This window comes from Macrosteles quadrilineatus, unplaced genomic scaffold (assembly GCF_028750875.1).
Source record: "Macrosteles quadrilineatus isolate MER2022 unplaced genomic scaffold, UCM_ALF_1.0 Scaffold_5__1_contigs__length_97177068, whole genome shotgun sequence".
NCBI classification, from domain to species: domain Eukaryota; kingdom Metazoa; phylum Arthropoda; class Insecta; order Hemiptera; family Cicadellidae; genus Macrosteles; species Macrosteles quadrilineatus.
This window is the reverse complement of record NW_026542598.1, coordinates 91,923,374-91,995,462: the sequence shown is the minus strand read 5'-3', so window position 1 is coordinate 91,995,462 and position 72,089 is coordinate 91,923,374. Positions and strand designations below refer to the sequence as shown.

General features: G+C 35.1%; 4 protein-coding genes and 1 long non-coding RNA gene across 7 annotated transcripts in view; 2 read left to right on the top strand and 3 right to left on the bottom strand.

Annotated features, from left to right (window-relative positions):
* The window catches only part of LOC128995202 (LIM homeobox transcription factor 1-beta-like), a 19,790-nt gene extending 17,625 nt beyond the window's left edge, over positions 1–2,165 (bottom strand). Inside the window, exon 1 of the mRNA XM_054420134.1 lies at positions 1,856–2,165. Within this exon, the coding sequence (XP_054276109.1) occupies positions 1,856–2,049 (194 nt within the window). The 5' untranslated portion in view covers positions 2,050–2,165. The remainder of the gene's footprint in view (positions 1–1,855) is intronic.
* Positions 2,166–2,798: 633 nt separating this feature from the next.
* LOC128993772 (uncharacterized) lies at positions 2,799–5,860 on the bottom strand. Its single transcript, XR_008490821.1, has 3 exons — positions 5,749–5,860; positions 4,868–4,977; positions 2,799–3,032 (listed from the first exon to the last, which is right to left on the bottom strand). It is a non-coding gene; the product is annotated as an uncharacterized LOC128993772 (long non-coding RNA).
* A 23,493-nt stretch (positions 5,861–29,353) lies between these two features.
* On the top strand, positions 29,354–30,429 carry LOC128995888 (3'-5' exonuclease-like). The gene has a single exon (XM_054420923.1). The coding sequence runs from the start codon at positions 29,393–29,395 to the stop codon at positions 30,077–30,079; it is 687 nt and encodes a 228-aa protein (XP_054276898.1). The 5' UTR covers positions 29,354–29,392; the 3' UTR covers positions 30,080–30,429.
* A 469-nt stretch (positions 30,430–30,898) lies between these two features.
* Positions 30,899–33,949, bottom strand: LOC128994936 (uncharacterized). 2 transcript variants are annotated; one of them, XM_054419778.1, is made up of 3 exons: positions 33,851–33,949; positions 32,977–33,040; positions 30,899–32,315 (listed from the first exon to the last, which is right to left on the bottom strand). In XM_054419778.1, exons 2-3 carry the CDS (start codon positions 33,037–33,039, stop codon positions 30,993–30,995), a joined length of 1,386 nt encoding a protein of 461 aa, XP_054275753.1. In that variant the 5' UTR covers position 33,040; positions 33,851–33,949; the 3' UTR covers positions 30,899–30,992. The 2 variants fall into 2 exon arrangements, with proteins under 2 accessions (XP_054275753.1, XP_054275752.1); XM_054419777.1 differs by having other exon boundaries at positions 33,855–33,949.
* Positions 33,950–47,992: 14,043 nt separating this feature from the next.
* LOC128994374 (serine/threonine-protein kinase PRP4 homolog) lies at positions 47,993–70,747 on the top strand. 2 transcript variants are annotated; one of them, XM_054418908.1, is made up of 18 exons: positions 47,993–48,282; positions 53,501–53,674; positions 54,172–54,421; positions 54,751–54,887; positions 56,228–56,518; positions 56,970–57,028; positions 59,125–59,263; positions 61,027–61,116; positions 62,931–63,018; positions 63,433–63,684; positions 64,136–64,368; positions 65,907–66,060; positions 66,641–66,778; positions 66,950–67,064; positions 67,287–67,393; positions 68,144–68,275; positions 69,171–69,385; positions 70,693–70,747. In XM_054418908.1, the coding sequence occupies exons 1-17, from the start codon at positions 48,278–48,280 to the stop codon at positions 69,372–69,374; spliced, it is 2,568 nt and encodes an 855-aa protein (XP_054274883.1). In that variant the 5' UTR covers positions 47,993–48,277; the 3' UTR covers positions 69,375–69,385; positions 70,693–70,747. The 2 variants fall into 2 exon arrangements, with proteins under 2 accessions (XP_054274883.1, XP_054274882.1); XM_054418907.1 differs by lacking the exon at positions 70,693–70,747 and having other exon boundaries at positions 69,171–70,152.
* Positions 70,748–72,089: the final 1,342 nt, after the last annotated feature.

Here is a 72,089-nt window from a genome sequence, read left to right as displayed (position 1 = left end):
TTTTGACTATGAGGTCAAAAACTGTAAAATTATTGGTAAACCATTATTTAGGACTTTCATTTGAAACCTAAGTGATTACAGGTACAGAATACTTTTTTTTAGAATTTAGGACATCGTTTAATCTAGAGTCAGTAGTGTAGAAGAAAGATGTCTAAATATTTCTTCTTGTTAGGTTATTATGTTTTTATAGTCGTTGCAGGTATGTAATTTTATTTTTGTCGAGCTATATTGCGTTGGTGTTAGGTTAGGTTTGATTAGGTTAGGGATCGGAGGTATGAATGTAGCTATAATAGGTTTCTTCTAACTTAGGGTAGGTTGGAGTCTAGTTTAAGCTGATAAGGTTTGAATTGCCGTTTTATATCATTCTGTAATTCATGTTAGACTGTATTTTTCTGTATAAAACACCAATTTCATCTCCCGGATCACCCGCAACCCGAAAATATTATATTTCCATTCACCAGCAGGAACTGCATACAGGTGTGTACCGTTTTCCTCCACAAGGCCGGGCTCAAACTTAACTAATCACACAATTTCACCGAATATACCACAACCTGGTAAGTCATATCTACTAAAATAGAGCTCACTCGTATAAAAAAAAAAAATACCAACACAACAATATTCTTCAAAGTACACCAATAGACTAACCAACACAAGTAGACTTCTCATCCCATGTCATTGAAAATGAAATGAAATGAAATGAAAAATGATTTATTTAGTTCTAGTTCATGTCCGATGACAATAAATTATCGCTAGTGTCAATGTAATTTTGTTTATATTATTGTGGGGTTAATTTAATTAGTTGTGCTTTACTGTTTGGTTATATAACTAGGAGACAAGTTATTGTTTATGATTAGATCATTTTTTTTATCAAACGAGGTTTTAATTGACTGAAGTAACAAGAAACGAATTGAAAACAAAACACCACATCCACAGTACACCGGACAGAACTAACAATTAAATTGGCTTCAGCTGTTTAATAAGGATGAGAAATCTATTATAGCACACCCTTCACAGTACACAAAATGCACTCCCCCATGCCGTAACTAGCGGCCAATCACAACACCTGTGCGCTGACAGTCAATTGTCAACTTGTCCGCCACAGGCTGCATATTGTGTCCGGCGCTACACGATGTCCACTCCATTACAACACGGACATGATCCCCGTGACAAGCCTGCCGATCACTTTTATTGCTGTCCAGTGCGAATCACCGCAGCTTCGGACGAAATTACCAATTGCCAAGTAATTACGGGTGATTTGACGTCCACATGTCACTTGTAGTGTGAAATCTAGTTTGAGTGTAAAATTGGTGTTGTGGAAATGAAGTGTTGATTAAAACGTTTGTTGCACGTATTTGTGTGTTTTTGATGTATTATGGAAAATGGTTAGTAGTGCAACGGACTACGATCCATGATAGCGTAGTCGTGAGTTCGAGTTGCGGGTTCTCCAATACTATTTGTCTGTACAGTTCAAGGCTGCATCAGTATCAGTGATTCAAAAGTCACAGTGATTGAAACCTTGATTTGCTCGACATGCTCCACACATGTCAGAAGCCAGTGTGGATGGGAAAGTTAGAAGTTAACATAGCTATTAAAACAGAAAAAGTAAATCATTTGTGTTTCCTCAAAATATTTGAGGTCCTAATTGAACTGTATTTGATCACCAATAGAGAAATAGAATGAAAAACTTAAGTCGTTTTCAGAAAAGTAATTAAGTTATTTTAGATACAAAACAATATCTTCACAATCCTAAACTATGTTGGCATGGATATATATCGTAAGAAGGGTAAGTGCTTATCAAAAGATAACCCAACTTCAAACCATGCGAATATGAATAATATGATGGAAAACTGCTCACCTGTCATAATCGTGCCGACAATAAAGCTTAGCGTCTCTAGTGAAACAAGTATGAGAAAGACGACATCCGCAGACACAACAGATGAGACATCTCTCGTGGTACAGGTTGTCAGTTACTCTCATGATGTAGCGGTCACAGATGATACAACAGCAGGCTCCACACACCGGTCCTCCTACTGTCTTGAGCTCTGACATCACCTAGTACAAGATACAACATTGTACATGTCACATCTCTCGTGGTACAAGTTGTCAGTGACTCTCATGATGTAGCGGTCACAGATGATACAACAGCAGGCTCCACACACCGGTCCTCCTACTGTCTTGAGCTCTGACATCACCTGGTACAAGATGCAACATTGTACATGTCACATCTCTCGTGGTACAAGTTGTCAGTGACTCTCATGATGTAGCGGTCACAGATGATACAACAGCAGGCTCCACACACCGGTCCTCCTACTGTCTTGAGCTCTGACATCACCTGGTACAAGATGCAACATTGTACATGTCACATCTCTCGTGGTACAAGTTGTCAGTGACTCTCATGATGTAGCGGTCACAGATGATACAACAGCAGGCTCCACACACCGGTCCTCCTACTGTCTTGAGCTCTGACATCACCTAGTACAAGATACAACATTGTACATGTCACATCTCTCGTGGTACAAGTTGTCAGTGACTCTCATGATGTAGCGGTCACAGATGATACAACAGCAGGCTCCACACACCGGTCCTCCTACTGTCTTGAGCTCTGACATCACCTGGTACAAGATGCAACATTGTACATGTCACATCTCTCGTGGTACAAGTTGTCAGTGACTCTCATGATGTAGCGGTCACAGATGATACAACAGCAGGCTCCACACACCGGTCCTCCTACTGTCTTGAGCTCTGACATCACCTGGTACAAGATGCAACATTGTACATGTCACATCTCTCGTGGTACAAGTTGTCAGTGACTCTCATGATGTAGCGGTCACAGATGATACAACAGCAGGCTCCACACACCGGTCCTCCTACTGTCTTGAGCTCTGACATCACCTAGTACAAGATACAACATTGTACATGTCACATCTCTCGTGGTACAAGTTGTCAGTGACTCTCATGATGTAGCGGTCACAGATGATACAACAGCAGGCTCCACACACCGGTCCTCCTACTGTCTTGAGCTCTGATATCACCTGGTACAAGATACACCATTGTACATGTCACATCTCTCGTGGTACAAGTTGTCAGTGACTCTCATGATGTAGCGGTCACAAATGATACAACAGCAAGGCAAATGCTGTCTTCCGTTATCTACAAGGTCTTTTCCTAAATGTTTAAGTCACTTAAGAGATGCAATATTTTTTTTACAATCATCTTAGCTAAAAGTACAAAAATGTTTACTCACAAGACACTAAATACATATAAAAGATGGTATAAGTGGTGATCGATTTCGATTGTACACACTCCAATCATCATCAGACCCAATCTTAGTTCCTATAGAAACTTATTGGCCGGTACTTCCGTGAGCCAATAACAGCACAGAAATTAGAGCCAATAAAGGTCTTGTCAGTCGCCTATCGGGTCTGATGATGATTGGAGTGTCCAATAAAAATCGTTTACCATTTATCATCTATATCTGTATTTACTACAATATAAAATAGGTTACGTACCTTTACGTCGTCAATCCTAGGTTAGTCTTTTTAGCAGCGACTAGTTTCGAAACTGACGTTTCATTTTCAAGCCTTGTCAAACATAAAATTACTTGAACATAATGTCGTCGTCAAGTTATGTTATATGTTCAAGTAATTTTATGTTTGACAAGGCTTGAAAATGAAACGTCAGTTTCGAAACTAGTCGCTGCTAAAAAGACTAACCTAGGATTGACGACGTAAAGGTACGTAACCTATTTTATATTGTCTTAAATCAATCCTGGAGGCAATGCTGAATAAACTGTATTTACTGTCTTGTGAGTAAACAGTATAAGTGTGAATATATTATTACAAGTACCTATTATTTGACATAGTTTGTACTTTCAGGTAACTTAATAACACGTACGATGATCAAGAAGTAACAGGACATACTGAATTTTCTATTGACATACTGTACATGAATTGTTTTTAATGTTTACAGATGATAATAGTAAACTTGACTTAAATGTATGTTCAACTACTTCGCAACCTGTTAACCTGTCATCTTTAACTACTCTTATGAGAATCAATCCTGTGTAAATATTTGCAAATCCCCCGCCTCGGGGCGAGCAGCAGGGGTCGCGTTATTGACTTGTCTATCCAAGGAGGCCCGACATATGAAAGACAGACGGGGGTGGCACGGGGAGAATATGCAAATACCCAGCGTTGTGCCGCTGTCGGCCAGCGGGGCGGGATTAGCGGGGCAGCACTAATCTTTTGATTCCTATTCCGAATTTCATTCCGTAGTTTAATGGTAAGTTGATGACTTCTGTGATCGCATTAAAATCGCCAATCGCATTAGAAGGGTTGATCAGAATGTACGGTCACGCGCTGCGCAGGTGGCGGACATGTGTTGCTGTTACTTAGTGGTAAAGAGTTAAACGTGGTAATTGTGTTATTGTACAGAAAGCAAAGTGATATACAGTTTTGCAATAGTAAAGCTAAATAGGAGTAATATAGAAAAATTAAGTCATTAAATAATAGGATTAAGAATTGGTGAAACATGTTTAAAGAAGATATATTGTTATCACTTTTTTGCTATAGCGTTCGTCACATCGAAAAATCGGCGCATAAAATATACTATGGAATGGTTTAGATTCGCTTCATCATACGTTTTCTACAAGCACATGTGAATTTGTTGTATTCTCCCCTTAATTACTTAAATAAATAGGTTAAGTTTTCTTTATTTTTGACTGGCACAAACTATGTAAAAAAATGAATCCTTGCTCTTGTACCTCAGTTTTAATCCTGCAACATTAGAAAACGAAGTTTGTCTAGCGTCTAGTTTGATAACACTAGATAATTCCACACAAACCTTGTTGTACATGTTTTTCACTTACCAGAAGATGTTTAGTGTTGCCGATAGTTATCACAGAGCTTGACAATCCGGCTCAGCTCCAGTGGAGAAGCTGTAGTCCGTCTGAGGATACGGGCTGAATAACTCGCAACCCTGTAACATTCATATAATATGTATAGGAAATAGTTACACGCCTAAAATTGAACTATGTTTAACATATGCTTCAACTAAAGCATTAAGGTATATTGGATGAAAAACACCAAGACAGGCCCAGATGTTACAAAAGGACGAAAAGTCTACTTGCATCATCCAACGTAAATGTTGATTGGTATCAAGTCTGAATGAAAACGCAAGGATATTTTGAGCTATGCTCTATTCTTCTTCCCCGGTTGAACTTAATCAGCTGAAATCGGATTGAAACAGTTTCTTGCTTAAATTAGTTTAAAGACCCCGTCTAGTCTAAATAAGTTGTATTGTCTGAAACTACTACAATAGTTTCGTTCCTAATCGTACTTTACAACTAATTATTGCCTGGTCAAACCAGTTTCAAGACCTATCGGAAAATCATATTTAACATAACCACAGTCCGAAAATCTAATGGTTTAATAGGGATCTTAAATGGGGTTCCGTTAAGGATATAAAGGGTGAATAAAGATTTTGAGTTTATAAATAAGAATAACAGTTACAGTATTAGCTGACAGTAGTTAATGGTATCACACACATTTTACATACAATTCAAACTACATTCACCCTTTATTCAGCTACTCAGTACAGGGAATTGATTAATAATTACAAACGTTAAATTCTCTACAATGTCGACATCCTACTACTTAACACACACTTCAAACACAACATTCACTTTACGCACCTACTCAGTACAGGGAATTGGTTAATTACTAATGTAACATGAAAGTAATTAATTACCAGACAATAGATGGGAGAGGCCGCCATATCGTCAGATGACAAGAGACTAACGCTCCTGTCTCTCTCTTATCTCTTATCTATTAGCTACCGGCCACTGATATGATAATCCGTACATCACTCGTGTCTGTGTGTGTGTGTGTGTGTGATAGCGGTGTCTTTACGTGGGCCAATCGTCTTTGCGCAACACTTAATCGTTAGGCGCCAAGTACAGCAGTTTTTTTTAATTTTAGTATTTGAACTGTTAAAGGTGATACAGAACTTCAAATCCCCAATTGGTATACCTTGCGTTCAATATGTTTTACACGTGCAATTGTTGATCAAATGAAAACTGTTGAAAGTTGACAGTATATTAAATTATACACATTCGCAACGTATGAACCACATATATGAGTATGAAAATAGCAACCATGTGAATATATTGTGGACCTATAATCTAATTGTTTTTATTATTAGTTGCATAAATCGGCCATACAGGATGGTAAGTCGTATTATTTATATAAATTTGAAGGTTTTGCCTTCTTAATTTTCTTGGTGAAGTCTTTAAGGTTTATCTCAGAACCTCAATCTCCCATAGGACATAGAGTCCAGTAACAATATCGAAATGGGGATATGCCTAAAGTACTCCCAGATACATGTATTATTATCGTTATTTATTAAGATATATTTAGGCTAACTATCATTAGCCATTGATAGGATAATGTTGGAATCGACGTGGCAATTCTTTGAAGTTGACGTGAATGAAAGCGTCTATTCAAAGTGCTATGATACGGACAAACATTTAGAACTTGAACTATGGCTTCTAGGGTCCCTAAAAATACAGCAATCCCGAACCTGTATCTCACTTAAAAGACTACGGTAGTATCTACTTTTAATACGTGAGCGTGAAAGATATAAACTACTTCCCTAATTCTTTCCTGCTGGGAAATTCTTGAAAACCCTGCGAGAAACAAACCTCCTGTAGAGACAAATAACACTTCGCCACAAAGGTTTAAATCACACTCGAAGGTGCGAATATCGAATATCGCATTCCGCAACACCTGCAACTGATGGTTATATTCCCGACTCATCTCTGTACTTATCGATTACACATCCACACGGTTATGGCTGATTCACGGCGAGCAATATCCACAGAAAAATGTGTTAATTCCGTCGAAACAGAAATATGAGAGTCGCGAATGGAGGTTATCGTTTTCCAATGGCAATTAGACTCGACCACTCGCCCCTGTGTTATTGGCTTCTTGCGACACGCTGAGCTGCGAGGCGTTCCACAAATATTTTTAAAAGTCCGGATTTGAATTTTTTTGTTATTTGTGGTCGTGTTTCAGCTGAATTTATTCTATTTGTCTTGGCAATGAGCTGGTACTTAATTTCACTGACAATAATCAGCTTACATATTGATGTAAGATTTCTTATTACATTTACCATAAGGATTGTTATAAACTTTATTCTGTGTAATAAACTTTTGTGCAAGGTTTATGCTAATTTTGAACAGCGTTACCTGCGATAGACTAGTGGATCATTTTTTATGATAGTGTGGCTAAAATCAGAAACACCATAACACAATCCCTCAAATTACTAACAAATCTATATGTTTAATCTTATCCAACAAGAGTGAAACACCCTCCTCTACTCGTCTACAGCCCGCGTGCAGATAACACTTAGTACAGGTGATGCAGATGATTTATAGCAGAGAATGTTGCAATAATTTATGCCTCCAGTGTAACGATGTCAAAGGCCTAATGCGGTACGTAGGCTAATGAACCTGTGGAAGTGTGAAATACATATCTCAAACCATCCCCCTTCTCCCCACCGTCAGCACACCTGCGTTAGATATTAACATGGAGTGCGAGAAGAGGTACCTGCTGGTAGTAGGTTTCAATTATAATTACCTTGATTTTACGTCAGTGTTGTTTTTATTTAAAGGTAAAATGGTAGATTTATATCTCAAATGATGAACAGGAGAATGTATAAAGTAAAATATTTTGTTACTGAAAAGTTTGTATACTGGAATGGTTACACACCATCTTAGGTAAACTTAACACCGAGTATTAGAAGCATCCATTTGAAAAAGTATCCTAAAATTGTGAGGCTGTATGACAACGAATTTTTTGTTAGTTCTTCAGTACAATTTTGATTATTTTAAAGTTTAAATACTGTGTACGTTGTGTGAACTATCAGTAACAAAAAGTTTGAAATTAAGTTATCAAAACAAACGTGTTATCAAACTCCTTTACAAAAACCATAACCTTTCAAATTCAATAAATAATTGATACGCTCATTAAATTACTCTGGAATTGTTTAGGTGAACACAGAGTTACGGTAACCTATTTAAATTAATGTTTTCTATTGTATTTATCTTGTTGCATGTAAGTCTTGTCTAATGTATTATTTTGTAAAATGGCGATTGCCGTCGAAATGAATAAATAAATAAATAAATGAAGTTTAAAAAGTTTAAAATGTCTAAATTATTATTGTATACCCCAGTTGCAATTAAATTCTAACGCACAATATAAGAAAACGTGTAGAACGAATGCATTTTTTATGAACAGCTGCGTTACCTTGTGCCTGAAAGTATACTCCTTCCTTAGCCTTATGCATTTCCTTCATAAGAATAAGACGAATCCTATGTCTTCCGTTCTAGTTTCACATGCAGTATCAACAATTCATTCTAAAGTTAGTTTAGTAAAATAGAATAGCAAAACCCATGAAGACTTTCTGGACCGAAACAGCAAGGACAGGAATACACCAGGAAGTACAGGCTATATCTGAGGGGTTTAAAGGTGTCAACAGCCCATACAGTTTGTCCCTTAGGGACCCCTGGGCACACGAGACCCTATATAACCTTCCCCTAACATATGACCTTTGTGTCACTACCCCCTGGCAACACAGGTACACAGGAAATTGCTTACTTCTGTAGACATGGAACTGACGCTAATATACCGTGGAGTGACTGAAATATCTTTAGACTTCTTTGATAATACGGGTATTTACAATATGTTCTAGTTTAGGGATCAAACCAGCAAAACGTAACTTCCAGCCACCAATTAGCGTATGTAAAACAGCTAAAAACATCATAGTGTGGTGAAAATATATTTTGTTAAGTTACCGTTAGACATGGGCTATGGATTTTGGATGTACTATTAATTGGAAAAAGTGCCATTTTCCATGTTTAATTTGTAGCCAGGTTAGAAAAAAAAAATATGTTCAGTTTAAGTTGTCTACTAATATAGTATTCTGTAAAGAAAAATAGTTTTATTTTATATAGGCTACCTCAAATTCCCAATTACAAATAACCAAATCGGTAGCTTATCGAGAACCAGTCTTCATCAACGATAAAAGTAAGATATATCTAACGTGAAATACAACTTTAATAGCAGATTGCATTACACGGTCATTCAATTAACTAGGCCTACAGTATGTTATCTTGGAGAAAAAAAATCAATAAATAGAAGCGGTTACTTTGGAATCCAAAGTTAACGGTAAATCCAAGCTTCAAGTGAGAAACAACTTAAATCTACTTATATAAAATTTTAGACATGGCGTTTACAGCATTGCCCAAATCTTGTGTCAATCTTGTTAATGATGGGAATACTAGCAATCCTATAAAAATATTCACGTTTTTAGTACCTAATATATAACTTCCAAAAACCAGTACATATTGTCTTAAAATTGAATTTTAAATCAATAAAAAAGTTTCAAATCCGGACTTTAAAATATTTGTGGAACGCCTCGCAGCTCAGCGTGTCGCAAGAAGCCAATAACACAGGGGCGAGTGGTCGAGTCTAATTGCCATTGGAAAACGATAACCTCCATTCGCGACTCTCATATTTCTGTTTCGACGGAATTAACACATTTTTCTGTGGATATTGCTCGCCGTGAATCAGCCATAACCGTGTGGATGTGTAATCGATAAGTACAGAGATGAGTCGGGAATATAACCATCAGTTGCAGGTGTTGCGGAATGCGATATGCGATATGCGATATTCGCACCTTCGAGTGTGATTTAAACCTTTGTGGCGAAGTGTTATTTGTCTCTACAGGAGGTTCGTTTCTTGCTGGGTTTTCAAGAATTTCCCAGCGGGAAAGTATTAGTGAAGTTCTTTCTTTCTAACAAATAGTGTTATGTGAAGTAGTTTTTATCGTAGTCTAGGTGAGATATAGGTTAAAGACTTGCTTTTTCGTTTTGAAGTCCCTAGATGCTATACAAATTAGTGTATCAAATTGTATGCATGTGTGATTGTAGGTAGATACAGTAACTCTTTTGAAAAATATAATACTCATAAAGTTTAACATGGTAAACTCCAGAGCCTCTTGGCGGAGCCCGAGGACAGTTCAAGAACTTGAATATACCTATTAAAGTACCCGCATAATCTACCTTTGTGGAAAATTTCAAACCTGTCATTCAGTATTTTTCACGTTACATACATCTAAAATTCCTCACTTATAATATTAGTAGGACAATACACGACGTAATGTATTTTTAACGTTACATTTAAAACCGAAAACAACAGAAGCAACGCAAAACAATGTTACAACAATTGTAAAATCATTAAGTGAAGATATTGCTACATCAATACATTATTGGCCCCCGCCCTGTTAATGACATGCTCTAGCTGCTAATAGTGCCACTATATTAACCCGCTCGTTTATGAACTGCCAATTATTTATGGCATCGATTACTAAAACATATTGGCAAATATTCGGCCACATTCGCAGCTAGTATTAAAGGGGGAGTAATGTGAGCGGTTAATTGATGGAAATGAGGTTTTTTGAAATATTAGAAATGTTACAATCGACTGAATTTATTCTTTTGGATATTTTTGGCTAATTAAACAATCTATCGTTGGTTGTTACGGTCATTTCGCCAATAATACAAATATTATGTGTTTTTACTTATAGGTTAAGGAGGAGTTATATACCAAACCTTGTTGCTATTTTAACTTAATTAATACCCGAAAAGTACCGAAATAAGTCAAATAACTATCAAAATACGTATCAACGTATGTATATCCTTAATTTATCGAGGAAATTGTGCCCACACAGTTTTATAGAAGAATAAAAAATAGTAAATTCCTGATTACATTATTAATTTATGTAGTATTATATACTTTCTTTAAAAATTAGCAGGATAAAATGCATATTATAGATACATAAATATTGCAGATACATGTGTTGAAGTTCATTAATATCCAACAAAAGAGGTCTAAGTTGTTGCTGTTAACAAGAATGCTGTTAGTTAGGTATATGGCAGTCCACGAAATTCATTTATCTAGTAATTTTATCTCATGAAATCGTTCATGAAATAAGAAAGAATAATTTAATCTTCCTAGAAGGCACGAATACACAAATTCTCTGGAAGTATGAACAAATAAAAAATGTTTTAAATTTTATAATACGATGATAAGTCTAGTTACATTAGGGTACAGCTATTAAAGTCCAAACACTAAATAGAAATGAAAATTGGAATCTATACTTATTTAATACGCAAGCAGGATTTGTGACAATTACTCCTCCGAAACTACTGAACCGATTGACATGTTGGTGTCATTGGAAAGAGCGTAACGTGCAGTTGTACAGGAAACTTTTTTTTATAGGGAAATAATTAGAGAGTGAGGCCCTGGGGCCCTTTAAAGTTTCGTAGTTCTCCATAAGATTAACATGGGAAACACACATTGTTATGAAACTCCAGCTGTTGTCAGAAATGCTGTTCTGCTATTTAATTTAATTTGTTTACACGATGAATTGTTTCTTGGTGCCATGTTGTCAATGAGTTATACTTTTGCATATATTTTAAATTATATACACTATATAAAATGATGGTACTGTAATACGAGATATTCATTTAAATAATCAATAAGTACGATTGAGCCTTTGCCTATATGTTTCATGGGAAGTGTGTTGTAACTGTTCCTTATAGTATATTATAGTATCTTAAAGTAAAACCAAATTATTCTTTTCTGCTTTCTCACCGTAGCGAAGCACGGGCAGTAACTAGTACAACTATTACAACTAGTAACTAGTACAACTAGTAAAAAATATTATGCACCAGTCTAAACTCATTTAGAAAAATAACACTAATTTTAATTAGCATACAGGTCAATTGATTAGAATTTGGACTTTAATTTCCTAAGAATCACCAAGATGTATTTGATTTTTGAAAGATGTAAATGTTCTCACGTTTTATTGCGAGTGTCAAATGGTTCGTTTTCAAAAACACAATTACATAAGAGATTAACACAAATTATTGGGGATTCAAAAGATTCAAAAAAAGATTCAAAAGATTCAAAAACTTTATTCGCCATTCAATACAAAATGTACAATAGGCTTTGTCTCATACATTAAATAACTTAACTGCTAAAATAAATAAATAAAATCATTCCAAAAAATAAATTACAAAATGCAAACTCACACAGCAAACCATGCATAAAAAAACAAATCAGCAAGCCAAGCAAAACAAAAATAGCAAACTTACATACCAGGTGAAATGGGCTTAGCCCTTATAGCCTCAAAGAAATCTTCAATTTTGTACAGAGGATTTAATACCAACCATTTTCTTATGACCGTACAAAATTTAGAGGTACACAAGGAACGGACTTCAAAGGGTAGGCTGTTAAAAAATTTTATGCCTGAAACAGGAAAACAATTCTGAGTCAAACTTAGCCTATGACTAGTCAAATGTATGCTATTGGAGCTTCTTGTATCATGTGTGTGTACCTCCTTATTTAAAACAAAGCTAGACTCCTCAGACTTGATGGCAATTAAACATTGATAAATATACACATTAATGACTGTCATGATCTGCAACTGAACAAACAATGGCTTACAGTGAGCATAATAGTGTGCCCCACATATAACTCGCACTGCCTTTTTTTGCCATATCAGGATTCTCTGAACATGAGGGGAGTGACCCCAGAGCCTTGTCCCATACAAAATGTGGGACTGGAAAAAAGAGAAGAAAGCGAGTCTCACAAAATTAAGGGGAACTTCACACATGAGCCTCCTAAGCAAATGAGTGACTCTACTAAGTTTAACGCAAAGGGCATTGATGTGATCACTCCACCCAAGCTCAGAGTCCAAAGTGAAACCCAACAACTTAACTGTGTTAACCTCATGAACTTTCTTGCTTAGGCTAAACAATATTCCTTGTGTTTTTCCCTCATTAAGTGCTAGCTTATTACCAGAAAACCAATCTGAGGCTGCATTAAACAGCACATCAACATTATTACATGCAATATAAGGATCAGGATGGTTCATAAACAAAGTAGTGTCATCCGCATACAACAACATCTCATGAGAAACACAATGATACAGATCATTCATGGCAACAATGAAAAGGAAAGGCCCCAACACTGAGCCCTGCGGGACTCCACATCTGACCTCAATGGCACTCGAGTTGCTACCATTCCAACTTACAATCTGATATCTATTGTCTAGATAAGACTGCACCACCTTGAGGGCATTCCCTCCAATGCCATACTTCTTAAATTTCTCAATTAAGTTGTCATGAGGAACAGAGTCAAACGCACGAGATAAATCGCACAAAAGAACAGCAGTTGACGACTTGCTCTCAAAAGCTTCCAAGATTACTTGAAGGAGAGAATCCACAGCCGTAACTGTGGACCTTCCCCTCCGAAAACCATGTTGAATAGGGGCAAGGAGGTTATTCCCCTCAAAGTGGTCACAGAGCTGATTCAACATGATCACCTCAAATACCTTACCAAATACCGGTATTAAAGACACCGGTCTAAAACTCTCCATTACATCCCTAGGGCCCTTCTTGTATACTGGCACTGTTCTAGATACTTTCAGTACATCAGGAAAAACACCCTGCAGAAGGCAGGAGCTAAACAGATGGGCCAAGATTGGAGCAATCAAAACAACAATCCTTTTCATAAAATTAGACGACATATCATAAATATCCTTACTATTAGAGGATTTAAAGCTATTTACAGTATTTACAATATCTAAGGCATTCACCATTCTCCACTGGAAATTTACATGGGCCAATGGAATGCTATCTATGTAATTAAACTCATTTACAGGAATCCCATTTACAATATCAGCCACCGAGTCTACAAAAAAGTGGTTGAATTCCTCAGCAGAAGCAAACTTGCCATCAGCACCCGAGGAACCAGCTCCATGTTTATTGATCAGGTCCCAAGCAGCCTTACACGGATTCGCAGCCCTGGATATTTTATCAGCCGCTGCAGCCAGCTTCGCCTCTCGTAGCTTTAGACGATAGTTCCTCCGCAATTCTCGAAGATAAGGAGTAACACCGGGTCTACTTTTGGTCATATCATGAACAAGAAGTATGTGCCTTTTTAAGTCAGCAAGTTCATCAGTGTACCAATTACTAACATGACTCTTTGCAGGCCCGTCCTTAGATACACCGTCACGTGAAGCTACTTTCTTGCGTTTTACAGGAAAATAGAAATCAAATTTACCCTTAAAATTTTGAAAGAAACTGTTAAATGCATCATTTGCTGGGAGTCCACAAGTCTCATTAAACCACACTGTTACTTGACTCGCAATGTCGTCACAAAATACATTAAAACGAGTCTCGTTAAATAATCTGAATGATACAGATTTAGTCAGATTGCTTGACCGATCCTCCTGAACTATAGGCCTAGTACATTTAAGCTGAAGGAAAATGTGCCTATGGTCCGCAATTATGTCATCACTGACAACAACAACATAGTTCCAACTGTCAATATTTGTTAAGAAAGAATCAATGGATGATTTTTCCCTAGTAGGCACAAAAACACTACTATAAAAACCAAAACCACGGAGGGTGTTTAAAAAGTCCATTGAATCCCTTCCTGTCTTAAGTAGGTCTATATTATGGTCTGTACCTATAGCCACAGACAGGCCAAATGTAGTCAAGAAAGCTAAACAGAGTTCAAGCAGTTCGAAAAAACGATCAACCGAACCATTAGGTGAACGATACATGACAACTATAATAAGGTTCAAATCATGTAGTAATACAGCAGCAAACTCACCCTCGAAATCCTCACAAAAATTGCTTACATCCAAGCAGGTGAAATTCAGCCCGGATTTCACAAATAGGGCAACACCACCTGAAATAGAATTAGTCCTACAGTAATGGGAGGCAAGCTTGAGGTTCCCAATACAACTATAAAATTGAACTTCATCAGGTTGAAGCCAATGCTCCATAACACAAAGCACGTCCAGGTTATTATGTGCACACAGAAGTTCCAGTTCTAATATTTTATTTTTGATACACTGGATGTTTATCGAGCAGAGATTTAAATTCACTACCGGTACCCTGGATTCATTTGAAGTCTCGGTAAAAAAGTCTTAGACTTAATAGGTCTGGAAGATTTTTCGACAAACTCCCTCACAAGGGTCCCAACAGGCCAAAAACCACAGTCAGCAATTTTAGAATAGTCTTCAGTCTTCACGCCTAACTTAAAGGACTTATAGGAATCATGTTTAGGCTTTAGTTCAACACAGTCAACATCAATGTCGGTTAAATAGCTCTTTACATAATCCACGATGTCATCCTTATTAACATCAACCGATAACCTCGAAACAAACAGCCAATTCTTCCGCTCAGCAGCACGCACCTTCGACGTTATTGCTAAGTCAGTCCTTGTACAAATTTTTGGTTCATTTAGCTTCCTTCTCTCAATACTACCACGACCTCGATTTCGCCGTTTTGGGACTCTTTTCCAATCCGAATTGTCTCTAATCCCATCCTTATTCACTTGATGAATTGGTGGAAATTGCTCATCATAACATTCGTTGTCAATGTCAAATGGATTCGGTGCTACAAGTGAAATGGATTCAGATTCAGTCTGATCACCCTTCGGCACAGGTCCTGAATCCAATTCAGATTCAAAAGTCTCAGTCTGATTCACTCCTGAGCCGGATCTGACGTCCACTGCTGAAGTCAATAACGAGCTGAAGTTGCTACCCCCAATTGTACTCTTGACTACCGTAGTCTCAGGTCCATCACCAAGATATTTACATAACCTCTTATTAGAGGCAGATAATACTTCAATCGACCTATTTATATTTTTAGTGTCAGAAACTAAGTCATTTACAGAGTTTACTAATCTATCAACACATCCACGTAAGTTTAGGATTTCATAAATTAAAGTAGCGTTGGCAATCGCCTTGTCCACCTTACCCGAGCACGACTTGCAGTACCACTTCACTTGTTCAGATAATTCACTTATTTTATCATAACTGTCTTCGTTAACATCAACACAAACTGGGTGATGCCATCCTGCACAAAAGCCTTCACAGTATATACCCGGACAGCCGCGTTTAATTAGTTTATTACAACTTTTACACGGAGCCGGCGAATCGTCAGTACTATTGTTCACCATGTTCAAACGCTACGCTTGGGAATTATGTTTACTGAGATGTGACTCTAAATACTACATTCTATGATTCTATACTGTTTCGTTTATTTAAATAGGTAGACGATTATCAATATTTATACAATAGATACTTTATACACTACTTTACTTTTACTTTATACAATAAGTATTGTTTGTTTAGCTATGGAATTTAATTGCTATTTACATGTCCTGAGTGATCTCGACTAAACACGTGTCAGGGTACATTTTACAGTATTTCCCTTCAATGGCTGAAAAGACATTAAAATGACTAGCTTACTAGTAAATGCAGCTTGGAAAGACCATTTTACAAAGACCATGGAAACAACTAACTTTATTAGTGGACAGTTGCAATAATAGATGCTGTGAATAGTCAATTCACTACTAAACTATCTCAATAAAATAAACCAAGTTGCATCAAACTTAATGAATTTTATGTAAAATTGTTTAAACCTATTTTTGGTACAGTAACATTCTAAATCATCTTGAGGTGGAGTTTTTAATTGAATTATCTACGGGGATATTTAAATATTAAATTTAATGTAACTACAGGGATATATTTTTTTTAATTTTACAAGACGAAATTCAGTTTCTGAAAGAAATTCAATTTACTCAAGAAATAAATTCATACGAGAAGTTAATTCGTTTGACAAATCTCATTCGCCAAATAATTTTCGTAGGATTTAAAAAAATTATATAACCTTTATTTTAATTGCATAGATTGTCCTCCCATTCGTTATCATTGTACATTTTTAGACACGCTGTATATCTTAATAAATATATAAATGTATATTTATATGTATATGTATAAATATACATTTAAATGTATATATAAATAAATAAATATCTTCATTTATCGTACAATGCACTCTGTACTGTGTGTACAGTTACATATAAGTATAATGTAAGTATGTGCATATAAGTTACTATTAACTATCTATATACTGTATGCTGTACACAGTATTGGGTCTAACTAGTCTAACTGAACACGTAACATGTAGATCGTGTTCATGTTCAGTTCACAAGGCGTGGCTGCCAGCTCTTTTGGCACAGACGTAGTGAATAGTTTACTAATGTTATGTTAAATTGCAATTGATGAATTTAGAAAATGAATAAAACATAGGCCTAATGTGATAGGAAAATGTGTGTCCTAAAACGAGTACACATTTTGAGTCAAATTCTAACCAAATAGCAAATTCAAAGTAATATGTGAAGTCAGTGGATTCGAAAAGGTCTGTAGCGTGTACACAATTAACTGAAATTGGGCTGGATTCAGTTGGACTCTAGTTGGTTGGTTTTTGCTTCTCTTGGACCTCATTGTGGAACCTCGCTTGAGAAGGAATCACAAAACCAACCTATAGGCGTAGCCAATGATGTTTCTGTGTTATCTAGATCTATTTCTTCAGATATTGAATTAAGTGTGTACCACAATCACGAAAATTAATTTATTTTGTATTTTACTGCTTCATATCCACGAACAAAGGTTCAAATAGCAAGAAACGAACCGCTTTCAATCCGCACCACCCCAATGATTACCAACCACAGCACACTGACACCACATAACATACAATTTACAACTAACGTCACATGACGTATCACGTGACAATGACGTCACTCACCTGACCACGTCACATATCGATCCTATCGATGGCACAGGCAATTTATCATCAGCTGATCCGACGAGACCGACGTAACCCTACAACATGGATCTGAATTTAAATAATAAGGCGAAGCGCCGCGGCGCCGAATGTATTCCTCCGCGTGGGCGTGGCCAGCGTCGCGCCGACGACCAATCAGAAGCCACCGTCAGACGATCGGTGACCGATTGACACATGGACTCATATACGGCGTCCTGTCTGTAGACATGTCTTTAGATTTATATGAGTAGCGAGTATTTACAGGGGTAACGTAAACAACGCCGGACGTTGAGGAGTCTGAGGATTTATATTTCGCAAGTGGACAGCGGTTTATCGTAAACAACAGAGAACATCGAAGGCTGTTTTAAATTGAATGAGGACACAGATATTTAACTTGTCAATTTTAAAATTTGATACAATTCTTTTGTGTTGATTGTTGGGCTACAAATGGTCGTGGTTTAAACCTTTGACTATTGGTAGCTAATTATTTCAGTTTGATGTTAAATTGAGCTATTGACATTTTCCGCTCCTCTTTACTGATACTGTAGTTTATGCTGTATACACGACATTTTTGACAAATCAAACTGATATGACTACTTTTTGTAATCTATTCCATCGATTAGATATAAAGCTTCGTAATTGTGTGTGAAGACGAGTAGTTATAGTGTAACCTCATATCTGAGATTGCTGGTTAGATCCCCAAGCGGGGTAAAATTCTTGACCATGAATATCTTACTTACATTTTAATTATAATACTATCCAACAACAGATTGACGTTACAAAATAAGAGCAGAATTTTTATAGCTCTCTTACAAAAAAAAGTAAAAATAATGTGAATGAAGTTAAAACAGTCGGGATAAAATAGTATTATAATAATTCAGACATAGTAAGACAATCTGTAAGTGGCTGATTTAAAACGAAAAACTGCTACAACTGATCCATAGACGTCATCTCTACTCTGGTATCCTAAATTCAATACTAAAACACTGCTAGTTGATTATTTATAAAAGGAACTAAAGTGTGCATTGTAGCATAAAGAAGAACAATCTCCCAATGAGAAGTTACATTCGCCGGTTTCAATCAATCCTCTAGTTAATAATTCGCTTGAGAAAATTAATTTATGTAAACAAGACTTTTTAGTGTACCAAAAGCGTTAAGTGGCGCCCCTGGGTAGCACCTTAGGTTCTTTTGTTTTCCATTGCCTTTGCGTGATTGGTCATAGAACACAAATTCTATACAAAAAGTCTTCATTCATAGCATATGATACACTTTATTTCTGCAGTGTTGTAAATTATATTAGCGATTTTATTGTCAGCAAAGAAAGTCCCTGAAACTTTGAAAAATTTTAAATTTTAATTTGCAGTCAAGAAAATTTGAGAAAATTTTACAAACGGAACTTTACGGCATGATTGTAAACACATATCAAAATCTCAATAAATTAAGGAAATACAATTTCGTGGAAATCCAAAAATACATTCTGAATTAATTTATAAAATGTTTGTTCATTTACAAATTACGTCTACTTTTGTGAGTTCACTAATTTATAGGAAAAAGTTCAATTTTACAGGATTTTGACAATGATTTTGGTTCATGTCTTCTGATGAAGTTTCATACGGAAGAATTGTTACCTACAAACGTCTAATTATATCTGCTAAACCCCTGTTAGATTATTTTTACTTTATCGAAATGTAAACTGAAAGTTTTTTTTGCTATTGAATTTATATCAATAAATAAGAAATACATACCACATATTTAATAAGTTGAGTGTATCACGTTTTAATAGAAAACAAAATATACATTATAAATTAATTAACAAACACAAAATTATCCTGATATTTCTGGTGATTATGATTACACATTTGTTTGGATGTAAAAAGCTTATGTGGTATTTGATAGCTCATGATGGTATTTTTCTGTTTTCACTATCAATATGTGAGTAAATTATTTGTTTGTTTTCATCCTTTGTTCATTATATTTAAACTTTTTGAGCTTAGCTTCTTAACATTTCTTCTTTACTAAATCTTTCAGCATATCTTCACCCATTATACCTATTGATTTCTGTTCTGTATTTTAATTAGGAGAGTCCTTATTAAATACACCCATGTCTTTAAAACCATTATCTTTAAGCAAGCAGAACTCTTTGACAAGTTGGTTTAGTTTTATATCTCCCTCATAACTATTATATTTAAAACTTTGCGCAGTATCATTATTTTCTTTTTTTGAATCCAATCTTTGCTTTACCGGATTGATTCCATGGACTTTTATCCCCTCAACAGTCTTAATGTGTTCTATTGAATCAGGTCTATTTTCCACCTGTTTTTCAATCTTTGTAATAAAATTACTTTGAAACTCATTTTTATGTTTTGAATTTAAAGCTACCCTGTTTTCCTCTAAAGCATTTAAGTTTTTAATAGAACCTTGAATTGACTTCCATGGGTTTGTCATGGCCTCTTCAGAATAAGCTTTATTTTTTAGCATGGTGTCTTCTTTAGAGAAACTGTTTCCTTCTTTTATTTTTCTTTGAGAAATTACATTATTAGTTTTTTTTTGTCTTCTTATTTATATTTTTATTGTTTACTGAGTTTATTGAATGAAGTGGCAACTTCTTTTCATCAATATCTTCCGTTTTTAAATGATCGTTCAGCATAGATTTCGAGCCTACATTTTTGACATAATTTGCAGCTTGAGGTCTGTTATTTTTAGTCATTATAGATCCTTTCTGTACACCTTTTGGTCTGAATGGAGCTTCAAAATTGCCAATTTTACTAATGAGCGATTTGGGTAACTTTTCCACCTGTTTCATCCCATGCTGTGTTTTGTTGTAATTTTTAGCATTATTCAGTGTATAAGAGTTTTTATGATCTTTATTGGGAGTTATCTTGACAGCTGAACTATTTTCATTTGATTTATAAGTGGCGGTACTTAAAATATGCTTACTAATATTAAACCCTTTTGTTAAATTTTGTTCACTTGGTTCTTTTACATCAGTTTTCTGGTTTTTTGATACTATTGCGCTTGGACGATTGGATTTATTCTCTTTAAGATTCGTTTGTTGTTTGGAGGCTGTTTTAGAACTATCAACATTGTTTTTCTTCATATGTAAAGTTTTTACTCGTACACTGCTTATTTTATGAACGTTTTGTATTTTAGGAGTAACTAAATCACGACCACTCATGATATTATTGAAACTACTATAACCACTTGAGTCATCCTTTCTTTTATTTCTGACTAATTTTTTTGACTCTTGCTTGGTTGCGGAAATTATTGACTTGTTCTTCTTTTTTAAATCATTATTGTGTTTCCTTTCTTCATTAATAATGTTCTTATTCTGTTGTAGATTTGAATATGACTTGCTATTCAGTGCTCTTTTGCACACTTCCTCTTTTTCTACATCTTTATTCTGAGGAGTTCTACGACTTTGTTTTTTAGTTGATTTATTTGGTGTATCTGCCCTATTGTTTTTATTAGAATTAACTGAGGTTGATTTTTCATCCGTCATGGTATATTTATTATCATTCAGTAGTTTTAAATGGTTTTCGCCCAAACAAGTAGTTTTTTCCTTCTGATTGTCTGTAGTTAGTTCTTGTGTGGTAGAAAAATCAATTTTTGATTGAGCGATTTTGTTTTTATAATTTTTAACATTTCTTGAACCAACCAATTTTAGTTCCAAGTTATTTTTTTGAGGGTGGAGTAAATCTTCTGTTGATATTGACTTGACATGTTTTATATTTTCTTGCTTCTTAAAAGAGTCCTGCATTTTGTCTAGGATGTGAGAAACACTTTTACTTCTTTGCTGTTGAGTAATTTTCGCTAGTCGGTGTGCTTTAGTAATGACTTCTCTTTTTTTAACCAATTTCAAAAGAGTTTTCAACTGTTTATTTTTTGGTTGAAGATTGTTGCTTTGTTTTCTATCTTGATTGCTGTTATCATCGACTCTTTGTTGTTTTTTGAAATCTTTAAATATATTTTGTTTTTCTTTATATTTACGGAACTTTTTCATTTGATATTTAATTGTAGTTGGATTTATGTGTTTCTTCTTGGAACCGCTATCCTTATTACTATAAACTTGTTTGATTTCCCTAGTAAACCCATTATTACAATTTTCTTCAAGTAAAACTAACTCATTAGTATCCCCAAATGCAGTTTCTTTGGTGTCATTTGATTTGAGCTCTTCTCGGTCAATGATTCCTACAGATCCTTTCAATGAATTTTTGTTTGCCATATTTTTGTTAGCATCTTTAGGAACCTTAACAGATACGATAGCTTGGCATTGGTCTGAAATGGTTTTACTTCCAACTTCTTTTTTGTTATTTGAGTTCTTCACTTCCCCAATCTTTTTGTAGTTACTGTCTACGCCATTTTGACTACACAACATTTTATTTTCTTGAAAAATCATCTGGTTTTCTGTCTTGCTTTCATGATTGCCATCACGGCTGCTTTTGAGCTCAGCCTGTTTACTTAGCTCACCAGCTGGTTTATCATATTTTTTATCACCAGGCAATGGTTGGATATTGTCTTTGACCATTTCTTCAGGTAGTTCTTGTTTTTTATTCAGTTCTTTATTCTTTACACAAATTTCTGGACGAGATCTTGCGATTTTGAACCCTTTATAACTACTAATATTGTACCTATCAAGCTCATCATCTAAAGCCAACCCGTCTAAATATTTCCCTGTCGCAGAGATGGCATGCAGTTTTTCAGTAACTTTGGGCTCAATTTTACACACTTTTATGTCATTACATTCAATTCTTTGGTCAATTTTCACCCCAACGTGTGGAGTATTTTTTGTATCATCAGTAAGTCTTGGTAAATCTGATTTTTCGGTTTTACAAACATTAACTATAGGAGTAGTAGTTTTATTTGGTGTTTTCTCTTGTTCATTTAAATGCTGAGGAACTGATTTCATTACAAAGCTTAATGGAATTTTAGAGTTTGTGTTTATATGTTTAAAACTATCTTTTTCACTAACTGATACAAGCTTTTTTTGAGAGATTACAGCATTTAGAAATGCATCTTTTATGTATTTACCAATTTTAAATGTTTCACTCGCTTGATTACAGTTGATTGGCAGAGTTTTATTGTCAGGTTTTGATTCTTTTGCTACAGCTAATGCCTTGCTTCTTTCAACATTATAATTTGCGTATTCCTTCTGTATACACTCTTGTGAACCATACTCAATTTTAGTAGACGGACATTTTAAGTTACAGTTCAAGTTTTCAGAAGGTTTTGTTTTGTCAAGACAAATTTCTTCGTGCGGCTTTCCTCCTTGGCTAAGCAGGTATTTTGCATCTAAATAATTCTTTGATTGATTATTGTCAACAGATGTGTTGCCTTTTGTCTCTTTAATTGGCTTGTTTTTACTGCTAATTCCACTTGTAACACAGGCTATTGAAGATTCATCGTTTTTATTTCTTAAACTACCGCCACTTGTTGGCATTAAAGTTTTTAATGTTGTGTTGTTTGTTACCGAGTTGTCTTTTTCATTGTTAGTTATCAAATTATTGTTATCAACTCTGTACACGTTGTGACATGAATCTGTCTTTCTTTCATTTTCTTTTGGCTCTTTCAATTCACTAATGTCTTCTTTTATATTTGCAGACTTTTTTAATGTTGATTCAATTTTTTCACCACTCGTTACTTTTTCCTTGACTTCTTTTAGCAGTTCGGCACCCTTTGACAATTCACATTTTATCGAGTTAACTCTTGTATAGTTTTTAGCAATGCTGTTTTTACAAATAATCTGTTCATTCTGGGTACTTTTTGTCTGAGATGGTACTTTTTCACCAGTTCCAAAATACTCATTCCTGTGGTCACTTTTTTCTTTCTCTCCTTTGTTACTTCTTGGCTTTCCAGTTAAGAACATATCGGAACATATTCTTTTAAACTGTGTCAATTTTGCATTTAATGGTTTCATACTGATTGAATCCATTTTCGTTGTTTCTGCTTTGTTTTTCCCATCCTTCTTCAAAATAATCTTTTCGTTTACATTTTCTGCCCGCCCTTTAGGTTCACACTTTGTTACACGAATCAAACTCTTTTCTGGTTTTATAACTACCCCATCATCTTTTCTTCTTTCCGATCTTCTCTCTGGTTTTGGAGCTAAATTTTTGGTTGAATGTTCCCCATTCTGCAAACCTTTTGAAGAAGTTCTATCATCTTTTTGTCTTTTCCTCCTGTTTTTCCTCGGATCACCAGGTCTTGAAGTTATCTCCGATTTACTCCGCTCTGGCCTCGGGTTGCTTTTAGGTTCGCTTGTAGTCTGCCCTGCCCATCCTACATCAATTTCCTTCCCCTCATCTTCTAAATTTGGTGAAGGTAATGTTGGAGCACATCCGGAATCTCTATCCCAAAAATTCGGCAATGTCGAAGCACATCGGTACCCTATTAACTTTGAACATACAATTGGACTGAGGTAATGTTCTGTTAGACATAACAGATCTAGCCTTGGGTTTACAAATTTCTTCAGCAGTAGGTCAAAGAGTGGGTTAGGTGATGTTCCTCTGTGTATGATGCTCGTCTAGGACAAAGAAATATTTCACTAACCATTCTTCGTTGAAGAAATAAATAGAATCCTGGTTCTAACAACATAACAAAAATTATTTGACAATATTTTTAATATGTAGGCCTATTGATGCTATTAATTTAAATGACATGGGCTATAAATTAAATATTACAAAAAACCCATTTTTTTATCACAAAACTTCATTCATCTCTTTAAAGTAATATTAACTAAAAATTTGACTAAATAAAAATCATTAGATGATTTTGTACGGATCCAAACAGCAAGCATACAAATTTAATGAAGAGTTTAAGTTGCAATGGACCAGGTATTATACAAATTTACTGGATCAATATAATATGCAATTTTATAAACTTGTTCCAATTGTATTTCATTTATTGTAATTATGCGTGGGAAAGGGGTCAATGCACCTACCTGAATAATAGGACTTGGAACCAAAGGTGTGTCTGCTTTCAAATGTCTCTCCAGAGAATTATCAAATGTCAATTGCTTTGATTTTTGTCTTTTAACATACAGCTTGCCATTCTAAAAATAGTAATCAATCTTACTTATAAATTACGAAAATTAGAGAAAATAACTATATCAACTTATTACTTATTACTGTTCACTCATTTGGCAAAATTACAGTACCAGATTATAGCTTAAATACTTTTGCATTGCAGTTTTAATCGTTGATCATACACCACAAATTTATTGAAAGAAACCACCTTGTTAGTGCCTTAGAGTTTATTTTCACTACAATAAGATTATTTATTTGAAAGACGTGAAAACATACAAGGAATGCATTGTTTGTTGTTAAATAAATGTTTGATGCTTCTGACCCTGATGAATAACTAATTTGGCAACCTTTGCCTATTTAATGATACAAAATTTGCAAAATCTCTAGGATCCATATGGCAGAGGAATATGTCATTAATGATTGAAAGGTTTTAAGCTCAGTCGTGGGGTAGGTTAGATCTGGTCAAAAACGCTTTTGAGTTCATATTGATGTTAAGATTATGTTAGGTACAGCAAATACTGCTATTTGCACACTTAACAACAACATTTTACATGACTGGAACATGCAATAATTTTGTAAATGGTTTTGTATCATACTTGGCAGAACTTCTTGGTAAAACTAAGCCAACAGATTTTTAATAAGAAAAGAAACACTTTTATTTATTTTTATTCTTAATGCTTACCTGTTTTACTAAAGCCTGTAACAGCGCAAAATAGTTTCTCATCATCATGAAAGGTTGTAAGCAGAACTGTAAGAAATTATAATTATTCATTGATTGATATATGCTTGAATTACTAACGGTACAAATAAGATTGTTGTACCCTAGATAAGGTAAATATAATTCCATAGTAAGTAGTAATTAGTTTAATTATAACTTATTACTTCATATATGGTTGTACTACTAATAGTTTACTACCTATCCATTTCAAATTGAATCAGTTTAATAAATCAGCTAAAATTTAACACCATAAACTTAAACCTACTTATAAATTAAATAGGTTAAATGATCTGAAATATACCAAAATATACAAACCACAAATACGATAACTAAAAATGTAAATAAAGTGTAAAGAAAAAAATGTATAGTGGTTTGTGAGAATGTAGGCCTATCTTTCCACATTGTTCTAAGGTCAATAAAAAAACTTTCAATTTTAAAACATTTTTATTAGCTCGCTTTCTTGTCCGGTACAAATTTTGCAATCAATTTTATACTAAATTCCCGATAAGCTAGAGACTTTAAACTTGAAACATAGCTCTCAAATGGATGACAATGCAATATTATATAATTTAATTTTCATATTTCCCTTGGGCTACGCCCCACGGGCTTGTTTTTATTAACTCGCTTTCTTGCAAATTTTGATACTTCCTGATGAGCTAGAGACTTGAAACTTGAAACATAGCTCACAAATGGATGACAATGCAATATTATATCATTTAATTTTCATATTTCCCTTGGGCTACGCCCCATGGGCTTGTTTTTAGCGAATTTCCCTATAGGGAAGTAGCTATTAGCGAATTTCCCTATAGGGAAGTAGCTATTAGCGAATTTCCCTATAGGGAAGTAGCTATTACCGTAGGTCTCATGGTAAGACCTAAGCCCGGGACCGATTTACTTTTTCATTTTGATGTCCCCAAAGGCCAAAAACACCATTCGTTCAAATTTTTATATATCTATATATAGAAATTGTGAAATTTTGTGTTTTTAGGGTCAAAAATGGGAAAAACCTATTTTTACCCCATAAAACAACCCATAAACCCCCGTTCCCATAGTCCGATCATGCTGGTTCGCGAACTCATTAAAGTTTATCCTGCCTTACCCCTTCAAACCAAATTTTATCAAAATCGGACAAAAATTACTCAAGTTATCGTGCGGATGGACACATATATATATATATATATATATATATATATATATGTGTGTCCATAAAATTTGATAAAATTTGATTTTGATAAAATTTGGTTTGAAGGGGTAAGGCAGGATAAACTTGAATGAGTTCGCGAACCAGCATGATCGGACTATGGGAACGGGGGTTTATGGGTTGTTTTATGGGGTAAAAATAGGTTTTTCCCATTTTTGACCCTAAAAACACAAAATTTCACAATTTCTTTTTAAACCATTTTGTAGAGCTTAAAAAAACAAATCATTTAGTATATTGAAGTGTTATTATGGGCCTAATTGTTACGGAGAAAATTCAAAAAAATTGTAATTTTAAAATTCCCATGTTATTCTTATGGAGAATAAGTCAACTGTTGTAGTTTGCTTGTTTATGAACATATTTTGATCAAATTTGGAAAAAAAATTAATTTCTTACTAAAACATAGTACCTTTTAATATTTTACATAAAAAAAAAAAACTTTTTTACCCTCCCTGTTGCAGCAAACCTAAGTACTCATTAAACTAATTCTGTTTAAATAGGGAATAAATGTGATATTTTTAAGGAGACAATTTAGTTTAAATCTAATCAGGCAGATGGAAATTCGCTAAGTCTGCAGGTTTGCTGCGGCGGGGGGTATTATTAGCTCGCTAGTCGCTTTCCTACAAATTTTGATATCAATTCTAAACGAAGTTCCTGATTAGCTAGAGACTTCAAATTTGAAACATAGCTCACAAATGGATGACAATGCAATATTATATCATTTAATTTTCATATTTCCCTTGGGCTACGCCCCATGGGCTTCCAAATTTTCCATGTTTACATTTTGAAAGAATGTATATTTACATTCTTACATTGATAATAATACATTAGTTCAATAGATGAAGGTAATTAATTGTAAACTATCTATTGCATGCACCCAACGTTTTTCGTTTTCTACAAGTATTTGTACTCTCCACATATTTTTTATAAATTATTTTCTACTTTTTAGTGCCTTTAAAAACGTTTTGTTTTAAAAAAGTTTTTTATTTATAAATTATTTTCTATCTGCACATACCACATTAGTGAAAAGTCTCCATATACTTTTAACAACTTGTTACTAAACAACTTAAAGTATATTTTACCTTTCCTGAGGTGTTCTATTGTAATATTTAATCCAATGCATTGTTTGCTAAGTGGTTTTGACAATAAACTAATAATTTAATGATAAGAATGTGTAAAACTCAAAAATTTGGAAATATTTTGAATTTTGCAATTGTTAATTTTCTTTTTGTTTACATACTTCAAATTTGACCTAATGTAGACAGTTTTGTCAGATGGCATAGTGATTTTTTTCAGCTGGTTTTCCTGAGTGAAGAGGTAAGACTATTGATAATATATCTTGCATAGTAAACCATTGATTATCAAAATACTACATTTCTAATCAATGCTTATACATCTTCATATTTATGCATATGATTTGACACTGTACACCCGAATCTCCTGGACCAGTACGTAGATACAGGTTTCAGTGGGAAACTTTGTTTAGTGTTTAAGCTTGGAGATTTTAAAGACATTATTTTTGGACTAGGATCCAACATTTTTGAGTCCTGTAGGCTCTTATATACTTACCTTCATGATAGACCATTCTTTGCTAGACTCATCTTGATTTTCCAATCTATGTGAAATCAAATGTGGAATGAACTCTTTACAGATCCATTGATGCATAAAACCTTGTGTAGTTCTGGAGAGGACAGAGCAAGTTTATATTGGTCTTTGAGTCTAGAACATGTGGATCAATCACGGCTGTTTGGTAAATGGACCCAGTGGGCCCAGGGGTGCAAGAGGTTTTAGGTTTATTTTTTGTTTAAGGTCTTGACCTGCCCCTGTTAGATAAGATAAGATAAGATAGGTTTATTGGGGGCGCAAGGAAGATATAAATTCCTCAAAAGGTAGGTAGAGAAGTGCACAATTTTTGCCCCATAGTGCACCGCCGCATCACATGCGTGCTGTGGGTCTGTGTGGAATGGTCTATAAGATGGTAACAAACTATGGAATTTGGGTATCAGAGTATATTATGTTGGTATACATACTACCTTGTAGATTTAACATCCATTTATTAATCAGTTTAAGTCAATCTTATAGTGTGTTCCACCATGGTTTATGTTATGGTGTGCATTTGTTTCTCACCGTTTAACTGATTCCAGACTTGTTTTATCTCAAGTATAATCATATGTGTAAAACTATTGCTTAGCCAAGGGTACTAATGCCATTTGCTAATACCAACATCTAATTTTGTTAACGACATTTTTTTTCTAAATTGATGTGTCAGATTTATGGGATTTGTAAATTATAAGTTCAAAAATGAATGCAAGCAGGTTTCCTCCAAAGGCTCACACCTGTCTTGGGGATACAGCTCCATAGTTTAGTTTATTTAGTGTATAATCCATAGTTTATTCCTCTATGGAACATAATTCAAACATATGTGTACATCATACATTATTGTTAAAGATTGCTGACTCCAAAACAAGTGCTATGTATTGTTTTGTTACTCTGTGCATAATTGTTAATTATAACAAACTGCAAGACATGAGCTAAAACATGATAGTGAATGTGAAAACATCAATTTGTGTACATGTGCGTGAGGGGGTTGCCATATAAAAGACATTGTCAAAGCTAGTTTATTAGTTACCGGTAAGATTGTTCTTCCAACCAATAAACAGTTTATATCTACTTCCCCTCCACCCTAGGAGGCTTAGCCAATCACAATGCAAAGGGAATTGCCATCATGGATGAAATCAACAACAAAACCAGTTCAAAATGGAAACCCTAACCCAAGCGATTCGTTTTATGAGAAAAAGCCGCTCTTGACGTTCAAAGGGAAAGTCCACTTTTCAAACAAAATTGGAGATTGTGGTTATGTTTGTGAAGCAATCTTAAAGAAAATTGAAGGAATAGAGGATCTTATTGTAGGTTTTGATCTAGAATGGCCAGTTCAGTTCACAATGGGAACAGGACAACAAAAAACTGCTCTCATTCAGTTTTGCCCTTATGTTAGTGTGTGTTACATCTTCCAAGTGACAGAATGGAACTACCTACCTAAAGTGTTCATTGATTTCATCAGCCATCCCAAAGTGAGACTGGTTGGTGTTAATGTTAAAGCGGATATCTGGAAGCTCGGTAGGGATTTTGACATCTCCGTCGCACACATTGTTGAAAGTAATGTCATCGACTTAAAATCCTTAGCGAATCAAATATTCTCTACACAAGAATCATGGAGCCTGGGTCGACTTGTGTTGTACGTACTCAAAAAACAGCTTGACAAATCTGATGTGAGAATAAGTAACTGGGCTCAAGAAGATCTGACATCTCATCAGCTGGTTTATGCTGCTACGGATGCATATGCATCTTTGCTTACTTATCTACGATTAAAAGAAATTGAAAAAACAAAGTGACAATGTTTCCTTATTGGAGCTTCTGGAACATTGGCTATTTCGTCTGCAAAGGGGCACTGGTAATCCAGCATAAGCTTAACTAGGGTCATTTAATAGGAGGGAGGGTTGACTACCAAGGGGTCTAGGGAAGCTTTAGGTTTTATTGTGAGTTTTGAGTTATTTTGAAAACTATTTATATTTTTGTTTTTATTTATTTTTTGTTAATGGGGGTGTTACAACCTTCAAACCCTACACTTGTTATGCCTGTATGTGACCCAGGACGAAGTAGTTGTCGGTTAACAGAAGTGTATTGGTGATCAAACACAAAACCCTATCCACAAACAATACTCTACAGTGGACATAAATACAGTTTTGTGTCTAAAATAAAATATGTTTTAATTGCATTTGATTTTTTGTTTTATGTTTCTGTTGTTACTATGATGTTTATAAAGTACTCGCTTGATTTTATTTGTGGGTTAGTTAATTTTTAATGGTTGATGTAACAGGCATCAATAGGAATATAAGAAGAAAGGAACACTGGTGCAAATTTTTATACTGAGTTAAAAGGAAAATGTTAATACCAAATTTTTCATGAAATTTTATATACTGGAATTGATCAAGTAAATCCAGTGACCATTTTTGTCATAATAACAAAAGTATATAGTTTAACTTTTATCAGAGAACTCAATTATGATGTGTTTTCCCCCTTTAATTTTAAGTTGTAAGGAAGGTAGTTCAATTTAAATTGTGAGGGCTGTTGTGCATTATTTGTTACCTCTATAAGTCTTAAGCCAAGAGTTATGCATACTTTTTTTATAATGAGAAAAAAAAGAAACAGTAGACCATGTATTTTTACGTTTACTTGAATCATAAATAATGTTAATTGCAACCAAATTGCTGACAAAACTATTCTCAACCATCAAGATGAACCATATTACTTTTTATCAGGTGGACATATTTTTGTGTGCTTTGATACTATTTTTCCACTTTTAGATGACACACAAACTTCTGCTTTTTCAACTTGAATCCCAACTTCCTCTTTTGCCAAAATGAAAACTGGTTTACAAACTTTGGTTCGTTTTCTGACTTTTTCCTCTTCGATCTGCACACACTTTTCTTTTTCCTCCATTTTTGCCATCTCTTCCTCGATATTTGGCAAGCATATTTTAGTTCTTGGAGCAACTTTTTTCTCTTCTGGTTCTGGACATTCCTTAACATTTTTGAGTTTTGCCATTTTTGCAGCAGCTGCTGATAAACACACTGATGTTCTCATCTGTTCAGGTACTTCTCTTGGTTCTGCTAGACACATTTTCTGCTTGTAGTTCGATAATTTTTTTGCTTTTCTACGTTTTGCTGCTTCACCACAGATTTTAGTAGATTTTCTTTTTCCTGCTGTATACAAAATTGCAGGACACACGCAGTTATCTTCAGACATTGTTGAGACACTTGCATCTTTACTTATGTTTCTTCCGTTTTTACTTCCTGTCACAGCAAGTTTAGAAACTTTTTTCATTGAAACCGCTTCTTTTGCATAACCTAATGATGAAGAAGTTTGAAATTGTCTGTTCGGAGTAAAACAGATATTCTCAGACAATGGCATTGTTGAAAATCGCCTGTTTATAGCTAGTGTTGGTGTAACTCTTGGAACTTTACGTGTCATTTTGTGTTTTTTATTTTCATAAAATTTTCTTTTACTGAAGATACCCGGTTTTGATCCCAGTACAACTGTCCTCTTTTTCCTCTTCACTTTCAATGGTCTTTTTGTTAAAATTCCTGAATTGTAGAGATAATTTTTTTCTTTCTTAGTGTGTAGACGCCTGGTTTTGGTAAAATCAAGATTTGCCATTTTTTTAAGGTTACTTGGTCCATTTTTTATTTGGCACGTAGAGATTATATCATGACTTCTTCCAAAATTTCTGAGCTGAACTTCAAAGTTATTACCAACCTCTACAATATATTTAGAATTTTTAGCAAATTTTAACAAATCAGAAGTTTCTCCATGTGTTTCTGGAAAGATTGAATGCATCCTCTTTACAATAGGTTGTCCAGCCCAACCATACTCTTCTAATCTCAGTGTTTCTTCTTCTGCTCTACGTGTAAATAGTTTAGCTGGGTTTAGTAGAAACTTATTAGGATAACTCCCAACTCTCGGATATGATATTTTCCCAGAAGTACTAAAGCTTGGAGCAGTTATTTGGTCTGATCTTAAAAAGAGGCAGTTTTTTGGCAGCGAGGAGGAATACATCGGCTGATAACCCTGAAAGATGGAAAGCAAAAGATACATTTTGTTGGTTGGAAATATTTTAGTAGTATGATATAGGAATGTAAGACCAATATTTGGTTTTAAATTACTACATCGTTTACATCAATAATTATTGATGAAGATATATAAGTTTGTTTGTTTTTAACAAGGGGTTTTTTTTAATAAGAAGAACCTTGGTTCAAACTTGTGTGTTCTGTTAATGCCTCCTATTTTTAAGTTGTATTTTAATTTTTCTGTCAATTTAATAATTGTTATAACTGCAAATTTCCAATAATCTGTCTAATATGCTGTCTTATAGCCCTTCAAATATTAAAATCAATGTTGTAACATTAAACAAATGTACAATATCCAGAGTCCATTTCAAAAGCTTGTTATTTTTATATCATAGCTATATGAGCTCTATTAGACAAAGATTAGGGAACGGTAGATTGAGTATTTTAAATTAATTTTTGCTCTACCTCTAAAAAAATCATTAAAAAAATATTGCAAAATATTTCTTACAAGGTTAGATTCTATAAGTTTTATTAGGTATGTCTTGGGATGGTATTTTGAAAATTGAGAAAAATTAAGCAGGATTTAGCTTTTTGCTGTAAAAAACTAAGTAGGTGAAATAATACCTTTACAAGAAAATTTTTACTTAAAAATAATTTGATACCTGAAGCTTCCATAATTTCTGTCCAGAGAGATTGAATAGTTTTGTCAGAAGTGTTTTCTGCATGCTGTAAAACAAATAAGATGCAAAACAATCAGTTTCTTCTCGTAATGTAATCTTCCACTGTATAAGGTGGCTATCTTATTGCTAAAGTTTTATAATACTTCTTAATAATATTTCTTAATAATAGTAATAATAATCTTAATACTTCTCAGGCGGTGTATGTGTGTTGATTTTTAAATTTTTATTAAATAAGGGTCTTATTGGGTTAGCAATGTGATTGATTTTTCCAGCCTGGCCTTTGCTCTCTTTTCAATGTCATGTTCTTTTTGTGTTTTATGTAAAGTTATGTTTCTAATACCTATCCATTTCTCGTGTAATTTTTTTACCTTCTAATGATATGTTTTTGACTCCTTGTAGGCTAGTTACTCTAAGTGCTACTTAGTTACTCCCACGGCAACACTTTATGCAGGTTTTTAAACATTTCAATGAGAAAATAATTAATTGCATGCAGAAAAAAAATTCTCAACCATTTACTAAAACATTATAAAAGCTGACAATGTCATCTCTAGCTACATGTTGAACTGGGTTTACCATACATGAATCATTTGTGAGCAATTGTGGAGAAAGTTCCATTTACAAATAAAAAAACTTTAGTATGTATTGAGATAAGTTTTTCATTTAATTTTTGTGATGAGAAAAAAAGCGATGTAATAAAAATAAGAACAAAAAATCTGTAAGTAATCCCTGAGGGCTTAAAGAGTTTACTAAAAAGGTAAGTTGTGAGATTTGATTTACTACACCAGACTTGTTAGGTTTATTTTGTGTTTAACTTAAAATAATTAGAATATAATTACATGTTTGATTAAATACTCACTTACTTTTAAGGGTAAACTGTTTTAAATTAACTAAAATTTAGAATGATGACATATTAATGTTTGTTTGATATAAATTTTGTTTTGTTATTGTCTATTAATAATTGGTGGGTCAAAACATGTGATATTTGGTTGATTAGAATGTTGTAATTTTATAAAGTTTTTCAGGAAATTTTATGAAAGTTGTTGAGTAACTAAATCATAAATGTCCATACTTAATTGAATGAACGAAGTGAATTCTCATACATGACAAAATGCATCTCTTTGGTACGCAATAGCCTTAGAAATACTATGTATATCCAACTTGAAGTGTTGCACAAAGATTTTATAGCATAATATCTTGAGAATATCAGTTGTTGAAGAATATTTATTCTGTAATAATTATAAAATCTTAAAAAAACCATTTTAATTTTCCCCCATAAGAATAACATTAAGAGCTACCTTCTTCTTCTATTTTTTTGTTTACATTTTACAAGCAACAATTTTGTCGTATATTTGAGACACAGAGAACGACCAAAGTCTCTTGTTTCTTCTGTCCATGGAGTATACAGGTCTGCTTAAGAAATCTTTGAATCTTTCATTCTACGGTTTCTAAAAAAATAACAATTGGTCTACTAAAAGAAATGGGGAATTTAAAAGATATCCACATATGACATAAGTTTATTGAAATCGATGAAAATATATAGTTAATTTTTTTTAAGTTTTTACAAGTTGAAGTCGTTACAGTGTCGTGTCACGTGTCAGTCAGTGAGTCACAGTCACAGAGTCAGTCAGTGTCGTCAGTAGCCATGGTATGGTTGTTTTGTTGGTTATGTTATTGTTATTGTAAGACCAGTGACCACAGACGTTGGTAACTGAGTTGGAGCTATTCATTATGTTAATTTTCAATATTAAAATTACAGCTTAACTAGGTCTATTAGTAAGTTATTGCCTTTTCAAACATTTTTCTTTTTGTCGGATCTTGGTTGTCTGCTGTTATCCGGTAGGTAGGCCTAGGTAAGAGCTCTCTGAGTGATTGATGAAGGTTTAGGGGTTTGTTTTACTTTTAAGTCCATCTAGACCTACTCAGCCTCCCTAAGACTAATAAGCATAGTAAAATTCTCTTTGGGTAGGGTTTATTTCTTTAGTTAACTTACAGTTCCGCAGAGGACCTGCGAATGCAATTTATATCTTAATCGGTTGAAATGGATAAGTTAGTTTAAAACTCTCTTTAGGTACGGTAGGGTAAGTTAACTTAAGTTCCGCAAAGGACCTACGAATGCAATTTATATTTAATCGGTTGAAATGCATAAGTTAGTTTTAAGTTAAAACTCTCTTTGGGTAGGGTAAGTTAACTTTAAGTTCCGCAGAGGACCTGCGAATGCAATTTATATCGTAATCGGTTGAAATGGATAAGTTAGTTTAAAACTCTCTTTGGGTACGGTAGGGTAAGTTAACTTAAGTTCCGCAAAGGACCTACAAATGCAATTTATATTTAATCGGTTGAAATGCACAAGTTAGTTTAAAACTCTCTTTGGTTAGGGTGAGTTAACTTACAGTTCCGCAGAGGACCTGTAAATGTGGGCTGCACTTTACTTGACGTCCTACACTCATTCGAATGAAAATATTGATCGATATATCGATTAATCGATTGCTTCATTCGATATATCGTTTGGTTAGTTAGGTAAGGTTAACCTAACCTAACTAACCAAACGATATATCGAATGAAAATATCGAATCGAAAAAAACAATCGAATGAGTGTAGGACGTCAAGTAAAGTGCAGCCTAAATGTGATTTATAACTTAGGCCTATCTTTTTCGGTTGTAATATTGATAACTTTTGTAGCGATTATTATTCGGTTTAAAAACTTATATCGCTAAGTACCTACTAAAAATTGTTGCTGCACTTAAGTAAGTTAAAATATCTGTCCTACACTCATTCAAATGAATATATCAATTATTTCTTATGTAGGGCCTACCGGTACTTCATTTTATATATCAAGTTTGGTTAGCCTAACCTAATTAACCGAATAAAATAATCAATATACTTAGGCCTATTGATAATTTGCATTCGAATGAGTGTAGGACAGATGCTAAAGTGCAGCCAAAAATGTTCCCAATTTAAACATTGAATCGAGTTATAAACTGTATTGCTGTGTAAGTTTGTATTGCTGTTAAATTAATGTAAACATCTATCTGAGTTAAGTGAATTAGAGTTTTATTGATGTTTTGTAAATGAAACTAGGCCTAACTTCACTAAGTAAGTTATTGAATAAAAAACAAAATATATTTTATGAAAGTTAACTTAAAAATACAGAAACAATAACCAAAACTTATTGATATGATTAGTTATGAGACTAGACCTCATAAATCAACTTAGGGTTCCGAAATGTAGTAATTTCTTTATTTTTTAGACATAAAAATTTACAAAAATGATCAAAAAGAAACAACTTTATTAGGCTATTTTAAGTTAAATGTTTTTGTTATCTTAAGCCTATTTTTGAAGCAAATTTCCCATTATACGGAATAAGCAAAATGCTGTAGTACTCATGGTAAGACCTGAGACATGCACCCGGACCGATTTGCTTTGTCATTCTGAGGTCCCTAGAGGCCAAAAACACCATTCGTTCGAATTCATTTTTATGTGTGTCCGTTAACACGATAACTCAAGGCAAAAATGATCCACTTTGATGAAATATGGTATGCATCTATTCGAACGAGTTCACGAACCAGCATGATCAAACTATGGGAACAGGGGTTATGGGGGTTTTATTGGGTAAAATTGGGGTTTTTCCTTTATTGACTCTGAAACATACAATTTTATTTACAAACAATTTAGTAGGCCTAAATTTATACTAAAGCGTTATTATGGGCATAAAGGTTACAGAGAAAATTTAAAAAAACTAAATAAAAAATATTCATTAGGCCTACTCATGGAGAATAAACATACAAAAACACTTTTTTAGTTTTACCGTACCCTCCCGATTGCAGCAAACCTAAGTAGACTCACTAAACCAATGTTATTTAAATAGGGAATAAGCCTACTGTAACATAATTGTGATATTTTAAGGAGCTATTTAAGAGTAAATCCAATCAGGCAAATGGAAATTCACTTAATCTGCAGGTTTTCTGCGGTGGGGGTTATTTAAATCATAGGCCTATGGGAAATGTTTTGGCACTAGCTATAGGCGAGTATGGAAAGTATTTCGAGAGTGCATGAAAGGCAGTTTGCATACACATTACACATTATATATTTCCTACAGTAACTAGGCTATAAAGCATAAATGATTAGTCTTTCAATCACTGTGCCACACGTTTTTAGGTTCACAGAGGATACGCATCCGGTAACCGGACATAGATTAGGCGTCCGGCAGTGACGACACTGGGTTGTAGGGGCCCGGAACGCCATTTCCACAACGATACGATGTACTGCCATCGGTGTTCGTGGTGTAGTGGATAGAGTGCTCGGCTGATATGCAAGAGGTCCCTGGCTCGATTCCCATTGGTAACTTTAACTTTTTGACAAAGATTTAGCTTAGAATGCAATTTTCTTCTTAACTGTTCATCTTTAGTTAGAATTTTTGTCATTTATAATTGTATTTTATGAACAGAATTTTACCTTCATTAGATTTTTTCATTCTCAGCAAGTTTGGTAGGTTAGGTTATGTTATGACAGTAACTGCCGGATGCCTAATCCACGTCCGGTTACTGGACGCTTATCTTCTGCGTTTTATGTTATGTTAAATCAAATCCAAAAATTGAACGAAATGGGAAAAACATGCACGCTGCACTAGCTGATCGTAATCGCAATATTTTTAAGTGTTGTCCACTTATTTTCAAGCGTACACGCTGTTTTGTGTTGTTTGGTTGGAATAGGCTACTGGTGTGTGGCAACAAAAAAAGTGTGGCAAGTTAGATGTAGTAATCCTAAGCAGCTTTCTGTGCTATAATCAGAGCAAGGAAGGCAACTTTGTCAGGTGACTGTAGGAAAATTAAATTTGATGCAATATTAATATTGAACCGAATTATAACTTTATCGATTTAGGGTGTATTGATATTTAATCCAATGATAAGTATTGCAGATTCTCTGTGGAACTGTACCCATCTCTTTGAATCCAATTTAATTTGACTTTAGCATCGATAGTTGGAGCTTAATTTGGATTTAAACAATGCAGGCACTATCCTAACTGATTAAAAAGTTATAAGTTAAGTTGGGAAAATAGCATAGGTTAGGTATAGGGATCCCTTTATGGAACCTTACAGTAGGTGCAGGCTTTAAGCGTCCGTAATTCACCTAAGTTGATAAAAATTCATGTGACGAGAGTTACAAAAAAATTTACCACAGAATTCCACATTACCTATTTCTTGGTTTTAAACTGGCTTGTATCACCATGAATATATAGGCTACACAGCCTACATGTTTCATATTAAACTTGATCCTGATATTATTATACTGTAAGCTTACTGATGGATGGGGAAAAGAGAAAATGAGTCGTTTGCTGATTATTCCTGCTGGGTCTAAATAAGCGATTCTAAGTAGTACCTATTGTTAATTTTTAGCGAATTTCCCTATAGGGAAGTAGCTATTACCGTAGGTGGCACGGAAAGACCTAGACCCGGGACCGATTTACTTTTTCATTTTGATGTCCCCAGAGGCCAAAAACACCATTCGTTCAAATTTTTATATATGTATATATATATATATATATATATAGATATAGATTTATATATATATACGTCCGTGAACGCGATAACTTGAGTAATTTTTGTCCAATTTTGATGAAATTTGGTTTAAAGGTGTAAAGCGGGATCAACTTGAATGAGTTCGCGAACCAGCACGATCGGACCATGAGAACGGGGCTTTACGGGGGGTTTTATGGGGTAAAAATTGTTTTTTCTCACTTTTGACCCTCAAAACACAAAATTTCCCAATTTCTCTTTAGACCTTTTTAAAGAGCTTAAAAAAACAAATAATTAAGTATATAAAAGTATTTTTGTTCGATTATTAGTAACCGAGAAAATTAAAAAGATTGTAAATTTAAAATTCCCATGTTATTCTTATGAAGAATATTGTCAAATGTTGTAGTTTGCTTGTTTATGGATATATTTTGATCAAATTTGGCAAATTTATTTATTTTGTACTAAGCTATCAATATTTTACTCAAAAACACACTTTATTAGTTTCCTTGTAGCAGCAAACCTAGGTACTCGTTAAACCTAATGTTATTAAAATATATTTAACTGAAAATCAATTCAGACAAATGGAAATTCGCTTAGTCGGCAGGTTTGCTGCGGCGGGGGTATTAATAAGGGTTTGCATTGGATCAATGATGTACCTTTGCCGGATGAAGTTTAGCAAAAGAAATATCTGTTAATAGCCAATTGGTAAGATAACTTGCATAGGTCTAGGCTATTTTGTTTTTGTAGCCTAAATGGTAGGTCCTCGATAAGTTGTATGTAGCCTAATTGTGTTTCTTTAACATAATATGCCTTAGGCCTACTAAGCAACCATTTAATATATTCCATAATTAAATATGACCTTGCCCAGCCTGCGACAGGTCACACACTTCTAGGCATCAGTTTAGGTGAAAGAAATTCCCAACTTCTATTAGCAATTAAGGAATAACATAGATTGGCAATACCTGTACACAGCAATATCATAAGTAGTTGTGGTTGGCATAATTTTATGTAATGGGATAAATAATAGGCTACCATTACTGTAGTGGTGAACCTGTTAGGCCTAAGCCTACCATAGTGATAAAAAGATTAAACTTATTGATAGTAGCCTACCCTCATCTGAACCGTTTAGTCGAACAAATGAAACACCTGAACTTGTCGTCCAAGTGCTGGCGAACCCCAAACCCTGTGTGATCACTTTCCTAGCATTTTGCTTTAGCTTCACGCAAACGCTCGCTGGTAACTTTGAACATGGTTGATATTAGCAGCGGTTTTGCCAAACTCGCTTGCGAATCAGTGCTGTGTTTTGGGTGATCGCAGTTGCTGGCAATTCGTTATTGACAGTTAGAGTTAGCCAGGGGTGTCGTACAAAAAAAAACTTTGGGAGGGGGACACAATTTTAATTTTTCACATTAATTGTAATCACAGATTTCCCAACTATATTTCTCAGATTTCCCGACTGTAGGCCTATTACTCAGATTCCTCAAATAGCCCAATTAATATTAAGTTTTAACAGTACAGTAGACTCCCTCTTTTCCAGACACCTTTTAACCGGACTACACTCGACAGAAATGACATCTCTTTAACCGGACAATTTTTATCAGGACATTGGTTTAACCGGACTAGATCGGCAGGAAGTAGCCGGTACTGAAACGACTGTTCTCGTGGGAAAGATTTGAGAACAGTTATCACATGCTGAATACAATTTGCAAAATACAATGCTCTCCTAAATTTAAGTTGAATATCACTGTAAACGGTCCGTTTTAATGAGTTTTTGGGGACGTCGGCTTAACCGGAAAACCCGTTATCCGGACTTGCCTCGGTCCCTAGGAGTTCGGATAAGAGGGAGTCTACTGTAAGGAGGATTTGTTACTACCGGTAACAGAAATGTTACTAATGAGAACTTTAACTAAAAGCTTTGAATTACTGTGTACTGTAGATATGTTACATACTGTAGTTATTAAATACGAAATTACCAACACTTTTTTACTTTAAGTTAATTATTAATTAATTAATTACTTTACATAGGAGGGTAGATATCTGCTCAGTTGAAAATCTACCTTTTAGTCCACATTTTCAAACTCATAACTTCAAATACTCAAAATTCCAAACTTTTACACATTGGATAAGATTTACACTTTTATACAACTTTCAAAGATGATTTGGGCATAGTCAGTTGTGTGTTTTAAGTTATGTGAAAATGTCTGTAAAAGTTGAACTGATGTGGCCAACAGATATGGTAATTAAAAATCTAGGCCTAGAAGTTTTCAAAACATACGATTGTTAATGGGAAACGTCAAATGATAATTAACTTATTTTAAAAGAGAACTCAGACAACTTTAAACTATGAGTCGCCTAGGTTGCTAAATATCGGTGATATTCAGCGTAAATTTGCAGGCTTTGCATGTTTCATAACCTTGTCTGATTTCTATATACGAGGCAGTATCAGTTGCAGTAGCTAAATTTTACTTTAGACATTTGCATGAACTTTAAATATTGGGCCTAATCAGGATCTTCTTTGCAATTTTTCTTAGTCCTATAGGTGTTTCCATTTCTTTCACAACACTCTCACACAACTCTTGAACACCCAACTGCAATATTAAACTCACATTACAACTTACTCCCTCTGGCAAAATGACACAAAAAAAATAGGAACAGGAAACATAGCCAACTCAATGGTAGACTAAAGCAAAAGCGCAATTTTCGTAGCTTTGTAGAAAAAGTTTGAGTACTTTCGTATTATACGGAGGCCACCCAAATACGGTGCGCTGCGGTGGTTATCTTAGGTTGGGTTATATCATAATTTTTTTACGAGAAAAGTCCTACAAAAAAAAAAAACAAATGTATGATAACCCAACCTAACCTAACCACCACAGTGCGCTGTAAAAATAGTGGCCTCTGTATAATACAAAATTACCTACCAAGCTATGAAATGTCACATCAATTGTAAAAATCAATAAAGTGGGACTGCTGGAAAAGGGATGTTACAGGTAAACCCATATTGTTCCCTGTAAGTTTATAGATTATTATAATTATTCCCTGTTATATTATTTATTATTAATATTATTATCATAATAATGATTATTAAGTTTTGGGGCCTATAAATTATTCAAAACAATTGTATGATTTTTTTTACGGAAAGTAAATAAAAGAATTGGGTCTGATTAGAAATCGGTCACCACTTACCATCTTTTTTGTATATTTACTGTCTTATGAGTAACAGTATAAGCGTAAATATATGTTTTAAGTGTTATAAGACGTTTCTTTTATTTGCTTTCTGTAAATTTAATAACACGTACAATGCTGATCAAGAATATATGATTTTTTTGTTTGGTTCCTATGCTATTTGATAGGTGTGGCATTAGTGAATTTCCCATAGGCTATATAGGGAATTCCAATGCTGGTCACGCTGGGTACTTTAGAACAACATGTCGATGACAGCAGTTAGTTCTAAAGTAGTTGTGATGGAGCGCGGCCTGGTGCTCTGCCAATCTAGCATTAGCTTCAGGCCAGTTTCTGGAATGCTGCGCTGCTCGTTGGAGTCAAATCCATATTCTCCTGAGTTACGTAATCTTAGTTGTCCAGCAGTAAACTGGGTTCGGCTGGCAGCAGGGGTAGAAATCATTAGCATCGAGTGGTCAAATGTTGAAGAAAGGGGGACGCATTGTCCAAGTGGCACAAAATTAGGGAATTCCAATGTCCCCAACAGTTTAATTTTTTATGTAACCCTGAAAAGTGGCCGGACAAATTCAGGACAGGTGCACTGAGGTGGCTTAGTGTGTTTCTGGAAGACGATAGACTGATGGTTGCTTGCAGAGTAGTCTTCAGAGACTCGCCAGTCCCCCATACGGTAGGCTAAGGCTTTCAATGCCAGAGAGATGTCAGGAACTGCCTCTCCATTCCCAGGGGGCAACAAACGGTGAAAACATCATCCGTGTTCCCACTCCACCTTGCAATGAAATTCTCGCAAACAGTGACGCCACCATCGATGTTCAGTATCTCATCCTCCAGAGTGTCAACCATTTGGCAGTACTCTGCAATGGGCTGGTTGGTTGTGAGGTTGCAGTGTAAAAAAATATACTTGATATTCAGAACCTACATATTCATGTATTGTCATCTAATGATAATGTAGAATATTAATCCAAAATATTTAAGTTTTATAAGTATCCCTCTCCTGTTAAACATTTTGTTTAGTCATTCACATAACAAAATTACCAGTAGGTTGCAGTATGATAATTATTTATAATTTTAGCGAATTTCCCCTATAGGGAATAAACTACTACCGTATGCCTCATGGTAAGACCTAGACCTGGGACCGATTTACTTTTTCGTTCTGAGGTCCCCAGAGGCTAACAACACCCGTTCAAATGCATATATATATATATATATATATATATATATATATATATGTGTGTGTCACTTAGTGACAAAACTCAAGCAAAAATGATCCAATTTTAAGAAAATTTTGTACAGACTCTAAACCTATGTTTATTTGAACGAGTTTGTGACCTAGCATGATCAGACTATGGGAATGGGGGTTTATATGGTAAGGTGTTTTATGGGGTAAAAGTTGGGTTTTCCCATTTTTGACCCTGAAACACAAAATTTCACAATTTCTTACCAGATCATTTTGTACAGCTTACAAGAGAAAATAAATTGAAGCGTTATTTTATGCCTAACGGTTTAACTTACGGAGATATTGTTCAAAGGTTTACAGAGATATTGGTTTTGTGTTACGAAGATAATAAAAAAAAATTAAATTTAAAATTTCCATGTTATTCTTACGAAGAATAAATAAAGTGTTGTTTACTTGTTTATTGATATATTTTAATCAGATTTAGCAATTTTGTTTATTTCATACTAAGCTATGAACATTTCAATACAAAAACAAATGTGGTTTCATTTTCTGTATCAGCAAACCTAATTACTCATTAAAATAAAGTGATTTAAATCCTATACTCTAATATGAGCAATGTTTGCTTGTATGTATGTATGTATATATGTATGTATGTATGCTTGCTTGCAGATAGATCTCAAAAATGGCTTCGACAATTTTCTTTAAATGTTGTAAATAATTTATTTCTGTCCTTAAAACGAGTTTACTGCAGTTAGAACTGCCAAAAAAATCTAATTACGTAGAAAAATGAAACTGAAAGTCACATTTTTTTTACAATAGTCTTATGGGTTGCTAAGTAACCATGTTAGTTGAATTAAATAACAAGAAAAAATTAAACAAAAGTCTTGTAAGTTGTAGCATGTGTTTATAAAGGCATCTACCTACAGTATACTAGCAAATTACGAAATACAGTACAAAAGGAAAAACATCACTTGTTACTATTGAGCAAAGATTATACTGAAGATTACTCGATACATTGTAGTAAAGGCTAGCAGTGCGGAGTGTGGGATCTGATATGACAATTAGATTAAGGTATCTGCAATCCTAAAATGCTATGGGAAAGGAGGGGAACAGGTCTATGAGATAGGAAGTGGTGAAGGAAGTAGTAAGGGCGAGCAGTCCGGAGTGTGGGAACTGTTTATGACGATTAGATTATGGTATCTGCAATCCTAAAAAGCTATGGGAAGGGAGTAAAACAGGTCCGCTACGTAGAAAGTAGAAAAGGCGAGCAGTGCGGAGTGTGGGATCTGTTTATTACGATTAGATTAAGGTATCTGAAATCCTAAAATTATATGGTAAGGGAGAAAAACAGGTCCGCGATGTAGGAAGTGGTGAAGGAAGTAGTCAAGGCGAGCTATCCGGAGTGTGGGAACTGTTTATGACGATTAGATAAAAGTATCTGCAGTCTTAAAATGCTATAGAAAAGGAAGGAAACAGGTCCGCTACGTAGGAAGTGGTGATGGAAGTAGAAAAGGCGAGCTGTCCGGAGTGTTGGATCTGTTTATGCCCATTAGATTAAGGTATTTGCAATCCTAAAATGCTATGGGAAGGGAGGAGAACAGGTCTGTGAGGTAGGAAGTGGTGAAAAAAGTAGTAAGGGTGAGCAGTCCGTAGTGTGGGAACTGTTTATGATGATTAGATTAAAGTATCTGCAATCCTAAAATGCTTTGGGAAGGGAGTAAAACAGGTCCGCTACGTAGGAAGTAGTAAAGGCGAGCAGTTCGTAGTGAGGGAACTATTTATGACGGTTAGAATAAGGTATCTGCAATCTAAAAATGCTATGGGAAGGAAGGATAAAAGGTCCGTGACGTAGGAATTGGTGAAGGAAGTAGTAAAGGTGAGTAGTCCGGAGTGTGGGACTGTTTATGACCATTAGATTAAGGTATCTGCAATCTTAAAATGCTATGGGAAGAGAGGAAAAAAGTTCCGAGAAGTAGGAAGTGCTGAAGGAAGTAGTAATGGCGAGCAGTGTAGGAACTGGAAACCGTTTGTAACAGTTAGATTTATGTATCTGCAATACTGAAATCCTATGAGAAGGGATGGAAACATGTCCAAAACCACAGAAAACGTACTACTATAACCCAGTATGCCAACCGCATGGTAAAAAGCATTAAGCGGTTTGAGAGAGCTTTGCCTGTCAATCCGTAGGCAGCGCCACCAGCGTTGCTATGCTATTGCATGGCAACGCTGGTGGCGCTGCCTACGGATTGACAGGCAAAGCTCTCTCAAACCGCTTAATGCTTTGTACCATGCGGTTGGCATTCTGGGTTATAGTAGTACGTTTTCTGTGCCACAACATAAGAAATGGTGAAAGAAGTAGTAAATGCTAGCAGTGCGGAGTGTGGGAAATGTTTATTACCATTAGATTAAGGTATTTGCAATCCTAAAATACTATGGTAAGGGAGTAAAACAGGTCTGCGACGTAGGAAGTGGTGAAGGAAGTAGTAAAGGCGAGCAGTCCGGAGTGTGGGAACTGTTTATGACAATTAGGTTAAGGTATCTGCAATCCTAAAATACTATGGTAAGGGAGTAAAACAGGTCCGCTACATAGGAAGTAGTAAAGGTGAGCAGTCCGGAGTGTGGGAACTATTTATGACGATTAGAATAAGTATCTGCAATCTTAAAATGCTATGGGATGGGAGGAAAAAAGGTCCGCGACGTAGGAAGTGCTGAAGGAAGTAGTAATGGCGAGCAGTGTGGGAACTGGAAACCGTCTGTAACAGTTAGATTTATGTATCTGCAATACATAAATCCACTATGAGAATGGTACTCATATCCATCGGCTATGAGAATGGATGGAAACATGTCCATGACATAGGAAATGGTGAAAGAAGTAGTAAATACTAGCAGTGCGGAGTGTGGGAAATGTTTGTGGCAATTAGATTAATGTATTTAAAATACTAAAATGCTATGGAATAATATGAAAACAGGTCCACGAAGTAGGAAGTGGTGTAGAAAGTAGTAAAGTTTAGCATCGCTGAGTGTGGGAACCATTGTGTTAGTTAGATTAATGTATCATTCTGTAATACATAAATGCTATGAGAAGGGAAGGACACAGGCCCATGACGTAGGAAATGGTAAAGGAAGTAGTAAGGCTAGCAGTGCAGAGTGTGGGAACTATGTGGCATTTGCAATAATGTATCTGAAATCCTAAAATGCTATGGGAAAGAAGTAGTAAGAGCGAGCATTGTGGAGTTTGAGATGGATTAATGTATCTGCAATACTAAGACTGCTTTCAGAGTAAACTAATGATTTTCCCCGAGCAAAGCTCGGTCCCCAGGTACTATGAAATAAATCTTACAATTGTAAGGGAATATTTTAGTAAAAATCCAGCTAGGTAAATGGAAATTCGCTTAGTTTGCAGGTTTGCTACAGCATTGGTATTTGAAAATGGTACAGCTCCTGGTGATAGATTGTGAAACCTATATTACTATTACTCAGCATATTAGAACAATTGCTGTTTTTGTAACACATTGAAATATTCTTTGATTATACATTGCAGAAACTGGGAATATTTACCTGTTCCCTTTGTGGATTTGATCAATATCAAACCTGCCTTATGACCTTGGACCAAGGTTGGCTTTGTCATAAACCATCCTGCTTAATCAGCTGATAATAATATGGTTATTGTTGGCAAATTGTTTGTATGGATGATATGGTCTTCGTTCATTCTCATACGTGACTTCGGAGCGTACTCCTAGTATCAGTATACCTGTATAAATTTGATTTTATTTTTATCTTAACATTCTGCAAGAAGTTTGTGCATTGTATAATCAATCAATTATTTTATTGATTATATATTGACTAGTTCATGTTAGAACACAAAGGGTTTGGACAGTTGCCTTAAAAAACTTGACTACTAAAAGGGCCTTTTCAGCTTTCACACGAGGCCACGCGGAACCGGGGCAACTGCAGTTTATGGTACGGTACAGGCAACTACAAAAGCCACGCCACCAATAGCCACATAATATGAGTTAAGGAAATGCTGACGAGCAATGAACATTGAACATCTTCTTCCCGAGTTACCAATCAAATATTTGCCGAGTGCATTTCAATCTCGTAAATGAGATCCTCAGTATTTATTTTGTCTTTTGTGATTTTTGAAGAACAGAATAAGAGATTACATTTTAATTCCTAATTCTTTTCGTACTTTTTGACGTAACTTCCTCCTTATTTTTCAACTGCTCGCTCATTTCATTCTAAAGAGTTTAACAGAAAACCACTCCACAACTAGCCCAAACAATGCGTCTGTCTCTACGCGTCTTTGTTTACACCAAAACAGTTGATGCCCACTTTTCCGTGGTGGCGGCTACTAGTGGCTTGCCGTGACGTGTTGCCACCACTGTAGTTGCCGGCTCACAGTTGCGCAAGGAGACAATGCTCGGCCACTGTGTTCTGACGGGCAGGGGCAATTGGAGTGGCCGTGTCTGAAGGCTCCCATTTAAAACAATGTTTAGGCTGTGGCGGGTAACCAATGGCTCTTAACAGTCATCTGAGTATTACAAAATGTTGTTAAAATTGCATATCTCCTGACTTTATACATTAGCTCATTTCCAAATAGCTGTTCTTATCAATAGTTTTTATTACTACTCAAGACCATTCGTTATATAGTTAATATTAGCGTTATTGATTTAACTCTGCTACTGTTGTATATCATTCATTCATTCATTCATTCATTCATTGTTATTTACGTTGTTTTAATTACTTGTTTTACGCATTATACTGTTGTTCAATTTATTAATGCATGATTGTTTTAATGAAACTTATAGATGAAGTTGGTTTTAACAGTTGAAATGAGTTAAATTTAATATATTAACTTTTAACATTATTTTCTATTAATGTTTTATTTCCATTTTTTATTAATTCTGTTTATTATTCCATTGACTAAATCAAATTACATCCCCCTTTACAACACTCTACAATCATTAGTAGTAATGATTATAGGCCTAGAGAACAAAAGTCCATTATTTTCAAATTCTCTTTCCATGCCTTGACTCGTTCTGTTAAGTCAACCTGATCCGACTGACCGTCTTCCTTCACTCCACTCTCCCTCCGCTCCAGTCCAGTCCCCCCCACCAGAGTTAGAGCGTACGTACGTAACATAACCGTAACCAAGAAAATAATCATCCATCAATCCATTAAAAATACATCAGTGAACTAGATAGGTACTTCATTAATATATCAAATCATTCGCTAATTTTGTTTTGGTACTCTTAATTATTATTTTTTGCTCAGATTTCCATTGTAATCGATTATCATAAAGACGTGTTAGAGGCATAACTTAACTAGGATCGTCTACGGCCATCATCCTTGACTATCAATCAACTAGTTGTCAATAGCCTAATTATATTCTATTTTCCTCGATCAACAGATAAAAATGGGGTAAGTTGAATAACATTTTACTCATACGTAGCACATATTCAAATTATGTTTAATAGTTTAGGTATCTAGGCCTATTGTAATGTTTTGGCATAGGCCTTGGCCTATTTTAGTTTTTTGAACTTTTAACCATTTTCTTGTTCTTGGCAAATTTGGCTAGGCTTATCAGTTGTAGTACTAACCATTGGATTTTCTATGATTCAGGCCATGCAAGATTAAGTTTACATGAGAACTAATCTAGGCTAGGCCTGAATCTTAGGCTAACCCTTTTACCAAAACTCCGGTAACAGACTGGCCCACAGGATTTTCATTAACGCATGTTGGCAACATTGTTTACTTGAAGAATTCTCCCCAATACCCTCCCCCCTTTTCCTCCCCTACCTGTTGATCTATTGTTTGTTCTATTTGCGAGGGTTCCGTGACCTTGACAGGTTTTCTGTTCATAACATGCCCGTCTTAGAAGGCCAGCGTTAGTCTATTTTAGAGGGGATCTCACAGGCCCAGGGTTTCGTTTTGTGTGTTTCTAAGCGGGGTCCAGTAGGCTATTTCAAATGAGGTCTGAACAGACTGGATGTTTCGGTAAGCGTCAGCCTGGGTATGGCTTCGGTATCAGTGGTAAACTTAACTTAAGTAAGTTTTAACAGTCCAATCCTAAGTAATAGGCTAGACCCTATCTCTAAGATTGGTTTTTTAATTACCAGTAGGCCTACGTAAAAATCTGTCCTGATAATTAATTGGCTGCACTTTGGTAAGTTATGTCCTAGACACTCAAATTCGAATGAAATAATAGGTATTGATACGGTAAATAGGTAATTATTCCGTATAGGTGCCTCCAAACGAATTTCTAATTTTGATATCTTACTTTATAGTTTTTTACCTCCTGAATCCAAATATAGCATTATTTTTCACAGCTGAGGAATATTTCTCAAGATATCGCCGTAATAATATACAACATTACAATAAACAAGGTAGGGTGGATGACATTTACAGGTGGAATGAACTATGGGTTAAGTAACTTAAACCAACAGCTGATTGTTTTCAATCATAGTCACGCAAATGGAAGTGACAACTTGAATTAGCTAATTCTGATTCTGCAATATGAAAATCACCTGATTAAGTTAGGCCTACACTTTTCACTTTCTAAAGCCCCCCATACACGGGCGAGCATGTTCGCAAGCATGTTGGCGAACATGTTCGCGAACATGCTCGGCGTTGGCAACAGACGGACGAGCATGCTCGCGAACATGCTTGGCGTTTCCAAGAGACCTGGACGAGCATGCTCGCGAGCATGTTCGCGAACATGCTCGTTGCTCGGTAGCGGTTCCTAGGCCTATTCTTGCTTCTCTTGTGCTCTGTGAAAGTCCAGTTGTGTTTAGGCCTATTTAGCCTACTCCTGCTTTTTTGCTGCAATTAGGCCTACAGCATTTAGTTTTTTTTTTTTTTTTTTGCAACATACGCGTTATTTCTTAGACATAAATCAGGGTCGATTTATTTTTAGCCGATTTTGTAACTTAATCGGCCGATCTAAAAATCGACCGTTTGTGCCAGGCCTTAAGTTATCGGATTAAATTCATCCGTCATGGTTAGAAAATAATGTTGGTTAAAATTCCATGTTGTGCAATAACATTTCTCGTAGTTTTGCTTATTCTAGCTTTTCTTAGAATTATTTAATTGTGACAAATTACTACAGAATTGATTGTACACATTTGTGTAGTAATATACGTATTGTAATTGATGAACCCTCTATTTTGGAAACTCATTTGTATTTATCGCGTTACAAACACAAATAAATATTTATTTAGCTTCTGTAAACATTGACTCTAAATCTATTACTGTAACTGGAATACATCAGAGTTTCAACACCACGATGATTACAAGTGCAATCTGTTTATTGCGGCTACTTTGTAATGGCGGTAACGAAGTAATCGTTTGGAACCGGAACGGTTACTTGTAATGAGTCCACGATTGTAACTGGAATCATAGTAGCGGCTACATGGATGGAATCATTTAGCCTATCTCTACCCAAGTTGCAGCGGCGAACATGCTCTCGAACATATGGTCGTCCCCACAGACGGGCGAGCATGTTCGTGTTCGAGCTCGTCAAGTTCGACGAGCCGAGCGCCGAGCCCAACATGCTCGCCGCGACGGATCCCACACACGGGCGAGCATGTTCGTCGCCAACACCGTCACGAGCATGCTCGCGAACATGCTCGCCCGTGTATGGGGGGCTTAAGACCAATAAGTTAATAATGTATTATTGTTACCAGTATTTTATCCTTATTAATGATTTATTGATTTATATTTCGCCGTTTAGAAATTACCTAATAAAATGGTGCTAATCTAACATAACCTAACCTAACCAAACCTCTAGAATGTGTAAGCAAACTCCTTTTGATGTCAGAAAAGGCATGTCAGGGTGATAGGTCGTGCTGTATGTGAATTGGTGACTGCATTAAGTCCTTTGAAGGTAGGTTAGATTAGATAAGTTAAAGTTTAGGTTATAATGTATCGAGTTGTTAGTTTAAATGTCGCCTGCAGACTGTTTTTGTAAAATTAAAATCCTGAGAAAAACACTTCAAATTACTTTTTCAAAAATGCTTAATGTCTATGTCGCCTGCAGACTGTTTTTGTAAAATTAAAATCCAGAAAAAACACTTCAAATTACTATTTCAAAAATGCAAGCACGGTAAGTTTTTTAGGCCTAGAAATTTTCAGAGCTGCATTGAAATTAATAAATGCCTTGGACCACTAGTCAACAATGAATCCCTGACGGGGATGATTTTATGGACTAGGTAGTGAATTACTTGGATTGGCAGGAGAGAACTATTGATCAATTCAATAGCAAGTGATTTCTATTACATTTTTCAAATAAGTTAGATGGTTAAACAGACGTTAAAACTCCAAAACTAGGCTACATCCTAAATCCTCTGGTTTCTCCCCGTATCCCCTATGTGAAGCTAAACTGTTGCATATTAATGAAACCAACCCAAATTGATAATGACAAAACCGTACTCTTAGACTTAGGTAGCCTACTTAAAACAGCGATCCTGTTAGTTTGCAGATCGCAAAAGGAGGGGTGAGGGAGGTGAGATTTGTGTCTGTTTCTGGAAAAATTCAGACGTTTCGGAGACTGACATTTGTTGTACCCAGACAGTAAGACATTCTGGCCAGTAACTTACCTTTTTTTCTTGCGCGCCGGGTATATGTATGAAATAGTGATGCGCTGCACATGGCACATGGGATCTAAGTTAGAAGGTTGGAATTGCCCTAGTTAAATTTTACAATAATGAACAATAGACACATTCTCAATTGAAATCTTTTTACAAGACATTCATTAATGTGTCAGTTTATACAATTACAACTAACAAATTATCAATTTATCAATTATCAATTATTTAAGATGGGGACGCCACTATGTGCGTATTTTAACCCAAATATGAGTGAAGGATGAGTGTAGGATGAGTTCCGCGATCTTGTAGTCTTGTTAGTGACTAAGTCTGACATGTTCCTTAGACACAGCTGTTAATTAATAGCCCATACAGCTAATGGCAACTAAAGGGACCTACAGTTTATAGTGGAATCCGAACCACATTTTTCCTTGTAATTTACGAATTGGTCTAATTATCAGGATTCAGGATAGTACTGCAGATAGTCGTAGTACTCACTAGTGCGGACGTTAATCCACACCAGGGAGAATCGCGTCCACAGTGCATCCCTATAAATATCCACAATTCGTGACCTCCTAGTAGCTAGATTACAGGACGACACCACCCGTCCCAGTCATACATGTGGGACAACTTTACGACTTTTATTCAGCCCATTATTCCCATGTGAGATGTCGCTCTTCTACCTGCATAACATAACTTCAGGTTTATACCTGAAAGGTGTTTACTCTTATGAGTAAATGAAAAAAACACTATTTTGAAGTTGCTCAAGTTATTAAAAAACTTATCCTGGGTTCTTACTACAAAAGATAAATTTCATTGGCTTATTAAAAACCGTTTTCCACTTCATCCAATTACTACAAACACGACCAATTGTAATAGCCTACAAATTAACAATTTACAGAATTACAATATAGGCTTATGCAAATTTTATAAATTAACATTAATGATTTGCAATGCATGTTTTCCATGTAAACAAAATAATAAAGACATTTAATTTATCAATTATTTACAATTAGATTACAATATTTTTTATTTTTTTTGGCTCATAGTTCAGGAACTCATTCTCTGAGTAGAACGGTGGGTTCAGATGTAATTTTTTTAGCTTCTTGAACAGACTGGGTTGTTCTCTCTTGAGGTGCTTTGGTAGGTTGTTGAAGTAGCGAGGCCTTTGTAGGATGCTTTCTGCTCGAACGGACTCAGGTGGTGTTGTGGGAGGGAAAAATTGATGGCAAGTCTGGTGTTGTGCTAGTGTACGTCTCTGTGTCTTAGCTGCACTGTTGTAGTGGTGTGTATGATGACTTCTCTTAAATGGAGTGTAACTGATGTGAGGACTTAAAGGTTCTTGAAAGCTTCTCGTAGTTTAGATTGGCCGAGCATCAACTTGCCCTTTTTTGCTTTACGAGGTTGCCTTTTGATGTTCCTCCCCAAGTCGCTATGCCATATCTCAGGTGGGACTCAAATAGAGAAAATAGGCAGACGCTGGCTACTTCTGGGCTCCATAGGCCCTCTTGCTTGATCCTACGTATACGTAGAGACTCGATTATGCCTATCTAGCTTTTTGCAGAGCTGGTCTATGTGGGGTTTCCAGGATAGCTTAAAATAAATTATAATAAGGCATTTTGTGTTTGTAGTCCCGGTATTGGAATGTAGCCTATGTGTTGTTGCGTTTGATGGTGAAAGTCATATGAACAGTTTTGCTTTCGTTTAGGATTTTTCATTGGAGGCGCGGTATTGCTTTGTTCTCTGCAGTTAATGTGTGGGTATTCTCTTCCAGATTTCCCATTGTTCTGTCCGCGAATGTGAAAACTAAGTCATAGTTGTTTTTGCCTGGTTATTAATTCTTAATTCCATCTTGCTTTAAAATGTTGCACATGTTTAAGTTAATGTTCAAACAACTTTATCTTTTAAAATTTAACTCTTTTTATCCGTCCTTATCTTCTTGTAAATTGTAAACATGTGATCTTATTTTTAATCTTCTCTCGGGTGATTTAGGCTTCCAGAATATTGCTCATAGGTTTTAACATCCAGGCTGTAACAGATCTTTATATTTTCAGTTCGACCGACACAGAATCTCTAATAAGTGATAAGTCTGAAGAACCCCTAAAAGATAAGGAACCTGATCCTGAGGTGATTATTGAGGATTCCGGCAAAGATGAGTCGGACGGGAAGAAGAAGAAAAAGAAGAAACATAAACATCATAGCAAACATAAAAAACATTCTGGGGAAAGGTATGCATTCACAACTCTAATTACTTTGTACAAAAGGTTGTTAGAGCGCCTAGCCTACTATTCTATAAAACAATATTAGTACTAGTAAGTAGTAAGTTAGTTCAGTTAATAGTTAACGCTCACAAAAGGAGTAGAACATTTAGGAATGATGTCTATTATGACTTTATTTTATACTTGCAACGTTTATATTTTATATTGTTTATAGTGTGGATCAAATATAATTTCAACTACGGTATTTCAAAAGGTATTAAGTACGTGTTGTTAGTTCTCCTTTTGATCTGGTTTCATCCTGGGAGGACAAAAGCATTATGGTGACGTTTTTCTGTAATTCTATTTACTTTATACAGTATAATTGATCGATCTCCACTAACAATATTAAATCTTGATCACCAAAATATCAGTCAAATTGTAAAAATGTTCACATGATTGACCTACAAGAACACACAGTTTTCAGATATTAGTTGGCTTATACTGTAATAGTTTTAATTTCTATTTAGGAAAAAGCATAAGAAGCACAAAAGCAAGAAAGAAGCGGAGAATGGAGATATCAAAGAAAGCAAGAAGGAGAAGAAACCCAAAGAAAAGTTGTCTGTGATAGTGTCAGGGGATGGCAGCAAGAGAGAAGTGAAAGGAGAAGGGAAGAATGGATCGTTGACAAATGGAAGTAAAAGTATAGACTCGGATGTAGACATACCTACAGGGCCTTTGGAGGAACAAATGAACTTAGACGAGCTGATGAAGCAAAAGGTAAAGGTTGAAGTCAATAGATTTTTTTAAATTTTCATAATTAATTAAGTTACAAAGAATTAAATTTGTTTTAGGAAAACCTACTTATACGCTAATCTGTTCAAAGAGTATACTGTTAGAACATAGTCAGAGACCAGTACAGATTAGACATCCAGATTTAGACATTGATTGGTAAAAACTATTTTAAAAAATAATCTGGCAATAGTGCTGACCCAAAGATAATCAAACCATAGGCCTATGGTTTCTATTAAATGCATGAGAAACTTTAATCCTTTTGTGTCTTAAAGAAATTGATTGATGATTTTTATAAAAATCTATATTTTTCCTAGGCTCTTCTCCACGCAGCTTTGGGAGCTTATATGTCAGGGACGGATAGTTCCAATGGGGAACCTGAAGTCATCAATTTGGTCGATGATGAATCTGACGATGGGAGATACAAGAAACAAAAAAAGCGAGGACGGTCAAGGTAAGATAAATTGTAGTAAAAAAGCTTTAAACCATTTCTTGGTTTTACAGGGTGTCCACATTCTGGAAAGTCAGGGATAGTCATGGAAAGTCATGTAAAACAATTTTGGTCATTGAAAGTCAGGGAAATAGGCAAGATGTCATGGAAAGTCATGGAAATTTCCAATTATGGATGGATTTGAGGGGACCATTCAATGCTCTAGTCAGCTGTAACCCGGACTTGTAGCATTTTTCAGGATTTTTCACAAATGTTCGACAATTCAATTTATTACAGTTGTATTATTTTATGAGTTTTTGGTTTGTTTTAGTTCATTGTTGTACCTATTGTACTCCATTGTTATCTGTTATTACATATTTCAGTATTTTCTGCAAAATAACATGTCCAGGCAGTTATATTTGTGTGTGTATGTTATATTATAATTTGCGTGTAAAGTTCGTGAGTCATGGAAATCAATGGTAAATGGTCATGGATAGTCATGGAAAGTCATGGAAATTAATGACAAATTTTTTGTGGACACCCTGTTTTAGTTTTGACATGAGTTGTCCAGATAACTGTTTGTAATTGAGTAAAAGTGGATTTTCTTAGCTGCTAAATGCGGCTGCGGTAAGGACATTGTCCTAGATTTCCTGTGATATTCAATAGCAGAGTTGGCCTATTTTTAAGATGTTCTGTAAATCGTAATTTGCGGCGTTTTACATAGATTCTATTCATGTTCCGCAACTAGTTCTAGTTTAATTGTTTACCCTTAAACAAAAAACCGTTATTTTGGTACGACATTGACAATAAAAAACATCTTCAAACAAAATCAATTGTCTCAGTTTTTATGTAAAATTTGTTCAGAATCTAAAGAAGCCTGTATCTGAAATATATCAACTTAACCAGTTGAGGTAACACAAAGTCACTGAGAAATATTACAATTCACTAGCACTACTGAACATACCAAAAAATTATTGTCCTGGGGCACGTCTATGTCACTGCGGGTTGCGGGAATGACTGCTCTAGGTATAGTGCTTGCCTCACAGTCCGCGGCAAGATTACAGTCCGTCAAATTCGGTTGTTAGGAAAACACCTGACCTTTGGGTGTTGATTTGGTGGTGAAAAATGTAGGCCGTATTTGGCAACCAAATTCGGCAGCTCGGAATACCGGCCTTAATGCTTGTGGATAAAATTTTAGATTTTTTTATAGGCTATAGCCTAAATGTCTAGTTTTATAATGTGTTAATATTGAACATGAGTAAAAGTTAGACACACTTGAGGACTACTGTAATGATGATTTATAGTTAGTTATTGAAATTTTTTTTTATAACAATAAAAAACTTTAAGAAATTCCTTTTTGTTAGGAGTGCAAGCAAAGATCGGAAAGTCAGAAGAAGCGACAGCAAGAAAGATGTGAAAGAAAAGTCCCACAGAGACCGATCGGCAGATAGAGATCCTAGAAAAAATAGAGATGACACACGTTGGAAAGAAGAAGAAGAGTATCGTAAGAGAGAAGCCAGGAGGAAAGAAGATCAAAGAAAGAGGGAGGAAGATATGAAACGTCGTGAAGACGAAAGAAGAAGAGAGGAAATAAAACGAAGAGAAGATGACATCAGAAGAAGAGAGGAAGATTTCCGTAAAAGAGACGATGACAGGTAACTTAAAGAATCAAATGTCTTATAATTTTACATGTGGATTAAGAAAGAGGGTAACTGATTTTGAAGTAAAGGTTTATAAATAAAAATCACAATGGTATAAAAGTAATTTAAAAATAATATTTTTTCAGATGTATGATTGTAAACAATCTTTGAGTTAATCCTGTGGAGAGGTGTGCCAAAAACTTTTATTTAATTTAAAAGAAACCCCGTGTTTTTGTAATGAGTAATTTTTTGTCTTACTTTATACTAAAAGAACTGCCTTTTGTTTTTTCCATCCCACGTTGGTTAATACTTTTATTTCCACACCAAAATAAAAATAACAGACAAAACCCAATAGGTAAACTGGGAAATATTTAGTGGTCGATTGATTTTGTTTGCTATTGTGATGTAAGTCCAATAAACACATTAAGCTTGTAGAGTTTTTATTTGTCTTTGTTTCTGTTCATAGGAGAAGAGAAGAAGACAGACGCAGAGGACGAGAGGGTAGAAGAAGCAGGTCTCTTACAGGTAAGTTTTGTTAAAACAATTGGTTTTCTGCTTTATTAGCAACTAGCTGGCCCGACAGACGTCGTCCTGTCCTAATGTGGTTTTATGTCAAATGCTCGTTGATTTTCAAGATGAGCTCGTTCGCATGGCTCAATCACGTCCTGGTTGAAGTTCGTTCGCTACGCTCACTCACCTTTAGGTTGGAGCTCGTTCGCTGCGCTCACTCGCCTTCAGTTACATTTGACAACAAATATTCGTAAAAAACAAATGGAATAGAAACCTATTTGATAGCTCTCATTTGTTATGCATAGATTTGTTTTTAAAAATTAGGTTATCATTACAACAGCTGTTTCCTTAATTTAATTTAATCAAGAAATGACAAACATGGCGTGGTAAACAAAATAAAACATTCTTCCATAAGATTAACATGTAAACTGCAAAGGGCCATTGGACGCTTCCCTTAAGGGTTTTTGAAACGGAAACAGGCTATTATGTTATTCTAGTACCTAAGGAATATCCCTGTAAATTTTCATGCCAATTGGTTCAGTAGTTTTCTAGTTATAAACGCTGTAACTAACACAACTTTCTTTTATATATTAAAATTAATATAGGTTTTTTGTGTCAATTTCCGTATTTGGTCTATATGACTTATTTATAAATGTTAAATGTACATAGGCCTATATCATTAAGAACAAACAGATCTGCCTAAAGAGGTCACACTTGACTAATCTTAGTACCAAATTATCTAAATCCAATCTACACTCAACCTCTAGTAATCTTTGTGTTTAACAGCTCATCCTGAATTGATAGGTACTGTCATAAAATCATTCAATAACTGATTTGTACAACGGATCAGGAATTAATTTTTCCTACAGTTACCTAACAATGTACATGTTCTCTCACTGATTTGAGAAAGCAAAGTGGCCAATTCTCTCATCAGTGAGACAATGTTGACATTGTCTCACCCTAATTACTTTGTCTCATTCCAGATTTGCAACTTGAAGGCACAAAATAGTGAGCGCGTAACATGCAGACAAGGTCGTATGCGCGCGAAATACGTTGGCAGCACTGGCTGTAAATCAGCTGGTCAGCTGTTGTACTGTTGTATTTGTCACAACACTTCATCATATTAAAAGTTCACTTCTGTGTAAAAATATGTTACGTTTCTTTACCAATTTATTTGTTTTATGGTAACTGTAGGAAAAATATAATGTCTAACTCGAGTGAAAAGTGTTGCTCACTTTGCTCACTAGTTGCACAAATAACTATTTAATCTAATCTCCTGGTGGCTCACTCCAGAAAAGCCTCTTTATTCTGATTCTCCGTTGGCGAGAGATTAGAGGGTTAGAAATATATGAGACGCCGTTGTAACTTAAACTCAATTCTTTCTTGTACTTCTAAGTTGCTCAATTGATCCAATTGATAAATTGAGACAAGGACTAGGAGAATAGCTAATATTTATTTATTTATTATTTTTTTTCATAGGTCTATATTAGGAGTTTGTAAGCCAAAAGTTTTTTCACTTCGATTGAGTAAAAAATATTGACCTTAGGGTCTTTCATTGGCAAAATCAGGCCAGGTCAAAATTAAATTTCTTTGGAAAGTATTAACTTTTTTTGAATATTAACTGTTATACTTGGCCTACAATTTGTTTGTGCCAATTGCGGCAAAATCATGAACATTGTCCTTGTTCACAACAAAATCATGATGTCCCCTGTGGTTGCAGTGAAATTGTAAACATCTCTTACATTCACTGCATGATAAAAAATTTTTTGATCGCAGAGACTTCAAAATCGTTTTCAGTGATCACATCAACATCGTGACCTTGAAACGCCCAATCTTAGCAGATGCTTTCGGTAATAACCAGAATAAAAACTTAGTTTGAAAAAGAATTCCTGAATGAGTTATCAGTAAAATTAATTTTTTTTCCAAGAAACATACTGTAAGGTATGTTTTTCCCCCTAGACGAGGGCCCTAGCAGTCACCGTGTCTGCCGTTAGGGAAATATGGTCCTGCAAACTAATCCTCTGTAGCATTACATAATTTTTGTTTGTTCAAAAACAATGTAATATGTCAATCAAGTTGCAGTATTCTCTACTTTCATATTGTTTCTTTAGGTAGAGACAGAGATTCTCGAGATAGAATTGAATCCAGAGACAGACGAGATGCTAGAGATCAGAGAGATGACAGGGACAGAAGAGACAGAGATAGAGACAGGAGACGAAGATCAGATAGTAGAGACAGATATCACTCCAGGTAAACTCATTGTTTAATCAGCTATGTTGTAGGGGTTTTGATCATTTTCTTATACATCTATCCGACCACGCAAAATAATTATAACCTAACCTAAGGGTTGTGAGGTTAGGTTTGGAAGATTTTGTTTCTTAAACTAATTAAAATGTTATTTGGGAGTCGATTTATCGGTGTGGTTGGTATAACACCAAAGTACCGAGATCTGTTAACATGTTTTGCTTTTGTTAATTAGGTTCATAGTATTGGTGCTGTATTGTTCTATTCTTTTTTTCAAATTTTAAACATTCCATTATTTTTTCTGTGATGAGTACTGTAGCTCAATTTGGTGTTGCAAATTAATCCATCAATGGTGTGACCATGTCTATATTGCAAATTTTGTAATTTTGCGGGATGACCAATTTAGGCTCTTATTAGACGAGGCAGCCAAGTTGCGCAACTAGCCGGGCAGTCGCCTGTCTGGCTGCCTAGCGTAGCAACCAGTAGAGCAGCCACAAAATTACCAACTAGGCCAGTCTCTTGTTGACAGTGGAACAGTGTTGGTGGAACAGTTCTGTTGGGGAGAGACGCTGTCAGAATGCGAGATGAATATTTGCTTCTTCTGCTACTCATGAAAAAGAGAAGATGAAGGAAGAGGAGAATGCATATACATCCTATTCTTTCGTCAAGAACAGAAAAAGGATTATATTACACCAATTACACAATTATATTACAAGAATACTGAGGAAAACAACGCACAATGATGTGACCGGCAGAGATGAACGCACTTCCACGAGTGATGATCTACTATACTGATGTGTGGCAGCGGGCGACTGGCTGCCCAGTGTAATAAGATCCGTAAGCTACACAGGTGCGCGACCAGACCGAGCAGCCAGTGGTTGCCTGTGCGGTCGCTGGGCTCGGCAACCAGCCGGCAGCCAAACTGTGGCTGCGCAACTGGCTGCCCTCGTGTAATAAGCTCCATAAGAACCAATGCCCAGTGACTGGCTGGACGACTGGCTGCCCGGCTGGCTGCGCAACTTGGCTGCCTCGTCTAATAAGGGCCTTAGATGTCTTGTCTTATTGTCAGTAACTAAACAGAAACAGACCAAACCTGATAATGTTTAAAAGTGTTCAGTAGATGTTTCATGCTACGTCTAAAGATTATTTTTCCTTCTTTGTGTTTTCAAATATATTGTTTGTTAAAATTGTGGCGTAAAATGTTAGGGGGGCGGGGGAATAAACTGGTATTCACCAAGTCAGGCTAGGCCTACCCCTAGAACCGGCCACACTCAAACTTCTTCCCGGGGGAGCTCAGAAGGAGCCGAGAAAAATGCTGGGGTAGTTGTTCATGTTTTGACTGATCAATTTATTAAATTTAATTGCACATCACCAATTTATTAGTTTAAAAGGTAGAAAGCGATCAAGATGGTGGATTAGAAGTTTTTTGGCCAAAGGTGAAGGGGTGGCTTAAAGGTGCCTAAAACTCCCTTGTTAAGGGATTTAATGTTTTAGGCTGGATTTTAATTTTTTTTACGAATGACAGCAAGTGATTTTGAAGAGTTACTCAACTTGGTGGCTCGTCCGATCACAAATCATACACCATAAACAAAAACATGTTTAATTTGTCTGCTAGAGTTGTGATGGTGCTGCGGATGCACGGCGCGGCATCTGCTAGAACTACTTACAGAGCAAGTTCAAATGCGTAAATTCTGCTCACAACATTATGTAGGCTTACATAAACCCTCATTTATACCTTTGTTTTTGAGTAAATGTAATGTTTCTTTCAGATCTCACAAGTCAAGTCGTGATAAAGCGGATAAATTCAAAGACAGCTTGTCAGAAGGCTTGAAAGTGGACAATTCATCGTCCTCAGATGAGTAAGTATTATTGTTTGTTGTTGTTCCGGATCGGTATGACATACAATAAAAGGTTAAATTACCTGAGAATAAACTGCCATCATCAGTCCTACTATAAGTCCTTGTTCTTCCCCATTGGGTGCGTCTTGAAGTTTTTAAACACGTACACGAACGATATCACACTTAGATACATCACAATTAAAACATAAAAACACACGGTAGGCCTACTTTATTTGAGCTACTACGGACATGTAGACACGCGTCAGTCGTGTGTCGAGTCTCGACTGGGGTCAGACGTTACTTGCAGAGTTGACCTTTGTCCTGTCTCTGTCCTTTGTGGCGTTTCATTCAACTTTAACAATGCTTCGAATAATATGTTGGATTGTAGAGTACTTTTATCATTCAGGAGGTTGTGGGGGGTTGTTTTAGATGCTCTATAAATTTCATATTGCTCTAGTGATGTCATTACTCGACTTTTTCTACAAATGTGTAAAGGTTTTAAATTTTCATTCAGGCTGGAATAACTGTGATTGCTGTCAATTAGGTGTTCAGCAAAATTGGATTGTTGTGTTAAACTATTTTTGGGAAGGTGTTCTTTAAACCTCTTAATAAATGGTCTGCCAGTCTGTCCAATATAGAATTTATTACAGTCACTGCATGTTATTTTGTATACTCGACACACGACTGACGCGTGTCTACATGTCCGTAGTAGCTCAAATAAAGTAGGCCTACCGTGTGTTTTTATGTTTTAATTGTGATGTATCTAAGTGTGATATCGTTCGTGTACGTGTTTAAAAACTTCAAGACGCACCCAATGGGGAAGAACAAGGACTTATAGTAGGACTGATGATGGCAGTTTATTCTGCCGAAATGCATCTCCTGTAATAGGACACAGCAAATAAGGATCGACAGGCGGACACAGGTAATTTAACCTTTTATTGAGTAAGTATTATGTTGGCTCTAGATAGTGTTTGATTTATAGAAATTGAAGAACCGGAACTAAAAACTAATCAAGAGCTATAATTTATTTCCCATAAACTCCACCACCATCCATATCATTATCTGCCGCTTAGATAATTGTGCTTCATTGGGCAACAATAACACAAAATCAAATGGCGTAAAAGAATTCTTTTAGATATTTTTCCTTTCAGATTTAAACTTCTTCTAAAAAGTCCCGGGACACCATTTCACTGTGTTCTATAATTTGTGTTCCCTCTAATTAAAATTTAGAATAGTGATTGTGACGGTGCAGGCTTACTTGTTACCAGACAATTAATTTCTCAAAAAAGGACACATCAGAATTAATGCAACAAACCCTGTTCAAACTATAATCACATTTTTTTCTAAGGATATACATAGAGCAAAAATGCCTTGGTTGGAATTTGTTTAATGATAGGCCTAGTACTATTCTTACATAACAAGAGGGCAAGTCTGCTACACTTTTCTTAAACTTAATGTTTGTACTAGTTTATGATGCTCATGATCATTTGATTGACTTTTTGCTAACCTTAATAACGGTAATGTACCTTTGTACCAAGTCAACATTCTTTCTTCTCTTGTTACTGAAATTATGGTACGGTAACTAGAAGTATATTGCAATTAGTTACTTACAGAGTCTGCAGTTGGCGGCAGGCAATACCAAGACCGGACTAGCGCACGTTGCAACATCGTCCAATTATTAGATTTCTCAACAATGCTTGGGCCTTGTTATCTCCTTCGATGTCTTTGGTAAATAGGCTCCTCCCTCGACTGTACACTCTGATATTCCATATTGTATGAAAAATATCTATAAACTGTTTTATAGTTGTACTGCTAATACACATTTCCAAATTTAGATTGGAAGACATAAACATTGACGTTGAAGAAGAGGACGAGGAACAGATCATTGAAAAGAGGAGAAAACAGAGAGAGGAATTATTGAAGGTAAGGAACTTTAAAAAGGTTTAAAATATTATGTCCGTGTTCAAATATATCATCGTACTCTGTGAGCATTTTTATATAGGGCCTACTGTAAATCAGGAAAAATATTGTAAAATGACCTCAAATATTTTTTTTCCATAAACAAATCAATCAGCAAAGACGTAATGTATTGTAAATACCAAAAAGTTTTATACATGCATATTTACCAATATGCGATAGATAAATATAAATAATAATAAATAAATAATATAAATATATGTAGATATGAGATAGGGTTGGTGCGGTCAAATCCCGCATTCGGCATAAATGGCCATGGGAGTGAGTGAGTGAGGGTATATTTATTTGCCATATTGTTAACAAACAGTTTATAGCAAAAGTTGTTACTGTTTGTTTATGTATATTGTGGTATGTTTCCAGAGGCTGGGAGTCAGTGAAGACTCCAACTTAACCAGTAGTCCTGTAGCACTAGAGCCTCCGCCTGCAGATGAACCCCCCATGGAGCCAGAAGCCCCCGCACCAGCACCGGCCGCCAAACCCAAGCGCAAGTCTAGGTTTGAACCGGAGACAAAGAAAGAGTCAGATGGCAAAGCTGACGGGAAAAATCAGCAGCGGAAAGACGGCAAATGGGACATGTTTGCTGAGGCGGACAACTTTGGGAGCCAAGTGAATGTGAGTTTAACTTTTGTTTTTTGTTAAATTTTTTTCTTCATCCCGACTGCTTGAATGGCAACCTATACTCGCAGAAAAAAGAACAAAATTTGACCTCAAAGGGTTAAATACCTTGTTTATATAATATATATATAATTCTGATGCTCTCCTTAAAATAGAAAAGTGTAGAAATCATGAAAATACAGTGTTTTCTTTATTATTATAAAATATTAACTGATGTATTTTCAATAAGAGACTCCATTCTAACTCTTATTACCCAAGGACTCTTCCGGAGGAATATTGCCACGATATTATTCCGTATCCAATGTAGACTTGTGCAATTTTTTTGGAAATAAAATCTTGAAGAGTATTAGCAATGGACTCTTTTCCATTCTTATAATAACCAAAATCAATGTTTCTCTTTCTTTCAAAAATAAAGTATTTTACCAGTAGTACCCCTGCTTTGTTGCAGAGCCCCAGCATGGTGGCCAAGGGAGGTCTGCTCCCTGAGAACCCTAGTCTGACAGACAACTGGGACGACGCAGAGGGTTACTACCGTGTCCGCATCGGGGAGACGATGGACAACCGTTACGTGGTGTACGGCTACACAGGTCAGGGGGTGTTCTCCAACGTGATCCGGGCCAGGGACGGAGCCAGAGGCAACCAGGACGTGGCCATCAAGATCATCAGGAACAACGAGATCATGTGAGTGAAACAGAGACACAGTACAGGGTGTCAGGGATAGTCATGGAAATTCTTAATGATGGATGGATTTGAGGGAACTTTTCAATGCTCTAGTCGACCCTAACCCATACTATTGTAGCATTTTTCAGGATTTTTAACAAATGTATGACAGTTCAATTTATTAAAGTTGTATTAGTTTATGAGTTTTGAGTTTATATAAACACTGCAAACTCAATAAAAATAAATAATTAAAAGTATATAGGAAGGGAAAAAGAAAGTGGAGAGAGAACTTGGCCAGCTGTGTGGACATTGGAGGCTGGGTTTTCTTTTTCCTTCCTCATTTTGAATACCATATTTTTTGCAAAATGTATTACTCCATTGTTATCTGTTAAAGGGATGGACGAGATTGGATTTTTAGTTCGAGACGAGACGAGACGAGGTTTTTTATTTCTCATAAAATTTCGAGACGAGATCGAGACGGGATTTCCCTTCTCATACACAACGGGAAATACACGTTCAAAATTTTTACCTGATTTTGTAACATTGTAAGATGACTGTTTAAATACAAAAATAATGATAATAGGCAAGAATATTTACAATATTTTATTAAAAAACATCAGCATAACATTTTTTTATTAATCACGCCTAACTTATTAAAAATGCCTACGATTAGAAAACATAGTGATATCAGTTAGGATAGAGTTCAACTTATCCTAAAATAAAATAAATAATAAAATAAAAGCAATATTAATTTTTATAAAATAGTTACTTGTTTTGACTTTTTATAGTAATAAAACATTCCTCACACTGCTTACACTTAACAAAACTTCTCAAATGTTATTAAAGTAATATTATTTAAATAATTAAAGTAATATTTACATTTAAAGAATTAATTAAATAAGAACGCCTTCGCAAAGGAAACGCAACTACAACACGCTCCTGTATTGCGGGTAATTGCATTGACTTTCTGCAGGCGTTTTTAAATTTAAATTTTTTTTTTTTTTTTATTCTCGTCTCGATAAAAATCTCGGCCAAAAAGAAATCTCGTCTTGTGTAACGAGATTTAAAATTTCCCGAAAATTTCCCGAAATTTCGAGACTTGACCATCCCTACTGTTAATACACATTTAAGTATATATTTTCTGTGAAATAAGTTGTCTATGCAGTATTATTCGTGTGTGTATGTTATATTATAATTTTCGAGTAAAGTTCGTGAGTCACGGTAATTAATGACAAATTTTCTGTGGACACCCTGCAGTATATTTTGAATACTAAACTATCTTTTTTCGATAAAGGTAAAGATTGTGTTAGAAAGGTGTGTTGTAAAGATGGGAAATACCGTTACTTGAAATTTCCATAGCTTTTTGGTAATAGGTAAAAATAATACTATTATTTTGTCCCCTGTTACTCTCTTGTCCAGAATGTTACTTTCTTTTAGGCAACCACTGTTAATAGGCAGACAAGATCAGTGTTATTTCATTTGCTCGTTCTAAAAGTTAGGACAAAGATACAAAAATTATATGTTTTAGTCAGAAATTTTAATTATTTTCTTCTTTTTAGGCACAAAACAGGTTTAAAGGAGTTGGAAGTCCTGAAGAGACTGAACGACACAGATCCCGAGGATAGATTCCACTGTTTACGACTCTTCAGGCATTTCTTTCACAAGCAGCACTTGTGTATGGTCTTTGAGCCGCTCAGTATGAATTTGAGAGAGGTAAGAAAAAATATTTAGTATTAAACAATCCTAAAAGCAAAACATTAAATTTTTAAAACTATTTTTAGGTTTGCTTTTCAATTTATATTTTTATTAGTCGATTAATTTCCTGGCTTTATAGTAATTTAACGTATTGGGTAGAAACTCTATTTCACTCTGATGAACTAACTAAATTGAGTAATTGCCCAATAATCTACTATTTTTTCCAAAAAAAATTTTTAATTTTAAAGTTAATTTAAGATGCCAGTTTATTTTACATTTTGTTGAAACTGTGTATAATTACTGCTTGATATCAGTTATTACAAGTAATTGAGTTGATACCTTTTAGTAGCCTATGAACCTTCTCCATTTGTTTTCTTTACCTTTCCTCCAATTTTGTCATGTAGAGGAACTCTCATAATTTTGGCAAATGTAAAACCATTCACAGCATCAGCATATGGCAGGAAGTATTTTAAATTATTAGATACCTAGAACATTTCCTGCAGAACTGTTGTTTTACTGTGTTACGTTCTGTCTCAAACAAATTAAAATATGTGCTGTATTTTGAACCTAAATAATGTGGCTTTTTTCTTGTTTTCAGGTGCTGAAAAAGTACGGCAAAGATGTTGGACTTCATATAAAAGCAGTCCGTTCTTATAGTCAGCAATTGTTTCTTGCGCTGAAGCTTCTTAAAAAAGCGAATATTCTACACGCTGACATAAAACCAGACAATATTTTGGTGAGTAAAGCAGTTATTAGTAAACTTATCTGCATAGTTAACTTTTACACATTTAGAAGAATTTAAACTTGATGTATAGTATTATAATTCTTATCTTTTTCGAGAATAAATAGAATTAATATTTCTTATTCCATGACATGAAGTGTCTGAAGATCCTTTTTTTGTTTTTAGGTAAATGAAAACAAACTGGTGCTTAAACTGTGTGATTTTGGTTCTGCATCACATGTAGCAGAAAATGAAATTACTCCTTACTTAGTGAGTCGATTCTACAGAGCTCCAGAAGTCAGTAAGTACCGACTTTAAAGTAGGCCTTATAATTGTATTATTTTAACATAGTACAGTAAAATGTTAGTGTTTTTTAAACATAGTCATCTACATATATTTTATTTTCAGTAAACAATTCCAGTTACTGAAATGTTGGGTTATGGAGCTCTTTTCCAGCTACTTTGATATTTAAATTTATAAACTTGTTTCCCTCCGACAACTTTGTAACTCTTGTTGTTTCTAGTTCTAGGCATCCCGTATGACTTTGGTGTGGACATGTGGTCGGCCGGATGTACAATTTATGAGTTGTACACTGGGAAAATTATGTTCTCTGGAAAATCCAACAATCAGGTACGATTAGGATGCAACCATACTTTACATTCAAAATGTACTGTAAGTTCGATAAGTTATACTTTGTTTTTTTAAATGACAAAAACTGTAATTTTAAAAATGATTGCTTCTAAGATGTTTATTTTTTGTTGCATAACTCTGACCTTTAAAATGTTAAGCGTATATTTCAGTATTCTAGCCTACTTCCATATTTTCAGAGCAAAGAAAATATCAAACCATGAGGTTAAGGAAAGGCTAGGCCAGGATTTTAAATTGTAGAATAAGATTTAAGACTGGTGGATTAAAGATTAAAGACTGACAAATTTTTTATCGGTTGAGTCTCGGCATGCGAGCAGATCTGTATTAGGTGACGACCGTTTACCTCGAATTAGTAGGCCATATAGTTAAATGTATTTTTGTACGTTGAGGTTTGAGATTTTGCTGCAATCAAGGTTTCTGACTTCTTTATTAAAGATTATTGATAGGCCTACTGTGGTTTTAAGTTTTTAAACTTATTTTTGTAAGCAATTATTATAGTTATTTAAGTGTGTAGGTAATTATAGTTGGAGTTTTGCTGTACTGGCTAATGTTTTAGATATGCTGCAGAACCCTGGGAGCAAGCTGCAGTTTTTAATTATTATTTCTTGAGGCGAGCTATATTTCCTTGTGTTTCAAAACTGTGCTCCAACTCTTATCAAGATACTTTAACATCGAATGATTTGTCTTTCATTTCTAACAATGTTTTTGGTTCATCTTTTGTTTTGCTTACAGATGCTCAAGTATTTCATGGATTTCAAGGGGAAATTCCCAAACAAGTTGATCAGAAAAGGAGCTTTCAAAGATCAACATTTTGACCACAACTGTAACTTCTTGTCTCATGAAGTTGATAAAGTCACAGAGAGAGTAAGTCAAGTGTAGTGTTTTCTACTAAAAATATTTATATTTTGCATTACATTTGTACAACAGTAATTAATTTCATGGCGTAAACAGTTTAGCTAAAGTTTTGTCATGTCTGTGCTTTAGTGAATTTCCCATATAGGGAATAAGCAATCATTGTAGGTCTCATGGTAAAACCTAGACCCGGGACCGACTGACTTTTTTGTTTTGAGGTCCCCAGAGGCCAAAAATACCATCAAATGTATATATGTCCTTAGCTCAATAACTTGAGCAATTATGATCTGATTTTGATGAATTACAAACGTTTGAACGAGTTCTTGAACCTATGATGGTTCCTAGGATAGGTCTATGGGAACAGGGGTTTTTATGGGGTAAAAGGTCTAATTAGGTTTTCCCCCCTAAAAACATAAAAATTCACATATACTTTCCAAACCTTCCAATATCTTGTCTGTAGAGCTTAAATAAAGAAATAATTTAGTTTGAAGCCTTACTGTACTCCTAAAGTCGGGTTTTCCTAGGCGTGGAAGTGGAGAGAGGAACGCGGAGAGCGGACTCAACTTGTCTTAGGTAATTTAGTGTTACTGTTTTCCTAGAAGCGGAGCGGAACACCATATTAATCTCTTTTCCGCTCTCCGCATTCCTCTCTCCGCTTCAGCGCCTAGGAATTATACTCTATTATTTTTCTTCAGGGTGATATTCCATTAGTCAGATTATGAACAGACATTATGACAGCTGCTCCATGCCACACTTATCCAAGGGCATGATCAGTTATAAGGGGAGGATCATATTTATCTTATGTTTTCCCATTGATTACGTCTACCGTCTTTACAATATTTTAAATGGTCAATTTAAATTGTAACTTCGAAGTGGTAAATGGAAAACTGATCTTTTACTTTTACAGGAAAAAGTGGTAACCATGTCCACAATCAACATAACGAGGGATTTGCAGAGTGAGTTGGTCGGCAACCAACACCTCCCTGACGACCAAGCTCGCAAGGTCAACCAGCTGAAGGACTTGCTGGAGAAGATATTGATGCTGGACTCCAGCAAACGGATACCGATAAATCAGGCGTTGCTGCATTCCTTCATCCAAGAGAAGATTTAGTGTCCGCAGAGGTAACCGATAGTGTGGAAAAACTTTTTATCAGAAAAGTTATTTTTTGTCACAGTTCTATTTTAATTGTGTAAATTACCAGGAAAACAGGCTATTAGGTATAGAGAAATCTGGTCTAAAAATACGTTACTAAAGGTTACATGATTCGTTTTCAAAATGTTAAACATATAGCCTAGATGTCAGGTAGCTGAAAGATTATTTTAAATAAGTGATTGTTGCACTCGTACATGTTAACATGTTATTGTAATATATTGGAAAAATGTATTTGCTTTGTAAATAAATGTTTTCAAAGTAACCAGTTTGTGGTGCAGTGATATATTTTATTTTAAAAGTGGAAAGAAATTATCAGTCAGTTACCATATGTTTTTGCACAAAGTTTTTTAATTTGGAAACTTTCAAAATACTTTTGCTGTGTTTTTATTCAAGTGTTTTAAGTCCCGTAAGTGTGAGAGTTTCTTACAGAATTTGTATTACTCATTTTTGACCAGAACTTCTAAAGATACTTCAACACACAGTAATCTCTTGGTATCATTGCAATCAAGGGTGATCATGGTTTTTGTCGCAATTGCAGGAGATGCTAATGACTCTGTGTAGAACTAGACATTTTATTCTCTCGTTAAAATTGTAGCCACTTCTAGCATAAAAATAAACGTAGTCAAAGTAAGCCTTTTGATAAATTATGCTGCTGTGAACTTTTTAACCTGGCCAAACTGAAACGACAACTTATTGTTAACTACACGATCAACAACTAAGGGATTTTAAAAAAATGTTGACAACAGCCCACAAACAAATATCTAGTATTATCTCCATTGACCTGGCCTATTGTATGACATGTATACTTAATGGCAATAAACTATTTGAATTGAATTGAATTGAAATCTTTCACTTAATTCATTTCAAACTATATTTTGTTCATCTTAAATTACTGACTATGGTTTTCAGCCGTCATTGTACACTAGGCCTAGTAGTTCAGTAAAACATGGTAGTGGTAGCATTTTCTTCTCTTTGGATACATTTTAGATTTTTTTCTTGTGGATCAAATTTAAATGCTAGGCTACTGGAGATATCTAAGTTTAATGCATAAATTTATTTTCTTTATTTTGATACTCAAGTTTTTCGATGAACGTTACATGGTGTACTCATTGTTAATTTCTAACCACTTTTAACATCCAGGCGCCCTTTTGAATTCATTTGACCCTTGTCCCTTACCCGTTATGTGACATGGTTTAACCAGGAATTAATCAACTTTGCCTAGCTTGTGAGAATGATTATGTAAACAATTTACTGGCAGTTGCTTTTGGTTTTGCAGATGACCTGACTCTACTAGGCCTACCTCTTGAGTTCCTGACAGTAAAACAGTCAAGGTAGGCCGGCCGAGAGAAATGGTATTTACATTTTATTAATTAGAAATTTGTCATTTTATTTTAAAAATCCATTTTTCAATTCAAATCATTGTTTCCTTTCATTAACGATTTACTGTAGAACCTTGTTAATCCTACTTTTGGAAATTAGAATGAATTTTGAAACTATTTCAAAATTATCAGTTGTAAGTTAGAACTCAATTTGCCTCTGGTTGTGATAGAAATAAATTCACTATCAATGATTTATTTAAATATGAATTATATTAAATAGTGAATAAAATAAAATTATTATACAGGGTGTTTTTTTAAAAACTTGCATCTTTATTTATGTAAAAACCGCAATAGATAGAAATATGCAGTTTGCGGGAATCATCTATTGACGTAGAGGGACCAATTGTTTTGAATTCAACGTTACATTCACATTCCCCCCCTGCCCCCAACTTAACTTTTTTAAATAGCAAGGTACCCCTTGTGACATATCAAATAAAAGAGCATAAAAAAAGAAAATGTTTGATGAAAAAAAATTGAAAATCGGTTCATAAATTTGTGAGATATTCCCCCCCTCACCCCCCCGGAACTTAATTTTTTTTTAATAGCAAAGTACCCCTTGTGACATATCAAATGAAAAAGCATGAAAAAAGAAAATTTTTGGTGAAAAAAAATTTAAAATCGGCTCATGAATTTGTGAGATAATCACCCACCTTTTCACCTACCCATAACTTGTTTTTTAATAGCAAGGTACCCGCCCTTGTGACATATCAAATGAAAAATAAATTTCGCCAAAATTTTTCTTTTTTCATGCTCTTTCATTTGATATGTCACAAGGGGTACTTTGCTATTAAAAAAAATTAAGTTCCGGGGGGGGGGGGGGGTGAGGGGGGAAATATCTCACAAATTTATGAACCGATTTTCAATTTTTTTCATCAAAAATTTTCTTTTTTCATGCTCTTTTATTTGATATGTCACAAGGGGTACCTTGCTATTAAAAAAAAATAAGTTGGGGCAGGGGGGGAAAGGGGGGGAATGTGAATGTAACGTTGAATTCAAAACAATTGGTCCCCCTACGTCAATAGATGATTCCCGCAAACTGCATATTTCTATCTTTTGCGGTTTTTACATAAATAAAGATGCAAGTTTTTAAAAAAACACCCTGTATATTGGCTTTGTTGAACTTGTAAATTTAATTATACATTTCATTAAATACGAATTGTTAATTTTTATTTCACCATTGGTTTTGTTGTGGTTAACATAACTTCGTGAATGTTTTAAGTGTTATTTTAAACCAACAGCCTCATTTTGAAAGATTTTTGCAGCTCTGATGAAAACGAATCATTCTTAAAAATAA

Bases quoted from the DNA above. Each gene is read 5' to 3' on its own strand.
- LOC128995888 (XM_054420923.1), top strand. From the start codon at position 29,393: ATGCAAAGGGAATTGCCATCATGGATGAAATCAACAACAAAACCAGTT.
- LOC128994936 (XM_054419778.1), bottom strand. From the start codon at position 33,039: ATGCAGAAAACACTTCTGACAAAACTATTCAATCTCTCTGGACAGAAA. The intron at 32,316-32,976 runs GTATCAAATTAT...TCCATCTTTCAG, and splicing joins AGAAATTATGGAAGCTTCAG to GGTTATCAGCCGATGTATTC.
- LOC128994374 (XM_054418908.1), top strand. The intron at 63,685-64,135 runs GTGAGTTTAACT...GCTTTGTTGCAG, and splicing joins ACTTTGGGAGCCAAGTGAAT to AGCCCCAGCATGGTGGCCAA. The intron at 67,394-68,143 runs GTACGATTAGGA...TTTTGCTTACAG, and splicing joins CTGGAAAATCCAACAATCAG to ATGCTCAAGTATTTCATGGA.